This window comes from Salmo salar, chromosome ssa14 (genome assembly GCF_905237065.1).
Source record: "Salmo salar chromosome ssa14, Ssal_v3.1, whole genome shotgun sequence".
NCBI classification, from domain to species: Eukaryota; Metazoa; Chordata; class Actinopteri; order Salmoniformes; family Salmonidae; genus Salmo; species Salmo salar.
Window position 1 is genome coordinate 34,327,204 of NC_059455.1, and position 66,267 is coordinate 34,393,470.

General features: G+C 44.4%; 4 protein-coding genes across 4 annotated transcripts; 3 read left to right on the forward strand and 1 right to left on the reverse strand.

The window, feature by feature from the left end:
* The first annotated feature begins 14,954 nt into the window (after positions 1-14,954).
* On the forward strand, positions 14,955-23,655 carry myadmb (myeloid associated differentiation marker b). The gene is made up of 2 exons (XM_014140690.2): positions 14,955-15,092; positions 21,181-23,655. The coding sequence occupies exon 2, from the start codon at positions 21,313-21,315 to the stop codon at positions 22,189-22,191; it is 879 nt and encodes a 292-aa protein (XP_013996165.2). The 5' UTR covers positions 14,955-15,092; positions 21,181-21,312; the 3' UTR covers positions 22,192-23,655.
* A 132-nt stretch (positions 23,656-23,787) lies between these two features.
* Positions 23,788-27,129, forward strand: ftr66 (finTRIM family, member 66). The gene is made up of 6 exons (XM_014140689.2): positions 23,788-24,421; positions 25,219-25,314; positions 25,477-25,710; positions 25,821-25,980; positions 26,104-26,163; positions 26,335-27,129. The coding sequence occupies exons 1-6, from the start codon at positions 23,828-23,830 to the stop codon at positions 26,862-26,864; spliced, it is 1,674 nt and encodes a 557-aa protein (XP_013996164.1). The 5' UTR covers positions 23,788-23,827; the 3' UTR covers positions 26,865-27,129.
* Positions 27,130-39,970: 12,841 nt separating this feature from the next.
* On the reverse strand, positions 39,971-48,040 carry nfatc4 (nuclear factor of activated T cells 4). Its single transcript, XM_014140688.2, has 13 exons — positions 47,086-48,040; positions 45,077-45,240; positions 43,551-44,060; positions 43,284-43,459; positions 43,002-43,164; positions 42,790-42,890; positions 42,590-42,691; positions 42,220-42,407; positions 41,770-41,910; positions 41,531-41,586; positions 41,317-41,443; positions 40,431-41,126; positions 39,971-40,272 (listed from the first exon to the last, which is right to left on the reverse strand). The coding sequence occupies exons 1-13, from the start codon at positions 47,264-47,266 to the stop codon at positions 40,202-40,204; spliced, it is 2,676 nt and encodes an 891-aa protein (XP_013996163.1). The 5' UTR covers positions 47,267-48,040; the 3' UTR covers positions 39,971-40,201.
* A 4,114-nt stretch (positions 48,041-52,154) lies between these two features.
* Positions 52,155-57,808, forward strand: ltb4r2b (leukotriene B4 receptor 2b). The gene is made up of 5 exons (XM_014140687.2): positions 52,155-52,375; positions 55,827-56,449; positions 56,755-56,955; positions 57,075-57,118; positions 57,247-57,808. Exons 2-5 carry the CDS (start codon positions 55,844-55,846, stop codon positions 57,500-57,502), a joined length of 1,107 nt encoding a protein of 368 aa, XP_013996162.2. The 5' UTR covers positions 52,155-52,375; positions 55,827-55,843; the 3' UTR covers positions 57,503-57,808.
* Positions 57,809-66,267: the final 8,459 nt, after the last annotated feature.

A 66,267-nucleotide genomic window follows, 5' to 3' on the forward strand; every position in this document is an offset into this window, starting at 1 on the left:
CTCTTGCAGAAAAGCACCCCCACAACATGATGCTGCCACCCCCGTGCTTCACGGTTGGGATGGTGTTCCCTCGGCTTGCAAGCCTCCCCCTTTTTCCTCCAAACATAACGATGGTCCTTATGACCAAACAGTTCTATTTCTGTTTCATCAGACCAGAGGACATTTCTCCAAAAAGTACAATCTTTGTCCCCATGTGCAGTTGCAAACTGTAGTCTGGCTTTTTTATGGCGGATTTGGAGCAGTGGCTTCTTCCTTGCTGAGCAACCTTTCAGGTTATGTCGATATAGGTGTAACGGCTGTCTTCTGTAGAAATGGACCAAGGCGCAGCAGGTATGTGAATACTCATCTTTAATTAAAATAAAGGAGTAGAGCATCCACTTAACAATTCAAACAAAGTGACAACAGCTACAGTTCTGCAGGCTAGAAACGCAGTGCAAAAAAACAACCACCCACAACCCCAAAGAAAAACACACACACCTATATAGGACTTCCAATCAAAGGCAACTATACACACCTGCCTTCAATTGGAAGTCCCAATCATCCACCCAAAATTTAACCAATACAAACATGCCACGTCCTGACCCCAAAACCAAAACACTAGCTCCATCTGCTGGTCAGGACGTGACAGTACCCCCCCCTCAAGGTGCAGACCCCGGAATGCACCTACCAACAACAAAAAAAAACAACACAAAACCCATAAACAATAACCCTAAAACAATAAGGGAGGGAAGGGAGGGTGGCTGCCGTCACCGACGGCACTGTGCTACACCCTCCCTCCCCAACCCACCTATCCTGGAGGTGGCTCAGGTGCAGGGCGTGGACCTTGCTCCACCGTCGGCGTAGCCCACTTCGGTGGCGCTGCTAACTGCGCCGGGCAGATGGGCCACTTGGGCTGACCCTGGCAGACGGACCACTCGTGCTGGGCCGGAGGACAGGAGGACCCCTCGGGCTGGACCGGGGGACAGGAGGGCCCTCGGGCTGGGCCGGGGGACAGGAGGGCCACTCGGGCTGGGCCGGGGGACAGGAGGGCCACTCGGGCTGGGCCGGGGGACAGGAGGGCCACTCGGGCTGGGCCGGGGGACAGGAGGGCCACTCGGGCTGGGCCGGGGGACAGGAGGGCCACTCGGGCTGGGCCGGAGGGCAGGAGGGCCACTCGGGCTGGACCGGAGGGCAGGAGGGCCACTCGGGCTGGACCGGAGGGCAGGAGGGCCACTCGGGCTGGACCGGAGGGCAGGAGGGCCCCTCGGGCTGGGCCGGAGAGCAGGAGGGCCCCTCGGGCTGGGCCGGAGAGCAGGAGGGCCCCTCGGGCTGGGCCGGAGAGCAGGAGGGCCCCTCGGGCTGGGCCGGAGAGCAGGAAGGCCCCTCGGGCTGGGCCGGAGAGCAGGAGGGCCACTCTGGCCGATCCTGACAGGCAGGGCACCCTGGCAGATCCGGGCAGGCGGGCACCTCTGGCAGAACCGGGCAGTCTGGCCACCCTGGCAGTTCAGGGCAGTCTGGCCACCCTGGCAGTTCAGGGCAGTCTGGCCACCCTGGCAGTTCAGGGCAGTCTGGCCACTCTGGCAGTTCAGGGCAGTCTGGCCACTCTGGCAGTTCAGGGCAGTCTGGCCACTCTGGCAGTTCAGGGCAGTCTGGCCACTCTGGCAGTTCAGGGCAGTCTGGCCACTCCGGCAGTTCAGGGCAGTCTGGCCACTCCGGCAGTTCAGGGCAGTCTGGCCACTCCGGCAGTTCAGGGCAGTCTGGCCACTCCGGCAGTTCAGGGCAGTCTGACCTCTCTGGCGACTGTTGACTGGCGGGCAGCTCTGACGACTGTTGACTGGCGGGCAGCTCTGACGACTGTTGACTGGCGGGCAGCTCTGACGACTGTTGACTGGCGGGCAGCTCTGACGACTGTTGACTGGCGGGCAGCTCTGGTGATGGTTGACTGGCGGGCAGCACTGACGACTGTTGACTGGCGGGCAGCTCTGGTGACTGTTGACTGGCGAGGCTGGGTTGACACACTAGACTCCTGATGCGTGGGGCTGGTATAGGACGTGCCAGCCTGGAGACACGCACCTCCATGCTAGTGCGTCTGGCGGGAAACACCGGACCGAAAGGGCGCACTGGCGGTCTTGAGTGCAGGGTTGGCATCACCCCTTCCGGCTCGATGCTCCCCTTGCCCTGGCACCTGCGGGGCGCTGGTACTGGGCGAACTGGGCTGTGCGTCCGTATAGGCGAGATGGTGCGCACCTCAGCGTAACATGGCGCCCTCCACCTCGTACGCACCTCCCTGTAGTCACGGGTAGCTGGCTTACGGCTCTTCCCTGGCCTGGCCAAACTACCCGTGTGCCCCCCCCCAAAAAAATCTTGGGGCTGCCTCTCGGGTTCCCTTAGCTCCCTTAACTTGTCCGCCCAGAATTTTCTTTCGTCCTGCCAGGTCCATTCCTCCATTTTCTTCTCCTGTGGCTTCCTCCTCTTCTGCTGCTTGGTCCTTTGGTGGGTGGTTCTGTAACGGCTGTCTTCTGTAGAAATGGACCAAGGCGCAGCAGGTATGTGAATACTCATCTTTAATTAAAATAAAGGAGTAGAGCATCCACTTAACAATTCAAACAAAGTGACAACAGCTACAGTTCTGCAGGCTAGAAACGCAGTGCAAAAAACAACCACCCACAACCCCAAAGAAAAACACACACACCTATATAGGACTTCCAATCAAAGGCAACTATACACACCTGCCTTCAATTGGAAGTCCCAATCATCCACCCAACATTTAACCAATACAAACATGCCACGTCCTGACCCCAAAACCAAAACACTAGCTCCATCTGCTGGTCAGGACGTGACAATAGGACTCGTTTTACTGTGGATATAGATATTTTTGTACCCGTTTCCTCCAGCATCTTCACAAGGTCCTTTGCTGTTGTTCTGGGATTGATTTGCACTTTTCGCACCAAAGTACGTTCATCTCTAGGAGACAAAACACGTCTCCTTCCTAAGCGGTATGACGGCTGCGTGGTCCCATGGTGTTTATAGTTGCGCACTATTGTTTGTACAGATAAACGTGGTACCTTCAGGTGTTTGGAAATTGCTCCCAAGGATGAACCAGACTTGTGGAGGTCTACAATTTTTTTCTGAGGACTTGGCTGATTTCTTTAGATTTTCCCATGATGTCAAGCAAAGAGGCACTGAGTTTGAAGGTAGGTCTTGAAATAGATCCACAGGTACACCTCCAATTGACTGAAATTATGTCTATCAGAAGCTTCTAAAGCCATGACATAATTTTCAGGAATTTTCCAAGCTGTTGAAAGGCACAGTCAACTTAGTGTATGTAAACTTCTGACCCACTGGAATTGTGATGCAGTGAATTATAAGTGAAATAATCCGTCTGTAAACAATTGTTGGAAAAATTACTTGTTTCATGCACAAAGTAGGTGTCCTAACCGACTTGCCAAAACCATAGCTTGTTAACAAGAAATTTGTGGAGTGGTTGAAAAACTAGTTTTAATGACTCCAACCTAAGTGTATGTAAACTTCCGACTTCAACTGTACATGTACTTGGAATACGGAGGCGGAATGGAGGGGAAAAGAAAGGCAGAGGTCTAAGAAATGGAGATGCTTTGTCGGAGAAGAATGGTAGAAAGTGTAAGTAGAGTGAGCCGTATGCTGAATCGAGGTCTGGAGGAGAAATGGAAGTGATGAGGTCAAATTATCGAAGGTGGCAGGTGTGGTGAAGTCCTCGGAGCCCGATGCTTGCACCGGTGGTCAGGAAAAGATGATTCTGTGATGGTAGGAGTGCCATTTTTGGAGAAAGTGGGCCTATGCCTTTTGGCTGATCCATTTGTGGTTCCAGGGTACGTGGAAACGGAGTTGGGTGCTGTGAAATCGATGAAGGTAACTCGAAGTGGTCTTGTGATAATTGTTTGTGGTTGTGCTGGTCAGAAGGAGCAGGCACTTCGCCCCAAATGAATTAGGACAAGAGATGTGACTTTTTTTCCTCTCAAGAAAAGGTTGCCATTGAAAGGAGTGATTACTAGGCCAGCGGTAAATGTGAAAGTGGACCAACTGAATGGAAAGATTCCCGGTGTTTGTGATGCTCGTCATTTGGTTCAACATATACAGGATGGTGTGAGTGGTGAAAGAGAAGAGTCATTGTCTGTTCTTTTGAGTTTTGATGTGAGTCTCTAGTGTCAAATCAAATCATATTTTATTTGTCACATGCACCGAATTCAACAGTGAAATGCTTACTTACAAGCCCTTAACCAACAATGCAGTTTTAAGAAAAATACCAAGAAAAGAAAGAAAGAAATGTAACAAATAAGAGGAGCAGTAAAATAACAATAGCGAGGCTATATACAGGGGGTACCGGTACAGAGACAATGTGCGGAGGCACCGGTTAGTTGATGTAATTGAGGTAATATGTACATGTAGGTAGAGTTATTAAAGTAGAAAATAAGGGAAAGCCGCACACTCTAAAAGCTCAGATGCAAAAATTAAATAACCAACGTTTCGACAGCAAAGCTGTCTTCATCAGGGTATCATCACAAACACTGCGAGATGAGTCATTTATATAGTGTGTTTGTAATCATGGCCAAGTGTGGCCTAATATCATTGGTTAGCTCAAATATTTAAAAAAATGGCATACAAAGAACATACAAAAAGACAAACAAATGGATAGCATACGATCATAGCATTTGTAGTCTAAAGTGTATCTAACAAACAATTACAATGGCAAAATCACAATAATCACAAGAATGGCTTCAGATCAAAGTCTATGTTGAAACCGAAGGGAGCAAGGGTCTTTAAATTAAAGATCCAGGCAGCCTCTCGTTTTAACAATAAATTATCAAGGTCACCCCCTCTCCTCGGGAGGGTGACATGTTCGATGCCAATATAACACAGAGACGAAATCAAATGGTTTGCTTCCAAAAAGTGGGCCGCAACTGGGTAAGTCAAGTTTTTGCACCTAATGGTGCTACGATGCTCTGAGATACGTACTTTTAATTCACGCTTTGTTTTACCCACATCATTTTTTACCACAAGGACAAGTTATAAGATAAATAACTGCCTTAGTGGAACACGTAATAACACCTTTAATTGGGATAGATTTCCCTGTTTGGGGGTGTTTGAAGGATCTACATTTATAAGTGCCATTGCATTGAGCACAGCCATTACACTTGTAATTTCCATCCAGTAGGGGCGCAAATAGGCGTTGTTCAGGAATATCTTGGGGTGGTAAATCAGAGTGTACCAATTGGTCTCTGAGATTTCGAGAATACAACCAGTGGGAGGTCAGAAAACACATTACCGAGACTATCATCATATTTCAGAATGTGCCAATGTTTGTGAACGATTCCTTTAATTTGTTCAGAGCACTTTGAATAGCGGATAGTGAGAACGCAAGAATGCGTCTTTTTGCGAGACTGACCTTGAAAAAGGTCATGTCTCGTTTTGTTTTGAATTTTCTCAATGGCAATATTAATCTGATCATTGTTGTACCACCTCTCCTTGAATTTATCCTGCGTCTCAGCCATATTTCTGTCGAAATCTGATTGTTTAATACAAATTCTTTTGATTCGACAGAATTGGCTGTAGGGCAAACTATTTTTCAAGGGAAGTGGGTGACAACTGTCAGCCCTCAACAAACTGTTACGATCAGTAGGTTTCCTGTAAAGATCAGTGTATAGAACATTATCTTCACACAAGATCAGAAGATCAAGAAAACTGATTTGACGTGTATCAGATTGCATAGTAAATCTCAAATGTTCAGAACAGGAGTTAAGAAAAGCATAAAACGCCTGAAGCAGTTCTGCATCACCCCTCCATAGAACAAAAATATTGTCAATATACCGTTTACAAATAATGATGTTAGGCAAGAAAACATTTTTGAGAGGGTTGAAAATGGATTGTTTCTCCATGTAACCCACATACAAATTAGCATAGTTAGGAGCCATGGGGGATCCCATAGCAGTACCCTTCGTCTGAATAAAGAAATCATTTAGAAACATGAAATAGTTGTGTGAGTACTATTTCAGCCAATGTTATAATGCAGGCACTGGAAGGTAGCTCATTAGGGTCACGTTGCAGAAGAAAATGTTCCATGGCTTCAATACCGCCCTCGTGTGGAATATTTGTGTATAACGACTCAACATCAAAAGTAACTAACAAGGTGTTCTCAGGGAGAGGATCAAGAGATTCAATGATAGAGATCATACTGCTGGTGTCCTTTACAAAGGAGGGGAGCTGTTCTGCGAGTGGTCTAATAAAAAAGTCAACAAAAGTAGATAGAGGGGCCGTTACTGCATCAATGCCCGCTACAATAGGGCGCCCTGGAGGGTTTGTAACATTCTTGTGTAATTTCGGCAAAGTATAGAAAGTGGCAATTTTAGGGTGTTGAATGGCCAGAAAGTCATATTCTTTTTTGGTTATCTGACCAGAATTTAAATAACCATCTAGGACAGTAAAGATAGTATTCTGAAATTGGGAAGTAGGGTCACTTCTGAGTTTCTTGTAAAAGGTGTTGTCAAGCAGTTGTCTATGACACTCATTTACATAAGCTGTCCTATCCATGAGTACAACCGACCCACCCTTATCAGCAGGACGAATAAGGACTGACGTATCGGATTGTAAATCAAGCAAAGCTTGTTTTTCATCCTTAGATAAATTATGGAAAGATTTGAAGTCCTGTTTATTCTTAAGGAGATGAGCAACATCTTTTTCAACAAGTCTGCAATATGTCTCGATAGAGTGATTGCGATTGGCTGGAGGTACAAAATAACTCTTGCTTCTAAAAGGAGTTGGAGTATGTACAGGTAAGTAACCTACTGGTTCAATAGAAGTGTCAGGATTGGGGGAGCTAAAGTATTCCCTTAAACGGATGTTTCTAAAAAACTTGAACATGTCTACCTTAACGTCAAAATCGTTACACTGTGTTGTAGGCACAAAAGATAACCCTTTATTAAGCAAAGAGACATGGGCAGGGCTCAATATCTTGCTTGATAAATTAAAGACACTCAGTCCCGTGGGTTCTGGGACCGTGTGAACGGTCTCCTCTGCCTCTGATAGTCGTTTCTTCTTACCCCGTCGGGTGCGGCATCTCGTCGATGCGCGTGTCTGCGGCCAACTGCGCCCTTCCGTTGGCCCAGTCTCTCGTTGAATAAAAAAACTGCCACTGGAAGCCGATGAGGCGCTAGTTGTAGAGTGTTGGTCAGACGGGGGTGGATCAAAGTAAGTGTCATCACTCCTGCGTCTGCCATGGAGAGGAGCAGGACCTCCTTTGTCAGGGTTTCTCCAAAAGTAGACTTTATCCTCGGCCTTGTCTTTTTTGTCTTGGTTGAATTTCTTGATTTTAAGTTCCTTCATTTCTGTAGACAGCTTGTCCTGGAGCGCTTGGTTAGTTTTCATCAGTTCATTGAATATGCCATCATCATTAACAGCTATTTGTAGAGCTGTGCGTTATTAAAGTGTCCATACATAGATATTAAACATTGAGTAGCAGCAGTGTATAAAGGGGGGGGGGTGCAAATAGTCTGAGTAGCCATTTCATTAGGTGTTCAGGAGTCTTATGGCTTGGGGGTAGAAGCGGTTTAGAAGCCTCTTGGACCTAGACTTGGCGTTCCGGTACCGTTTGCCGTGCGGTAGCAGAGAGAATAGTCTATGACTAGGGTGGCTGGAGTCTTTGATAACTTTTAGGGCCTTCCTCTGACACCGCCTGGTATAGAGGTCCTGGACGATAGGAAGCTTGGCCCCAGTGATGTACTGGGCCGTATGCACTACCCTCTGTAGTGCCTTGTGGTCGGAGGCCGAGCTGTTGCCATAGCCAGGCAGTGATGCAACCCGTCAGGATGCTCTCGATGGTCCAGCTGTAAAACTTTTGTCGTACCCTCTTCATGACTGTCTTGGTGTGCTTGGACCATGTTAGTTTGCTGGTGATGTGGACAGCAAGGAACTTGAAGCTCTCAACCTGCTCCACTACAGCCCCGTCGATGAGAATGGGAGTGTGCTCCGTCCTCCTTTTCCTGTTGTCCAAAATAATCTCCTTTGTCTTGATCACGTTGAGGGAGAGGTTGTTGTCCTTGCACCACACGGTCAGGTCTCTGGCCTCCTCCCAAAGGCTGTCTCATTGTTTGGGGTATGTACGTACGGTCACTGTGGGGATGACGTCCTCGATGCACTTGTTCATAAAGCCAATGACTGATACGGTGTACTCCTCAATGCCATCGGAAGAATCCCGGGAACATATTCCAGTCTGTGCTAGCAAAACAGTCCTGTAGTTTAGCATCTGCTTCATCTGACCACTTTTTTATAGACCGAGTCACTGGTGCTTCCTGCTTTAGTTTTTGCTTGTAAGCATGAATCAGGAGGATATAATTATGGTCAGATTTGCCAAATGGAGGGCAAGGGAGAGCTTTGTACGCGTCTCTGTGTGCTGAGTAAAGGTGGTCTAGAATTTTTTCCCTTCTGGTTGCACATGTGACATGCTGATAGAAATGAGGTTAAACTGATTTAAGTTTCCCTGCATTAAAATCCCCATGTGTAACGGTCGTCTGGAACACAGGACCAAAACGCAGCGGGAATATGAATGCTCATCTTTTTAATTTGAAGAAAAGTGAACACTTACAAAAACAAACAAAACAATGACTACACAGTTCCATAAGGCACATAAGCTATACGGAAAACATCTACCCACAAAACCCAAAGGAAAAACATGCTGCCTAAGTATGACTCCCAATCAGCAACAACGATGTACAGCTGTTCCTGATTGGGAGCCATACCTGGCCGAAACAAAGCAATCCCCAACATAGAAATACAGACATAGAATGCCCACCCAAATCACACCCTGTCCAAAACTAAATAGAGACATAAAAAGGCTCTCTCAGGTCAGGGCGTGACAGTACCCCCCCCCCCAAAGGTGCGGACTCCGGCCGCAAAACCAGAACCTATAGGGGAGGGTCTGGGTGGGCATTTCTCCGCGGTGGAGGTTCTGGAGCGGGACGCAGACCCCGCTCCACCACTGGCTCACCCCACTTCACTGGCTCCCCTAGAGCGTGATCTCCTGCCGCCGACCACAGACTGGGGACCCTCGCAGCGGGCCCCGGACTGGAGGGCGACTCTGGCAGCTCCGGACAGGCGGGTGGCTCTGGCGGCTCCGGACAGGCGGGCGGCTCTGGCGGCTCCGGACAGGCGGGCGGCTCTGGCGGCTCTGGACTGGCGGGCGGCTCTGGCGGCTCCGGACTGGCGGGCGGCTCCGGACTGGCTCTGGGCGCAGGCACAGGATTCACCAGGCTGGGGAGACATGCAGGAGGCCTGGCTCTGGGCGCAGGCACAGGACTCACCAGGCTGGGGAGACATGCAGGAGGCCTGGCTTTGGGCGCAGGCACAGGACTCACCAGGCTGGGGAGACATGCAGGAGGCCTGGCTCTGGGCGCAGGCACAGGACTCACCAGGCTGGGGAGACTTGCAGGAGGCCTGGTTCTGGGCGCAGGCACAGGATAGACCGGGTCCTGAAGACGCACTGGAGGTCTAGAGCGCATGGCCTGCACAACCCGTCCTGGCTCGATGCCCACTCTAGCATGGCACTTGCGGGGGGCTGGGATGTAGCGCACCGGGCTATGAGCGCGCACTGGAGACACCGTGCGCTCTACCGCATAACACGGTGCCTGACCAGTACCACGCCGCTTCCGGTAAACACGGGGAGTTGGCTCAGGTCTAACGCCTGACTCCGCCAATCTCCCCGTGTGCCCCCCCCGAAGAATTTTGGGGGCTGCCTCTTCACCTCCACCTGCTTCCCCGGCAGGTTGTTGCAATGGTCAAATAGCTGTTCCCAAGTCCAGTCTATTCTTCCCTCCAATTCCTCCAGCGACCAGGATGCCATCACCTCCCGAGCACTCTGCTTCCTCCACTCCTGGTGCTGCTCCCCTCCACGCTGCTTGGTCCGTTTTTGGTGGGTAGATCTGTATCGATCGTCGTCGCAATGAGACCAAGGTGCAGCGGAGGATGTGTTCATCATAAAAGGTTTTAATGACCGAATGAACACTACAAACAAAACACGAAAAGAAACGACAGCCAAACAGTCCTGTCAGGATTAACACAAACCTAGACAGAAAATAATCACCCACAAACCCCAAAGGAAAAACAGGCTGCCTATGTATGACTCCCAATCAGCAACAACGAACTACAGCTGTTCCTGATTGAGAGCCACACACGGCCAACCAAAGAAACAAACCAACATAGAAAAATAAACATAGAACGCCCACCCATGTAACACCCTGGCCTAACCAAAATAGAGAACTAAAAACCCCTCTCTATGGCCAGGGCGTTACATCATGGGACAGACTATGTTTATTCCAACATTCGGGACTCTGACTCTCTATTGGTTACACAGACTTTTGGCCTCCCATCCTATTCTAACCACCTCTCGCCGGCTTTGTATTCATGTTACCTGATGAAATTGCTGTATAATATGATCTTGTTGCCATCTAATGCACATTCAGATGTCATAAATCAACACTGCAGTGCCTTGATTGTATTACAAGACAGATCTTCCAAAGGTGGGGGAGTGGCAATCTTCACCAAGGATCACCTTCAGTGCTCGGTTGTCTCCACCAAGTCTGTCCCCAAACAATTTGATTTGCTGGTTCTAAGCATTAAACTTTCAAATAGCTCTTTGTTGACTGTTGCTGGGTGCTATCGTCCTCCACCAGCACCGGCCTGTACCCTACCTGCCCTAAGCTCTCTCCTGGCCCCTTACACTAAGTCTGAATTTTTCCTGCTAGGTGACCTAAACTGGGACATACTTAAACCACCTGACCAAGTCCTAAAGCAATGGGACTCCCTAAATATTTTTCAGATTATTACCAATCCCACAAGGTATGACTCCAAACACTCAGAAAGGGCTACTCTCCTCGATGTTACCCTCACAAATAATCCTGATAGCTATCAGTCTGGTGTTTTCTGTAATGACCTTAGTGATCACTGTTTTACAGCCTGTGTTCATAATGGCTGCTCAGTGAAACGACCTGTCCTGATTTGTCATAAACGCTTGCAAAAAACTTTAATGAGCAAGCCTTCCTTCATGAACTGGTCTCTGTAAAATGGAATAGAATCAGCTTGATCCCCTCTGTCGAAGATGCTTGGACCTTATTTTTTTATATTTTCAGTGGTATTGTTAAAAAACACGCCCCCATAAATAAAATGATAATTAAAAACAGGTTCAGCCCCTGGTTCGACCGTTATCTTGCAGATTTATTCCACCTCAAGAATTGCATTTGGCGAAAGGCTCGGCACACGCATACTCAGGCTGACTGGCTCTCGTTCAGGCAAATGAGAAATAAGTGCACTCAGACCATCCAGAAGGCCAAAGTTAGTTAGTTTAAGGAGCGGTTCTCTCTCTTTGGGTCTAACCCTAAGAAGGTCTGGAAAACAGTTAAAGACCTGGAGAAAAACCCCTCCTCCTCACAGCTGCCCATGTCCCTTAATGTTGATGATGTGGTTGTTACTGACATGAAGCACAAGTCTGAGCTCTTTAATCACCACTTCATTAAGTCAGGATTCCTATTTGACACAGCCATGCCTCCTTGCCCATCCAATATTTCCTGATCTCCCACCCCTTCTAATGCGACTAGCCGCGACGCTCCTCCCTCTTTTTCCCCTGCCCCGCTACAAAGTTTCTCCCTGCAGGCGGTCACTGAGTCAGAGGTACTAAAGGAGCTCCTGAAACTTGACCCCAAAAAAACATCTGGGGCAGATGGTTTAGACCCTTTCTTCTTTAAGGTTGCTGCCCCTATTATCGCCAAGCCTAGCTCCAACCTTTTTAACCTGTCTATCCTTTCTGGGGAGGTTCCCATTGCTTGGAAGGCAGCCACGGTTCATCCTTTATTTAAAGGGGGAGATCAAGCTGATCCTAACAGTTATAGGCATACTTATATTTTGCTCTGTTTATCAAAAGTGTTGGAAAAACTTGTCAATAATCTACTGACTGGCTTTCTTGATGTCTATAGGATTCTCTGTGGTATGCAATCTGGTTTCCGCTCAGGTTATGGATGTGTCACTGTAACCTTAAAGGTCCTCAAAGATGTCACCATTGCCCTGGATTCTAAGCAATGTTGTGCTGCTATTTTTATTGACTTGGCCAAAGCTTTTGATACGGTAGACCATTCCATTCCTGTGGGTTTGCTAAGGAGTATTGGTGTCTCTGAAGGGTCTTTGGCCTGGTTTGCTAACTACCTCTCTCAAAGAGTGCAGTATATAAAGTCAGAACATCTGCTGTCTCAGCCACTGCCTGTCACCAAGGGAGTACCCACGCTTTTCTCAATTTACATCAACAACATAGCTCTGGCAGTAGGAAGCTCTCCCATCCATTTATATGCAGATGATACAGTCTAATACACAGCTGGCCCCTCCCCGGATCTTGTGTTAAATGCTCTACAACAAAGCTTTCTTAGTGTCCAGCAAGCTTGTCTACCCTTAACTTGTTCTGAACACCTCCAAAACAAAGGTCATGTGGTTTGATAAGAGGACTGCCCCTCTCCCCACAGGTGTGATTAAGACCACTGAGGGTTTAGAGCTTGTGGTAGTCACCTCATACAAGTACTTGGGAGTATGGCTAGACGGTACACTGTCCTTCTCTCAACACATATCAAAGCTGCAGGCTAAAGATAAATCTAGACTTGGTTTCCTCTATCGTAATCGCTCCCCTTTCACCCCAGCTGCCAAACTAACCCTGATTCAGATGACCATCCTACCCATGCTAGATTACGGAGACATAATTTATAGATTGGCAGGTAAGGGTGCTCTGGAGCGGCTAGATGTTCTTTACCATTCGGCCATCAGATTTGCCACCAATGCTCCTTATAGGACACATCACTGCACTCTATACTCCTCTGTAAAACTGGTCATCTCTGTATACCTGTCGCAAGACCCACTGGTTGATGCTTATTTATAAACCCTCTTTGGCCTCCCTCCCCCCATCTGAGATATCTATTGCAGCCCTCATCCTCCACGTACAACACCCATTCTGCCAGTCACATTCTGTTAAAGGTCCTCAAAGCACACACATTCCTGGGTCGCTCGTCTTTTTAGATCGCTGCAGCTAGCGATTGGAACGAGCTGCAACAACACTCAAACTGGACAGTTTTATCTCAATCTCTTCATTCAAAGACTCAATCATGGACACTTTTACTGACAGTTGTGGCTGCTATGCGTGATGTATTGTTGTCTCTACCTTCTTGCCCTTTGTGCTGTTGTCTGTACCCAATAATGTTTGTACCATGTTTTGTGCTGCTACCATGTTGTGTTGCTACCATGTTGTTGTCATGTTGTGTTTCTACCATGCTGTGTTGTCATGTCTTGCTGCCTTGCTATGTTGTTGTCTTAGGTGTCTCTTTATGTAGTGTTGTGTTGTCTCTCTTGTCGTGGTGTGTGTTTTGTCCTATATTTATATTAATTTTAAAAAATCCCAGCCCCCGTCCCCGCAGGAGACCTTTTGCCTTTTGGTAGGCCGTCATTGAAAATAAGAATTTGTTCTTAACTGACTTGCCTAGTTAAATGAAGGTTAAATAAAAAAATAAATTCAAATGCTACTACCAGATGTTCTTGTGGGATCAAGGACATGAATGGAGGGTAGGCTAAACACTTTCCAAACTAGTAGTACATGCAAAATGATGCATTATCACACACACACAGTGGTGTGTGTGTGTGTGTGCGAGAGAGAGAATGAGAATGAGAGAAAGGGAAAGGATACCTAGTCAGTTGCACAACTGAACAGTGGTGGAAAAAGTGCTCAATTGTCATACTTGAGTAAAAGTAAAGATACCTTAATAGAAAATGACTCAAGTAAAAGTGAAAGTCAACCAGTAAAATACTACTTGGGTAAAAATCTAAAAGTATTTGGTTTAAAATATACTTAAGTATCAAAAGTAAATGGAATTTATAAAATATACTTAAGAATCAAAAGTAAAAGTATGAATCATTTCAAATTCCTTATAATAAGCAAAGCAGACAGCACCACTGTTTTTATTTTTTATTTTTTTATGGATAGCCAAGGGCACACTCCAACACTCAGACCAAATGTACAAATCTAGCATAGGAATGACCAGGGATGTTCTCTTGATAAGTGTGTGAATTGGACCATTTTCCTGTCAAAATATAATGAGTACTTTTGGGTGTCAGAAAAATTGAATTGAGTAAAAAGTACATTGTTTTATTTATGAATGTAGTGAAGTAAAAGTATACATTTCCAAAAATAGAAATAGTAAATTACAGATACCCCCCCAAAACGACTTTAGTACTTTAAAGTATTTTAACTTAAGTACTTTACACCACTGCAACTGAATGCATTCAACCGAAATGTGTCTTCCAAATTTAACCCAACTCCTCTGAAGTGTGTGTGTGTGTGTGTGTGTGTGTGTGTGTGTGTGTGTGTGTGTGTGTGTGTGTGTGTGTGTGTGTGTGTGTGTGTTTGACTGCTTGTCGCGCACTTTTGGTGCAACTTTGTGCAACTACGTACGCCTTCAATCTTTGACCCAGGTCCGGAAACGGATGTTTCTGAGTCACTTAAATCACATTATAAGTAAATAAATAGTGGTTTCCAGGGGAACTGCCTCTGTTTCTTAGCAATATAATACAAATAATGTGAGCAACAAAAAAAAGAATAGTAGTACATGCAAAATGATGTATTATCTTGGTAGCCTAGCCAATGATGACATCGTTCTGTAGCCCTCACCACTCTATCTTATCCCATAGTAGGACGTTGCTGCTTTAAATTGGAACCATTACGCCAAATTAAACAATAATAACCAAATGACAATCAATTAAATTAATTAAACTAATTATTTAATTGACATTATTTCATTAATTTATATCAGGTTGTTAATATAAAGATTATTCATCTAAATGGAGGAGGGTGGATTGGGATGACGCGCAGTAGAAATATGTGGAAATAACGCTTGAGACATTTCATACCTAATTTGGTTGCAATGGGCGGGAAGCTGGGGGGAGGGTTTTCTCTGACTATGAATGTGTTAAATTCAGGACTAGGATGGCTACCAGTGTAAATTCCTATTCGATTAGAGATCCTGAGAGAGAACGAAGGATTTTGCAGTCCCAAAACTAACGAAAAGGTAATACCTTTTTGTTTCAGAGTTATATTTGAGATTGTGTAATATAATACTGGTCTATCCGAGAGTTAGCGTAGTTTTTATACATGTTGTCTAGAAACAGTTGAAACTTGGCCTACCTGCATGCTTTTCTATAGTTTTAACACAGTCTATTGAAAATAATCATTTTCACCGTGAGCGCTGGAAATTAAACATCACTTTTGCACGGGATCCAGTAAATTGTCTATTATTAGCAGTATTTAGGACACAAGATAGGATAGTCAAGAAAATAACTGCTGCGGTGTTGTAAAACTTGTTTTGCATTGAAATGTTTTTGCTTTCTATGAATGACTTGATGGTTGATACAGTAAATTTTTTTGTAACACTGAGAAACTCCAGTGCACGGCACAATTTGCACTTCACGCATCACCTCGGACTGTGGTTGTCAATGACCAACCATAATAACGGGAGGATAACGGTAGGCAACAGCTGCCAGAATAACGGGGAAGTTGTAAACCTATTTTATCTGACTCTTTTGAATATGAGGGCTCTGATATACACTACATGACCAAAAGTATGTAGACACATGCTCGTCGAACATCACATTCCAAAATCATGGGCATTAATATGGAGTTGTCCCCCTTTGCTGCTATAAGAACCTCTACTCTTCTGGGAAGGTTTTCCACTAGATGTTGGAACATTGCTGTGGGGACTTGCTTCCATTCAGCCATGAGCATTAGTGAGGTCGAGCACTGATGTTGGGCGATTAGGCCTGGCTCGCACTCGGTGTTCCAATACATCCCAAAGGTGTTCGATGGGGCTGAGGTCAGGGCTCTGTGCAGGCCAGTCAAGTTCTTCCAGACCGATCTCGACAAACATTTCTGTATGGACCTCGCTTTGTGCACAGGGGGCATTTTCATGCTGAAACAGGAAAGGGCCTTCCCCAAACTGTTGCCATAAAATTGGAAGCACAGAATCGTCTAGAATGTCATTGTATGCTGTAGCGTTAAGATTTCCCTTCACTGGAACTAAGGGGCCTAGCTCGAACCTTGGAAAAACAGCCCCAGAACATTATTCCTCCACCAAGCTTTACAGTTGGCACTATGCATTGGGGCACATAGCGTCCTCCTTGCATCCGCCAAATCCAGATTCGTCCACCGGACTGCCAGACCATGTGTGATTCATCACTCCAGAGAACACATTTCCACTGCTCCAGAGTCCAATGGTGGCGAGCTTTACATCACTCCAGCCGACACTTGTCATTGCGCATGATGATGTTAAGCTTGTGTGCGGCTCCTTGGCCATGGAAACCCATTTCATGATGCTCTCGAAGTTCTTGTGGTGACGTTGCTTCCAGAGGAAGTTTGGAACTAGTGAGTGTTGCAATCGAGGACAGACAATTTTTATACGCTACGTGCTTCAGCAGTCCTGTTCTGTGAGCTTGTGTGGCCTATCACTTCGCGGCTGAGCCGTTGTTGCTCCTCGAAGTTTCCACTTCACAATAACAGCACTTAGTTGACTGGGGCAGGTCTAGCAGAGCAGAAATTTGACTAACTGACTTGTTGGAAAGTGGCATCCTATGAGAGTGCCACGTTGAAAGTCACTGAGCTCTTCAGTAAGGCCATTCTACTGCCAATATTTGTCTATGGAGATTGCATGGCTGTAAGCTCGATTTTATACACCTGTGCTGAGCACTTGTTGGCTGCTTTTCCTTCACTCTGGGGTCCAACTGATCCCAAATCATCTCAATTGGGTTGAGGTCGGGTGATTGTGGAGGCCAGGTAATATGATGCCGCACTACATCACTCTCCTTATTGCTCAAATAGCCCTTACACAGCCTGGAGGTGTGTTTGGTCATTGTCCTGTTGGAAAAACAAATGTTAGTCCCACTAAGCACAAACCAGATGAGATGGCGTATCACTGCAGAATGCTGTGGTAGCCATGCTGTGTAAGTGTGCATTGAATTCTAAATAAATCACTGACGGTGTCACCATCAGAGCACCATCACACCTCTTCCTCCATGCTTCATGGTGGGAATGACACCAAAAATCTCAAATTTGAACTCATCAGACCAAAGGACAGATTTCCACCGGTCTAATGTCCATTGCTCATATTTCTTGGCCCAAGCAAGTCTCTTCTTCTTATTGGTGTCATTTAGTAGTGGTTTCTTTGCTGCAATTCGAGCATGAAGGCCTGATTCACAGTCTCCTCTGAACAGTTGATGTTGAGATGTGTCCGTTACTTGAACTCTGTGAAGCATGTATTTGGGCTGCAATTTCTGAGGCTGATAACTCTAATAAACTTTACCTCTGCAGCAGAGGTAACTCGGTCTTCCTTTTCTGTGGTGGTCCTCGTGAGAGTCGGTTTCATCATAGCGCTTGATGGTTTTTGCAACTGCAAATGAAGAAACTTTCAAAGTTCTTGGAATTGGAATTTTGGAATTGGAATTTTCCGCATGGACTGACCTTTATATCTTGATGGGCTGTCGTTTCTCTTTACTTATTTGAGCTGTTCTTGCCATGTTATGGACTTGGTCTTTTACCAAATAGGGCTGTCTTCTGTGTACCAACTCTACCTTGTCACATCACAGCTGATTGGCTCAAACGCATTAAGAAGGAAATCAATTCCACAAATGAACTTTTAACAAGGCACACCTGTTAATTTAAATGCATTCCAGGTGACTACCTCATGAAGCTGGTTGAGAAATGCCAAGAATGTGCAAAGCTGTCATCAAGGCAAAGGGTGGCTACTTTGAAGAATCTAAAATATTAAATATATTTTGATTTGTTTAACACTTTCTTGGTTACTACATGATTCCATTTGGGTTATTTCATAGTTTTGATGTCTGCACTATTATTGTACAATGTAGAAAATAGTAAAAATAAAAACCCTGGAATGAGTAGGTGTCCAAACTTTTGACTAGTACTGTACTTTTGTTTGTGTGTGCATACATACATACATACATACATACATACATACATACATACATACATACATACAGTTGAAGTCGGAAGTTTACATACACTTAGGTTTGAGTCATTAAAACTAATTTTTCAACCACGCCAAAACTATAGTTTGTTAACAAGAAATTTGTGGAAAGTCTGTTAGGACATCTACTTTGCATGACACAAGTTATTTTTCCAACAACTGTTTACAGACAGATTATTTCACTAAAATTCACTGTATCACAATTCCAGTGGGTCAGAAGTTTACATACACTAAGTTGACTGTGCCTTTAAACAGCTTGGAAAATTCCATTAAATGATGTTATGGCTTTAGAAGCTTCTGATAGGCTAATTGACATAATTTGAGTCAATTGGAGGTGTACCTGTAGATGTATTTCAAGGCCTACCTTCAAACTCAGTGCCTCTTTGCTTGACATCATGGGAAAATCAAAAGAAATCTGCCAAGACCACAGAAAAAAATTGTAGACCTCCACAAGTCTGGTTAATCCTTGGGAGCAATTTCCAAACGCATGAAGGTATCACGTTCATCTGTACAAACAATAGTACGCAAGTATAAACAACGGGACCATGCAGTCGTTATACCGCTCAGGAAGAAGACGCGTTCTGTCTCCTAGAGCTGAACACACCTTGGTGCGAAAAGTGAAAATTAACCCCAGAACAACAGCAAAGGACCTTGTGAAGATGCTGGAGGAAACGGGTACAAAAGTATCTATATCCACAGTACAACGAGTCCTATATTGACATAAACCTGAAAGGCCGCTCAGCAAGGAAAAAGCCACTGCTCCAAAACCGCCATAAAAAAGCCAGACTACGGTTTGCAACTGCACATGGGGACAAAGATTGTACTTTTTGGAGAAATGTCCTCTGGTCTGATGAAACAGAAATAGAACCGTTTGGCCATAATGACCATCGTTATGTTTGGAGGAAAAGGGGGAGGCTTGCAAGCCAAAGAACACCATCCCAACTGTGAAGCACGGGGGTGGCAGCATCATGTTGTGGGGGTGCTTTGCTGCAGGAGGGACTGGTGCACTTCACAAAATAGATGGCATCATGAGGCAGGAAAATGATGTGGGTATATTAAAGTAACATCTCAAGACATCAGTCAGGAAGTTAAAGCTTGCTCGCAAATGGGTCTTCCAAATGGACAATGACCCCAAGCTTACTTCCAAAGTTGTGGCAAAATGGCTTAAGGACAGCAAAGTCAAGGTATTGGAGTTGCCATCACAAAGCCCTGACCTCAATCCTATAGAAATGTTGTGGGCAGAACTGAAAAGCATGTGTGAGCAAGGAGGCCTACAAACCTGATTCAGTAACACCAGCTCTGTCAGGAGGAATGGGTCACAATTCACCCAACTTATTGTGGGAAGCTTGTGGAAGGCTACCCAAAACGTTTGACCCAAGTTAAACAATTTAAAGGCAACGCTACCAAATACTAATTGAGTGTATGTAAACTTCTGACCCACTGGGAATGTGATGAAATAAATAAAAGCTGAAATAAATAATTCTCTCTACTCTTAATTCTGACATTTCACATTCTTAAAATAAAGTGGTGATCCTAACTGACCTAAGACAGGGAATTTTTACTAGGATTAAATGTCAGGGATTGTGAAACTGAGTTTAAATGTATTTGGCTAAGGTGTATGTAAACTTCCGACTTCAACTGTACATATACATACATATATTAGTGTATTTTGTGTGAATATAGTCTACTATTGATCAGAACACGTGGAAGCAAGTAGTTCCCCTTATTATCGCAGCTGAACTATGGAGCATGATAAAACATGTGAACATCTCCAGCCTGGGAGCCCATAGCTCTTTAACTGAATTATGGGTGAAATCGAGTTAACCATGTTGTCATAACAACGCTCGTGACCCTGGCTGCAAACAAACACTGAGCCTCCTCACCCTCAAGTGTGTGTGTGTGTGTGTGTGAGAGGGAGATAATTTGACTGTAATATCCTGTTTTCTCTCTTGTCCAGGCTGTGTGTGGGACTGTGAGTGTATCTCTAAAGGGAAGTCCCTCTGTTTGGATGATAATGTAGTCTTTTCCATGCCACCCCTTATAAGGTGGCTTTCCATGCAGGGACTTTATGGTCTTTTACCAATTTTCCTAACATTCAAGTAATGGTAGGGAGGGGATGGATTTTCCATTACTGCCTTCCATATGGTTTTCTAGTGTGTGTGAGAGAGAGGTAGAAGGGACTTGGCACCTTTGACTCAGTTTGCAGTTCGGCAGCAGTCTGCACATCTGGGATAAATCAACGAGTTGGAAAATCTTACGGGGAAGAGAAAGGGAGAATGACGGAGGGGCAGAGAGAGAGGGAGGGAGGGAGGGAGGTGACTCACTGCTCTGCTATTCATCATCCTGTTTAAAATGTGTCCTAAGGTTAAGGCACAGGGCTTTCCCCATTTTTAATTTTTTCTCCTCTTACTTCAGCTAGCCTTTTCTGCCTGACTGCTTTGGTCACTCTCACTTTGAGTTTGTCCATTTTTCAAATCTTAATTCATCTGTCTGTTTCCTCTCTTACTCTCTCCATATCCCTCCTCCAACTCTCTGTCCCCTGCTGTTTGAACAACTTATTTTATTAATGTAAACATGTGTCTCTGTTTATGAGTCCTTCAACAGTATGTAAACTGGGAACATGGACTCACTATTACTTGTGGGGGATAGTGGGAGGGAGCAGCCCTGAGTGTCTCTGGATGTTGGGACTGTTAGTGGATGAGGCCCTGCCGCAGAGGCTGATGACAAATTGGCTGAGAGGTCGGGTAGAGGTCTCAGCACCACGTCTGTCTGAAAGGGGGGGGTGAAGGAATGTCCAGGGACACTGACTCACAGAACAGGAATCCCTCAGCTGATAAAGCACTCTCACAGAGTATAAAACTGAAGAGAACCTATACTTTTGATTCTCCTTGTACAAGGTATCAAAATATGATTATTATTTTTTTTTACTTTCATGTTGAGATGGGAGATAATGACACATTGCTACTGTTGCCCTCATGAGTGCAAATATGATATCTCATCAAGAATGTACATTGAAAATCATAATGGAATCAATACTTGCTATGAGATCTTTTTTATATGAATGCATGCTGTCAATTTGTTCTTTGTTACTGAGAGCTGCTCTCTATTCTGTGTCTCCTTATAGATCCTTCTGCCACAGATACACAAAGAACTGTAGGCCTGGGGTATTTCGCAGAAACACCTACATCTCCAGCCAATTCAGCCCTTCACTTCAGTCTAACCCGTCCTAGTTGTCAAGTATCATCCATATCCCATCATGCCGATAGTGGTGGTGCACTCCAACCCCCTGTTCTGGGTGCGTTTGTGTGCTATGGTCTTCTCCTGTGTGGCTTTTGCTGTGACCATCCATGGGGCCGACCTCAAGCACGGTACAGGGGACTGGTTTGTGTTCTGCTGGGCCTTCAGCTTCGCTGGGACCCTGCTGGTTTTGCTGGTAGAGCTGTTTGGCCTGCAGACCCGTGCCCCCGTCTCCTGGAAAAACTTCCCCATCACCTTCGCCTGCTATGCCTCCCTGCTCTGCCTCTCCGCCTCAATCATCTTCCCCCTCTATTTCCTCAAGGGCCAGACCTCCCGCAACGAGACTCATAACTACCGCATCGTGGCCACCGTCTTCTCCTGCCTGGCCACCATCGCTTACATGAGTGAGGTGAGCATCAGCAAAGCCCGGCCAGGTGAGGTAGCAGGTTACATGACCACCGCCCCGGGTCTGCTGAAAGTGTGTGAAACCTTCGTGGCCTGCGTCATCTTTGTCTTCATCAGCGACCCAGTGTCCTACAACTCTCATGATGCACTGAGGTGGTGCCTGGCCGTCTACTGCATCTGTTTCATCCTGTCGGCGGCCATCATTGTGCTGTGTATCTGCGAGTGCACCGGCTGCCTGCCTTTCCCCTTCGCCCGCTTCCTGTCTGCCTACGCCCTACTGGCTGTCATCATGTACCTCTCCGCTACCATCGTCTGGCCCATTTTTACATTTGACAGAAAGCACTCTTCCTCCAGGCCCACTTTCTGTGGTAACAGTCAAGGGCTGTGTGCATGGGACAAGCAGATGGCTGTGGCTGTGCTCACTGCAGTCAACTTTGTGCTCTACCTGGCAGACCTGATCTACTCTGCCCGACTGGTGTTTATTACTGTGTGAGCAAAAGGTATAGAGGGGAAGAACGAGAAGAGGTAGTTGATTTTGAGTCGGATGGAAAAAGATATTGAGGAGTAGAGGTGAAGAAAGAGGGAGAAACAAAAACTGCTTACTGTATTTTGTGTCATTTATATATCAATGTTCAGCCATTAGTCACCTCCACACATAGAGAAAGACTAAATGATTTATTTCATGCAAAAGGAAAAGTCCTTACACAATGATGATTTTATGGACCCAATAACTATGATCAGATGGAACAGATCTTTTCTAAGTTTGAGCTCTGATTATCTGACACACACATAAATTCAGTATTCCAAAGACCGGATGGATCTGCTGAGTATGTTGACATTACTATAGATCATGTAAAGTCTTACAACTTTCAATGGTCTTTTAATAAGCATGACTTTTTACATTATGGAAAACTGTAGGTAGATTTTACAGAACAACTCACACCTTCCTAGTTTGTTTAAGATGAGTTACGAAGGGTTAAAAGTAATTCAATCAAACCCCTAAGTAATTCCAAGAAGCTTGGTACACTGCTCCAAATGTTTTCAAGACATGAAGTAGAACAAATTGTGTTTGAATTAATGTAAAGATATACTCTGTTAGTGTAGGTTTTTTACTAATTTTACATTCCTGTTTTTACCCTTTTTTTTTATATTTTCATATTCTGCCAAGCTACATGTCAGGAGTATATTGTATGTTGAAATAATATATGCATAAGGTAACTGAATTAAAACTCACTGTGTAATGAACACTTACTGTTTGACACTTATGTGTTTTGTTATAACCCGTTCTCTGTAGGCTATGGTGTCTCCAAAAACAACATCTTTGAATAAAAACAAAAAGGATAATGTATTATTCTTAATCTGTCCCATTGCTTTGTACTGCTGTAACAGTCTGCTCTTGTGAATGAGAATGTCCACTTTGTCATAGAGGGAGACATCCATTTGCTGCATCGTCTTCACTACTTCCTGTTGTTACTAAACATGACATGTTTTTTATTCCGCTGTGCCTGTTGAGACTGTGCATACCACATCAGTGTTATGGGAACATACAATCCAGTGTTCAGTAAAAGCAATGTGACAAATGATAGCAGGGTTTGTCAACTGGGGGCCCACGGGTCAAATTTTATTTGGCCCCCAAGTTTTCTGAGCAAACCCACACCAAATGTAAATGATTTGACATAAAGGACTAAAAACACCAGCAAATCAACTTCAACTGTTTTTAATTTTGGAAATCTGTTCCAAAATTATTTCCACATATAACAGAGCGAGTAATGTGATTGTATACACATGTAAGCTAAGTTTCAAATTATTATGTTTGAGTCAAATGTTATCTGTTTGGGCTTCTTCCAGGCAATTTACAGTCTGCGGCTGAATGTAGTTTATGATCCCTGAATTATAGCCTATGTATATCTGTCTTTGTCCTTGTTAATTGAACAAAATAAACTAACACTTAGGTGTTCTCAATCTCTCTATCTCTCTCAAAGGTGCGCGCGCACACACACACACCAAACTGCTGTGGGAGGTGTGGTTGTGGGTTGCTGCTTTGTATACAGTATGTACGTTTATAAAAGGGATGCCACAGGCGGCTCCAGAGAAGCTTATACAATCTCCCCCTGTCTCTGTGGTAGAGAATGGCACAAACAGGTCCTCGGGATAGAGAGCAATTGTGCTGCTCAATTTGTCTGGAGATACTGAAGGAGCCAGTAGCTCTCCCCTGTGGACACCGCTACTGTATGGGTTGTATCAGGGCCTGCTGGGGTGAAGACGACGACTCTTACATCTTCAGCTGTCCTCGGTGCAGACAGACCTTCACTCCAAGACCAATTCTGAAGAGAAACACCATTTTGGCTGAGATGGTGGAGAAACTGAATACAGGGGGACTCCAAGCTGCACCCTCTGGTCAACGCTGCCGGTATGCTGAAGCTGGAGATGTGGCGTGTGATATCTGCCTCGGTGGTCAGATCAAAGCCACCAGATCCTGCTTGGTGTGTCTGGCCTCTTACTGTGCAGCTCACCTCCACACTCACAACGAATCTCCTGCCCTTAAGAAGCATACCCTGGTTGAAGCCACCATGCCACTGCAGGGGCGGATCTGCTCTCATCACGATAGACTACTGGAGATCTACTGTCGTACTGATCAGCAGTGTGTCTGTCTGCTGTGTGTGATGGATGAACACAGGAGCCATGCTACCGTCTCAGCTGCAGCAGAAAGCACCAAGAAACGAGTAAGGACTGAAAAACAATCTCTTGTCCTTCAACCATAGTTGTTTAACCATGACAGAATATGTACATTTCTGAAAGTATGTTATGTGCATTAAGAATACTTATGCCCAATCCTATGACTGATAACTATAAGGAAGTGGTATGTTTGGTGCCTTATATACTGGGAGTGATTCATATAATTTGAACAATGTGAACATTTCCCTGATAATGATCAGAGTTGCGGCCATAAAATCTAAAGGTTAGAGGTACATTTCTATCAATAGAACTTCCTTTCCCATATTCAAATGTTAACTCTGTATCTGACACCTGCCTATATGTAACCAGGGATCTGAGGAAGGTATCCTATCCTGGATAAGGCGTGTCAGGTGCCTGTCATCGGTTCAGTCAGTTGCTTTGAATGTGGCACCATACACTATGCTTCCACATGCAAAACCTCTTCATCTCTTTTGACTATCTGACTGAGATGATGTGCAAATGTGTAACATGATTCTCTTAAGGGAAGTCTACATTTTCCCTTCATCCATAGCCTAGCTGTTACGGGTTATAGAATGTGTAGGTCATTTTATGACTCAATGTGTCCATTTTGAGTAGGCTTTTTTTCATTTGAGGAATGTAGAATGTAAAAAGGAAAAAAAAGTATGTATGTTGAGTGTTATGGAGACTAAACAACCTCACAGATTTCACCAGCTAAATATTCAATTTGATAAAGCGAACAACTCACCATAAGATCAATAGCCTGCTTATATGAGCCCCAAATATTTACTAAGATAGGCTTGTGGGTGTGTCCTTGTCCCTGCAGAGACAGCTGGGGAAGATGAGGAAGCAATCCAAACTGAGAATGCAAGCCAAAGAAAAGGAACTGCTGGATCTGAGACAGGCTCTGCAATCACTAAAGGTGATGCACTGTGGAGATCCGTAGAGCAATGGCAGCCACGGCCAAGTCCGAAGCGACTTTCAAGTATTAATAAGCTAATATTTTAGTGGATGGGGGAGGTTTTGGGAGTTTGTTCATACTTGGATAAATGTTATATATTGACCACACTCTGTCTCCCACTAGCACTCTGCACAGACAGCAGTGGAGGACAGCCAGAAGATCTTTACTGAGCTGATCTGCTCCGTAGAGAGAAGGTGCTGTGAGGTGAGAGAGCTGATCAGAGCCCAGGAGAAGACTGCAGTGAGCCAGACTGAAGGGCTCATACTGAGACTGGAGCAGGAGGTGGCTGAGCTGAGGAAGAAAGACTGTGAGCTGGAGCAGCTTTCACACACAGAGGATCATATCTATTTTCTACAGGTAGCATCACTGCTGCTCTGGCTTCGGTATAATTAAGGTGTCCAGTGTTTTTATTTATTTGTATCTTGTAATCCGTCCCACACTTTGTCTTCCTCTCTCCTGGATTCTAGAACTGCCAGTCAATCTCTAAATCGACTGAACTCACAGACACACCCAGAATCACAGTGGTTCCTCTGGTGGATTTTGGTCAAGTTCGAGCCTCGGTATCAGCACTCCAGAAGAGATTGGAGGACCTGTTCAAAGGGGAATGGCCCAAAATATCCAGGGCAGGTGAGACTGGACACTTTACTGTAATTCACTCTATATTGCATTAAAGCTGTTTTAAAAGTACCATTTTTTTTTCTTCTGTGGAACATTACTACTCATCACTGTCTAATCCGTATTCAACTGTAGCGGGCACAGTGAAACTCCTGCAGTGTCCAGAGCCCCGGATCAGACCAGAGTTCTTATACTGTAAGTCAGTTTCAACTCCATTAATAGCCAGAGCGCTATTATCCAAACTGAGCTCAGGGCTAAATCTGCATCGTGGCGGTGCTCTATGGATTCCATTCATCTTCTTGTTACCATTCCTTTCTTACAGTGTAGTACACTGACTCCTCCTTTCATACCCTTCTTTCCTCGTAGATTCCTGTCAGCTCACACTGGACCCCCGGACAGCCCACAGGGACCTGAGTGTGTCTGAGGAGAACAAGGTGGTGACAGTGAGGGCCAGGGACCACTCCTGCCTGGAGCACCCAGAGAGGTTTGATCACTGGAGCCAGGTGCTTTGTACTGAGGCCCTGTCAGGGCGCTGCTACTGGGAAGCCGAGTGGAGCGGGAGTGGCATCAACATGGCTGTGGCGTATAAAGAGATGACCAGGAGAGGAGAGGGCAATGACTCCCACTTTGGACGCAATGACAAGTCCTGGAGTTTGTTCTGTTCCAGAAAAGGTTGTACCATCTGGCACAATAACATGGCCACTAGAATACCCACTTCAACCTCCTCTAGGATAGGAGTATACCTGGATCACAGGGCAGGAAGTCTGTGTTTCTACAGCGTCTCTGACACAATGACCCTGCTCCATAGAGTCCAAACCACATTCACTCAGCCCCTCTATCTTGGCTTTGAGTTTATGTGTTTCGGAGTCTTCGTTAAATTGTGCCAGATGGAATGAAAGCGAAATAACAGCTGAGAGAAAGGCAGTAGCATGTGTGAAAATTTGTTTCATGGTGAAGTTAATAATTGATAGTCTCAGATATGTTGCTCACCCCGGTTTGTATTTGTTTATTACTGAAGAGTTAAAGTATAGTTTAGTAGTTTAGTTACTGTAGAGTTTATATAATTTGTATTTTGCTGGCAAAACAAAGTACAATAATTTCAATGCAAATTTTGCAAATACCTTCTTGTGAAGTGAAATTAAAAGAAAAGTCTATCCTGTTCCCCTATTCTCTAATCTGACTGTCATCACATCACCATTATGTTGATTTGAAATTGTGTCATATTAAGGGCAATATCAATAGCACTGACATTTGTGTTTTTTAAACACATTTATTATAGTATGTTTTTATCAAAAGTATCACAAGTAACCTCAGTGGCAACAGCACAGCAGTGCGCAAAAGTCCAGTCTGTTGCGAAGTACATTTTACATTTACATTTTAGTCATTTAGCAGACGCTCTTATCCAGAGTGACTTACAGTAGTGAATACATACATTTCATTTTCATTTCATGCATTTTTTTTGTTTTTGTACTGTGCCAGATGGAAATAGACAAATGTATGACAAATGTCATACTGTCTCTCACGCACACACACATGAACATGGCCGGAAGTTCCTTTTTCTTTGTTACACAGTAACCACACCTCCTGTAACTGCTGGTTGAACCAGGAAGTACAATATAATTCAGCAATTTTCACTATCAAAAGAAATCAATACGGTTCTCTCTCTCTCTGGCTGTTTCTCTCTGGCTGTTTCTCTCTCTCTCTCTCTCTCTGGCTGTTTCTCCTGTACTCTCTGAAATGGCACAGGCAGAGGAACTCATCTACCAGGATCAATTTCTCTGTCCAGTGTGTCTAGATGGACACAGTTACTGCATGCCAAGCTAACAACAAACACTGGAGAATGTTCCCTTAAGAGTCTCATTAGGTCCTTAACTAACGTTTTCATAGGAATGTTCCCGTGCAAGGAATGTTTCCAAGAGATCATTCCCTTAATGTCAAATAGAACCCACCCAGAACGTGGTTACCATGTTGTTATAGACCTGTTTAATGAACATTCATGTCCAGTTTTCTGAGGGTTAAGAGAATACTCCATCAACATCCACTGAACATGGTTGCCATGTTCTTAGAACGTAAGATATTCATGTTCTAGACACGTTTCATGAACATGTATGTTTACATTTTACATTTACGTCATTTAGCAGACGCTCTTATCCAGAGCGACTTACAAATTGGTGCATTCACCTTATGATATCCAGTGGAACAACCACTTTACAATAGTACCAGGGGCGGAAATCCCGGGGGGGGATACGACCCCCCCCATCCTGGGAAAAATATGATTTGTCCCCCCCCAATATATCACTGAAACATAACTATGTAATTTAAATAATATTAATAATACACAATGAAAGCAATTGTGCTGATTATAGACACTTAATAGTGCGTTTTTAAGTTTCAAAAGATTGCGACCCCCCCACCCTTTGCCTCACAATGGTTTGATCCACTGCCAGTCTACTGTCTGAAAGGCACTCAATGAACGTAACTGACGTAAGGTTAATCCAGTCAATCGCGCACACACACTAGCTGAATATGCAGAGCTAGCGCGCAAATATTAACTATTAAGCTAGCTAGTACCCATTCCATTTATGTGGCGTCGTCAAAGATGGAATCTTTGCTATCGTCAATTTATTCCAAGATCAGCATGCAGATTATGTAAGTTAGTGCTTCAAAGTCCCTGTGATAAGGTTAGCGATAAACTGAAGTCCAAACTGAACAGAACTACACTCTCTTCTACCATTGTCTTAAATATATTTAATGGTCTCGTTGCAAAAGCTAAATTGTCGCAAGGGAACTTTTATTTATTTATTTTATTTCACCTTTATTTAACACGGGTAGCAAAGATTATAGCAAACACCACTGAAACTGAATTGGTGCTCGCTAGTTTTGCAAATTCAGCTATTGTTGGAAGCCAGCCAATATGAAACAAACTATTAAAATTACAAAAGGTTGCAGCATATGTTGTGTAAATGGTGAACTCATACAGCTGTCAACTCTTGTCATTTTAATCCGTTTCACATTTGCTAGCTACCTTTTAGATCGAAGCCCAAATAGAATGATAGAAGATAATAGAAGCCCATCTCCTACTGTAAATAACCTACACACTGTGTGTGTGTGTGTAGCCAGCCAGCCAGCCAGGTAGAAAAATGGCAGAAAAATAAAAGACGGACATCAGAGTATTTTTCAGTACACCAAAACGCAAAGTAAGAACCCTAGTAGCCTAATATCTCAGACTAGTTGATAAAATGTTCATAAGAAAGAAATGAAATTCTAATGGAAATGTTTCACAATGATGTCATTAGGCAGAGCAGGCAACAGATGGCACACAGACAGCAGAGTTGGGGACAGCTATGCAGGGACAGACTGGCAGAGACAGGGAGTCTCAGGTAAGTTTGTTGAGTCTTTGTTTGGCAACATTATGAAAGGTTCTCAATTTTTTTGACTTGTAAAATAGGAACATAATTGGAAAATGCCATGGATACCCCCACTCTCAACTTAAACTGGTGACTGAACTAAGATTTGTTAAAGGCAATGGTATTGCTGTTGTGATTAGTTGTGTAGTTTTGGGTACCGGTAGTTAGGAATACGGCAAACACCTTATTTCTTTGGCTCCTCAATATACATTTACCATATTACAATGTAGGCTATGTGTTACAGCACTACTTTTGGTGTCTCCCTCAGGAATTGCTCTTGAGAAAATGTCATGTAATTGTCCCCTCCAAAGTTGATATCAGATTTTCGCCCCTGAATAGTACATCTATATCTTTTTTTGGGGGGGGAGGGTAGGGGGGGTTAGAAGGATTACTTTATCCTATCCTAGGTATTCCTTAAAGAGGTGGGGTTTCAGGTGTCTCCGGAAGGTGGTGATTGACTCCGCTGTCCTGGCGTCGTGAGGGAGCTTGTTCCACCATTGGGGTGCCAGAGCAGCGAACAGTTTTGACTGGGCTGAGCGGGAACTGTGCTTCCGCAGAGGTAGGGAGGCGAGCAGGCCAGAGGTGGATGAACGCAGTGCCCTTCTTTGGGTGTAGGGACTGATCAGAGCCTGAAGGTACGGAGGTGCCATTCCCCTCACAGCTCCGTAGGCAAGCACCATGGTCTTGTAGCAGATGCGAGCTTCAACTGGAAGCCAGTGGAGTGTGCGGAGGAGCGGGGTGACGTGAGAGAACTTGGGAAGGTTGAACACCAGACGGGCTGCGGCGTTCTGGATGAGTTGTAGGGGTTTGATGGCACAGGCAGGGAGCCCCGCCAACAGCGAGTTGCAGTAATCCAGACGGGAGATGACAAGTGCCTGGATTAGGACCTGCGCCGCTTCCTGTGTGAGGCAGGGTCGTACTCTGCGATTGTTGTAGAGCATGAACCTACAGGATCGGGTCACCGCCTTGATGTTAGCGGAGAACGACAGGGTGTTGTCCAGGCTCTTAGCACTCTGGGAGGAGGACACAATGGAGTTGTCAACCGTGATGGCGAGATCATGGAACGGGCAGTCCTTCCCCGGGAGGAAGAGCAGCTCCGTCTTGCCGAGGTTCAGCTTGAGGTGGTGATCCGTCATCCACACTGATATGTCTGCCAGACATGTGTCTGCCCAAAACGTCTATACACATCACTGTTGCCGAGCCAATCAAGGCCCTGATTAGTGAACCATTGATAGCTTTTTTTCTGTTGATAAGGATATTCACACACAGTGCTTTTAACTTACATATTTGGCATACATGATTACATTGTGCATGTTCAATCATACATTAATTATTATTAAACATGTACTCACCTGGGATTTGAACTCACAACCTCTTAGTTCACAGTACTCCGATCTCTACACCATGTCCATGTCAGGTATCAGTTAATCTGACGATTTGCTCATCATTGATTTCATTTACTTATTTGAGCAATTAAAGTGCTTTCTGTATACAGATGGATCTTAATTTGATCACTCTTTGGTTGATGAGAATTTTCCTCCACAGAAGGAAATGCAAACTTGTTGTGTACTCAAGGTTTAAAAAGGCTTCTGAAGTTTGTAATTTTAACAAAAAAATATCAGACTTGATTTGCCCTAATGTAAAATGCATTAACCCCTACAAAAAATATCCATTAATTATAATCCACATAATAATTCTCACTACCTGAAGCTGCAGGATTATTTTCCTGCTGTAGCAAACTGGCTCAAATTAACATCCTACATCTGTAGTTGTCTAATGTTTGTGGGGCATATTAACCTGTTCTAATAATACTCAATCACTATGATCAATAAAATATTTTCTTGAGTGCACTTTTAACAGAGCTGAGATTTAATTTAAAGTGCATTCACCCTATTGCTTACACCTATCAAGTTGTTTCAGATCTACCCAAGTGCCGCCTAGGGAGGAGGGGTTAGGGTTTCTTCTGGACAGGGCCTACAGTGCCTTGAGAAAGTATTCATTCAGTTTGTTGTTACAGCCTGAATTCAAAATTATTAAATATACTTTTTTCTCACCCATCTTCACACAATACCCCCTAATGACAAAGTCAAAAAACATGTTTTTAGAAATGTTTGCAAATGTATTGAAAATGAAATACAGAAATATCTAATGTATGTAAGAACTCACACTCCTTAGTTAATACTTTGTAGAACCACCACTGGCAGTGATTATAAACTCTGCAAAAAAATAAACGTCCTCTCACTGTCAACTGCGTTTATTTTCAGCAAACTTAACATGTGTAAATATTTGTATGAACATAAGATTCAACAATTGAGACATAAACTGAACAAGTTCCACAAACATGTGACTAACCGAAATTTAATAATGTGTCCCTGAACAAAGTGGGGGGTCAAAATCAAAAGTAACAGTCAATATCTGGTGTGGCCACCAGCTGCATTAAGTATTGCAGTGCATCTTCTCCTCATGGACTGCACCTGATTTGCCAGTTCTTGCTGTGAGATGCTGTGTGTTGTTATACGTGCTCTGCCACTGTGAGGATGATCAGCTGTCCGTCCTGTCTCCCTGTAGCTCTGTCTTAGGCATCTCACAGTACGGACATTGCAATTTATTGCCCTGGCCACATCTGCAGTCCTCATGCCTCCTTGTAGCATGCCTAAGGCACGTTCACGCAGATGAGCATGGACCTTGGGCATCTTTCTTTTGGTGTTTTTCAGAGTCAGTAGAAACGCCTCTTTAGTGTCCTAAGTTTTCATAACTGTGACTTTAGTTGCCTACTGTCTGTAAGCTGTTAGTGTCTTAACGACCATTCCACAGGTGCATGTTCATTAATTGCTTATGGTTCATTGAACAAGCACAGGAAACGGTGTTTAAACCATTTACAATTAAGATCTGTGCAGTTATTTGGATTTTTACGAATTATCATTGAAAGACAGGGTCCTGAAAAAGGCACGTTTCTTTTTTTGCTGAGTTTAGCTGGGAATCTAAGAGCTTTCCACACCTGGATTGTGCAACATTTGCCCATTATTCTTCAAGCTCTGTCAAATTGGTTGTTGATCATTGCTAGACAACCATTTTCAGCTCATACCATAGATTTTCAAGTAGATTTAAGTCAAAACTGTAACTCAAGAACATTGTCTTCTTGGTAAGCAACGTCAGTTTGCCTTGTGTTTTAGGTTATTGTCCTGCTGAAAGGTGAATTAATCTCCCAGTGTCTGTTTGAAAGCAAACTGAACCAGGTTTTCCTCTAGGATTTTGCCTGTGCTTAGCTTCCTTTCATTTCTTTTTTATCCTGAAAAACTTTTACAAGCTTACCCATATCATGATGCAGTCACCACAATGCTTGAAAAAGATATAAATGCAATGACGAGAGCTGAGGTGATTACTTATCAAAGACACGTTTGTACTACATGGTATACTGTATGTGGTGTGGATTTCAAAAATAGGTATCTTTGAGATTCTCAGTTATCTAGAATTCTATCAATTCCCATCTTTCAATTAGAAACAAATTTGAATTAGATCAGATAGGTTTGTTGTAACTGTTGCCAAATAATGACTTTAACATATATTGCTAAGAATACGATGAGTCCCTAAGTGGGTCTCTAACTGAGCCCACCAGCACCAATGACAAACACCTTAACCACTGCACCAATAAGGGATATTATATATCCCTTAAACACATATCACTATGTGTTTATTGCGCCAGTATAGTTGGGCCCTGTCCAGAAGAAACCCTACCCCCTACTTCCTATGCGGCACTTGTGTAGATCTGAAACAACTTGATAGGTGTAAGCAATAGGGTGAATGCAATTTAAATTAAATCTCAGCTCTGTTAAAAGTACACTCAAGAAAAACTTGTTTTGATCATAGTGATTCAGGAGTATTATTAAAACAGGTTAATATGTCCCACCAACAACCCTTAATTATATTGTTGAAATAAGTAAATCAAATGATTGATGAGAGAACAGTCATATTAACTGATTACTAACACAGACATGGTGGCGTAGCAGGAAGATTTGAATGTTGTGAATGAAGAGGTGTTGATTTCAAATCCCAGATGAGGACATGTTGAATAATTATTACTGTTTAAATGAACATGCACAGCATAATCATTTATGTCAAAGTGTGTCAAATACGTAAGTTGAGAACACTGTATGTAAGAATCACTGTGTGATTATGTCTAACCTTGCCAACAGACAAATGGAGCTGTGGGTGGTTCAGTGTTTCACCAATCATGGGCTTGGCAACAGTAACAAGGCGTAATGTGTCATTTAGCAAAAAAAAATTTTTTGGGGGGGGGGCGTTTCTTTGGACCTTCAGGGGACATCCTGACAACTGATACACAGAAATGCTCTTGTAACGTACCCATGAAACATGTCTAGAACTTTAATATCTTACATTCTGAGAACATGGCAACCAAAGTTCTGTGTAGGTTTGATGTGAAAATGATGAAATATTCTCCAATCCTCAGAAAACTGGACAGAACGTGTCTAGAACATTATTGTTGTATATTCTGAGAACATTGTAACTATGTCCTAGATAAGTTATGTTTGACTTTAAGAGAATGTTCTAACTAATACCAAAACATGCAACAAAAAGTTATTGCTAACATTGATAGAATAACGGAAAACTGGACATTCAAACATTAGGGGAACATTACGGGTAACGTTACCCCTAGAATTGTTAGCTGGGTGGTCTATATTGAAGGCTGCTGGGACCAGGCTGAACAAAGCTGAGGAGAATACCGCTGCCCCCCTTTTCCAAAAGACCAGAACTGGAAAGGAAAACCATTTTGGCAGAGATGGTTAGGAAAGTTAAAGTCTTAGGAGTCCAAACTCCTCCTCCTGTTCAAAGCTATGCTGGGCCTGAAGATGCTGCTGCTATGCTGGGCCTGAAGATGCTGCTGCTATGCTGGGTCTGAAGATGCTGCTGCTCTGCTGGGTCTGAAGTCTTGTTTGGTGTGTCTGGCTATATTTTGTGAGACTCACCTTCAGCGCCATTTGGAATCACCCTCTCTAAAGAAGCATTCACTGGTTGACGCCACCAGGCAACTACAGGATAATATCTGCTACCTTCTACTGTCGTACTGATCAGCAGTGTGTCTGTATGCTGTGTGTGATGGATGAACACAGGAGCCATGCTACCGTCTCAGCTGCAGCAGAGAAGACAGTCAGACAGACAGACAGACAGACAGACAGGTGGGGCTTGTCATAGCATTCACACACCCCATAGTATATGACAGGGAGACAGGGAAGTGCTGTATTTTTACATACTTGCGTATGTAAAGGGTGTGTTCTTTATGTGTGCAAAAGGAAATATTGTCAACAAATGCATGGTCTTAATTTGGAGACTGGAGAATAATGCATCAAACATACACATTTATGCCTGTCTGTAACACTAAAGCTATCAATAGAGGGAGACAAATTACTGCAGTGTTTTTGGGAAATTCACAAGACAACAATCAAATCAGGTGGGTTATTTTCAATAAATATGTGGAAATGTATATTTTCAAACAATGCCTGGAAAGCTGACATGAAATGTCTAGTTCCCTTTCAGTCGGTCACTCGGTATAACATACTATGGGGAATCAACAACCAATCATATTCACCTGAAGAAATCACACCCAACGGGAAAATGGATGCCCTCGAAGCCCCACTTCCTGGGTATAATACTAGGGCTCGCAATAATTCCCTAAATTCTTTGCTCTTCAGCTCGCCTGAAGGAAGAACGTGTCACGCAATTTGCTAACTTTTCAACATTTGTTCTCCGACTTAGGTGTCTGTTAGAGGGGAGAGGGTACTTGTCCCCCTAGATGTTGTGAGTTTTGGGTCTTGGTATCGGTTTTTGTGTTTGCTAAAATTGAACTACTTTTTGCTCTGCTTGTGTAACCAGCTTGAGTAAGACGGCCAGTGGTAAGAGTAAGTTCAAACAGGCAAACCAGCCGATTTTGAACCTCCGACTATGCCCAAGGACAAGGGTACTCAACTCTTACCCTACGAGGCCCAGAGACTGCTGGTTTTCTGTTCTACCTGATAATTAATTTAACACACCTGGTGTCCCATGTCTATATCAGTCCCTGATTAGAGGGGAACAATGAAAAAATGCAGTTGAACTGGCTTCGAGGTCCAGAGTTGAGTTTGAGGGCCCTAGAGCATGTGGTAAAGATACTCATGAGTGCTGTCTGGGGTGGAAACACGCACAGGAGGCTTTGGCTTAGACCAGTTTGTGTGACCATTGTTTCCAGCTGGGCTCAACTTCCATTGGGTGTCAGGGCTGACTTTGTGGAAAAGATTGGGGCTGCTGGCGAAGGGTCTTCAGGCATCTACTGTGGCAACAGTGCTCCCAAGTGGCTCGGTCAATGGGGGAAACTTACTGGTTTCCGAAGTCCCCGAATCCGGTGTGGTCCGGGTATCAGAATGGCTGTACCATGTAAGCACATTGTTTCTACCCAAGGTTCCTCAGTGTTCAGGGGTATCGAGAGTGAGGTATCGTCCAGGTGTGGACATAATAAACACAGATCCTTCCCCACATTCAGACACATAGCTGTCAAGGGTGGTGGAGACAAAAAAAATGACAAAAAAAAGAATATCCCAGTCCTCAGGGTGGCGCTCTGCCCATTAAGGACATAATGTATGGGAGACTGGGAGCATGTTCCGTCCAGTGGCGGGCATATGCAGTTTCACCACGGGTGATGTGGACAGTGACTAAGGGGTACCACCTGCCGTTTGCTGTGCGTCCTCCTCCATTCGTGGCAGTCCTAGCACCTGTCGTCTTCAAAAGCAGGCTATTCGGGTGGTTCCAGTGTCAGAAGTATAGAGCGGTTGGTGCAGCCGGTACTTCTTAGTTCCCAAGAGCGATGGAACGTTGCGTCCCATCCTGGACTTGCGTGTTTTAAACAAGTACCCCAAGGTCCGCAAGTTTAGGATAGACAGCCCTACCCCGGGGTCTCGTCCTCTGGTGGTGCGGTTCCTGAAAGGCGTGCGCCGGCTCAGACCAGTTTCTAAGCCTTTGGGACCTTCCATGGATCAAAGCCTCAATTTGAACCATTGGAGTCTGTGGACCTGAAGGTCTTTTCCTACAAGACTGCCCTGCTCATGGCCTTGGTGTCGGCCAAGTCCGTTGGGGATCTCCATGCGCTCTCAGTACACGCGGCAGGTAGCCTGGCGGACAGGAGCGTTGGGCCAGTAACCGAAAGGTTGCTGGATCGAATCCCCAAGGTAAAAATCTGTTATTTTGCCCCTGAGCATGGCAGTTAAACCATTGTTCCACCGGTGCCAATGACGTGGATGTTGATTATGGCAGCACCCCGCACCTCTCTGATTCAGAGGGGTTGGGTTAAATGTGGAAGACACATTTCCGTTGAATGCATTCCGTTGTACAACTAACTAGGTATTTCTCTTCCTGTTTGGAGCTTGCGCCTGGCGACTCCAAAGTGATGTTACATCCTAATGCAGCTTTTTCTCCCAAGGTTATGCCTTTGTCTTACAGGTCCCTGGCTTTCAAGCTGTTCACTTTCTCACCTCCTCCATTTGCTTCCAGTCAACAATGGAGGTTGCATAGCCTGTGTCCGGTGCATGCTTTACGCACATACAGTGCCTTCGGAAAGTATTCAGACCCCTTGACTTTTTCCACATTTTGTGATCTTACAGCCTTATTCTAAAATTGATGAAATTGTTTTTTTTCTCTCATCAATCTACCCACAATGACAAAGCAAAAACAGGTTTAGACATTTTTGCTAATTTATCAAAATAAAAAAATGAAATATCACATTTACATAAGTATTCAGACCCTTTACTCAGTACTTTGTTGAAGCACCTTTGGTAGCGATTACAGCATTGAGTCTTCTTGGGTATGACGCTACAAGCTTGGCACATCTGTATTTGGGAAGTTTCTCCCATTCTTCTCTGCAGATTCACTCAAGCTCTGTCAGGTTGGATGGGGAGCGTTGCTGCACAGCTATTTTAAAGTCTCTCCAGAGATGTTCGATCGGGTTCAAGTCCGGGATCTGGCTGGGCCACGCAAGGACATTCAGAGACTTGTCCCGAAGCCACTCCTGCATTGTCTTGGCTGTGTGCTTAGGGTCGTTGTCCTGTTGGAAGGTGAACCTTCGCCCCAGTCTGAGGTCCTGAGCACTCTGGAGCAGGTTTTCATCAAGGATCTCTCTGTACTTTGCTCCGTTCATCTTTGCCTCGATCCTGACTAGTCTCCCAGACCCTGCTGCTGAAAAACATCCCCACAGCATGATGCTGCCACCACCATGCTTCACCGTAGGGATGGTGTCTGGTTTCCTCCAGACGTGACACTTGGCCTTCAGGCCAAAGAGTTCAATCTTGGTTTCATCAGACCAGAGAATCTGGTTTCTCATGGTCTGAGTCTTTTGGTGCCTTTTGGCAAACTCCAAGCAGGCTGTCATGTGCCTTTTACTGAGGATTGGCTTCCACCTGGCCACTCTACCATAAAGGCCTGATTGGTGTAGTGTTGCAGAGATGGGTTGTCCTTCTGGAAGATTTTCCCATCTCAGAGGAATTTCAATGCTGCAGACATTTTTTGGTACCCTTCCCCAGATCGGTGCCTGTCTCGGAGCTCTACGGACAATTCCTTTGACCTCATGACTTAGTTTTTGCTCTGACATGCACTGTCATCTGTGGACCTTATATAGACAGGTGTTTTCCTTTCCACATCATGTCCAATCAATTGAATTTACCACAGGTGGACTCCAATCAAGTTGTAGAAACATCTCAAGGATGATCAATGGAAACAGGATGCACCTGAGCTCAATTTCAAGTCTCATAGCAAAGGGTCTGAATACTTACGTAATAACCTGTTTTCACTTTGTCATTATGGGGTATTCTGTGTAGGTTGCAGAGGAATTTGTTTCATTTAATCCATTTTAGAACAAGGCTGTAATGTAACAAATGTGAAAAAGTAAAGGGGTCTGAATACTTTCCGAAGGCACTGTATATGGATAGGACCAAGGATATCCCGGTTTGTGACGAGCTTTTTGTCTGTTTCGCTAATCCATCTCAGGGTAGGGCGATTTTCTAAGCAGTGTCTTTCTCATTAGATTGTGGAGGATATCTCAATGACAGAGACTGGAGCAGGCAGCTGAGCTGAGGAAGAAACACTGAGCTGGAGCACCTTTCACACACAGAGGATCACTTTCCTCCAGGTATTATCAAGTATTACATGTAAATAAAAAATTTAAAAAAACACAATGATTGCATGTTGATGGATTTCTAACTTGTATCATTTTGTATCCTCTCACTGTTCCCTCTGTAGATATGGCCGTCTCTATACGCCCCTCCTGAAACTCCAGACCAATCCAGTGTCCCTGTGGGTCAGACCTATCGGTCTGAACTAACAGAGAGACATGAAGACATCCTGAAAGAGAATTGGCTTCAGATTTTAAGAGCAGGTGTGACACTGATATGTCTGATATTCCACACCACTACATAAATAGAAGTTGGCAGTGGTACATAACCTATTTCATAAAACTGGAGGAAAAAAAATGGTATTGCTCTTCAATCGTTTTTCTAAAATGGATTGGTGCATAATTGTTGATAGCCCTTTGTTTATCAGAGGTGTGGGCATGGGTGGGCCTGGGTTGACACAGGCCCACCCACTGGGGAGCCTGGCCCTGCCACGTCCACCCAATCACATTGAGCCCTTTGATGTTATTAATTGAAAACTTTCCCCATCTGCAGTCAATACAATGGAGATTGTGTACACCCCAGAGCCCCAGACAAGAGGAATTCTTACAATGTGAGTATCTGTCTTCTCAGAGAAATACTTCACAAATGTATCTAAAATCAATAATATATTTCATTCAATTGTGCATCCATGTCTTTCTTCACTGTCACCAGGAGACACTGTTGCTAAAGAAACCAGCTAAAATGAAAGTATAAACGTATGTTATTACACACAATGTAAGGTCTATTCTACACTAATCACATGTTGTAAATACCTCTGTTCTGTTTCCTCCCTCTCCTCTCGCCATAGATTTCTGTCAGCTCACATTGGATCCAAACACAGCATTCTACAATCTCCACCTGACTGAAAGAGACCAGGAAGTGACAATGAAGGAGCCCAAACCGTGCCTCAACCACACAGAGAGGTTTCACAGTATCCAGGTGGTGTGTAGAGAGGCTGCTGTTACTGGGAGGTAGAGTGCAGAGGGAAGAGGCCCTACATACCAGTCTTATACAAGGACATCAGGAGGACGAGCTTTGGTCCAGAAGCCAGTTTGGCCTCATAATGAGAAGTCCTGGAATTTACTCTGCATCAAGTAAGCCTGTAGTTTCCTACATAACAACATAGTTTAGTCTCTATCTGCCCCTGAGTCCTCCAGGATAAGAGAGTACCTGGATCACAGGGCAGGAGATCTGTCCTTCTACAGCATCTCTGACACAATGACCCTCCTCCATAGAGTCCAGACTGCATTCACTCAGCCTCTCTAGCCTAGCTTTAGGCTGTATGCATACATGGGCCTAATGAAATTTATTTAGCTTCAGTGATAATAGATGTTACTCTCAGGAGGAGAGAGATCGGCTATTCAAGCACACACAAAACTATATCCACAAACAGACCAATAACACACATTTACTTGTATAATTTATGTTGAAAACTGGTTAAAAACATTAGTCTCCCTTATATAAACTGTAAAATGTATCCGTAATCATACTTACAACTGTGCCCTTGCCATTTAATCCCCATTCAGTATTGTCATATTTGAGCAATACATCATAAACCAAGTGCATAGGAAAAGGTGTGATATGGTAGCAATAATGCGCTTCATACTATAACAACTGAACAAGACAGTACTGAGCTTGTCATCCTGGTTGGCTGTCCATCTGTGAGCCCGACTGGAACGATCTGATGTCTTCTCCTATGAACTCATTCACTGTAGTCAAAAAGACACAGCAGCCAGTCAGAAGTTTATACATTAATTTATGCTGTATATCAATCAATCAGAAATGTTATATTATATGTATTGCTATTCTTGTAACAATGGAGATCAATACCAATTAGAACTTCGTACTGTACATGCAAACTTCTCACCTTCCTCTAATGTAATGTGGTGAATAGATGATGAGCTGGCAAATTCCAGGGGGGTCGTTTGCATTTTAGACCCAGTCTGAGCTTCCCTTTCCCGAGGTCCCCTGCCCTGGTGGTCCCATACCTCGTCGTGGGAGTACGGTGGTGGGTAAAAGTCCTGATACGGGCTGGGGTTGGAAGGAGGCGAGGGGCAGACCTCCTGAGGGTAGGGGTAGTGGGGGTAGGGTGAGGTAGTCATGGGGGGAAGAGAGGAGGAGATGGGGCTGCTTGCAGGGAAGGGACTCAGAGAGGAGGAGTGGGAGGGAGAGGGGGAGGAGGACAGGTATGGGGAGTCCAGCCATGGGGAGGGAGAGGGAGGCTGGGAGATTCTGGGGTACAGGGGAGGCAGTAACTCGGTGAAGCCCAGCTCCAAGTTCTCAAAGCTGGGGCGTCTTTCTGACAGAGAACCTATGCTGTCACCCACAGCTTCAGGCTTGTGGCAGTACTCCTCCTGGTAGCCATGGCCTTGGTAGGGGGGAGAGTAGGCTGAAGGGTAGGGGGGCAGGTGCAAAGCCAGCCCTCTCTCCTTGGGCGTGGGATCATTCCTCAGGTGCAGACCCCTGTCCACCCTGCTGGGCCCCCCCATGGAGCAGAGTGTCACCCCCTCCAGGGGCAAGACAGAGGGACGCGACAGCAGAGGGTCGTCCTCTTTAAACATGACTGAGGGCGAGAGAGAGAGAGAGAGAGAGAGAGAGAGAGAGAGAGAGAGAGAGAGAGAAAATAAGTGGTAATAAGCCCCTAACCTCGTAGATAAATACCATCAGGATAAATTGTTCAAAATGAACCAAAAACATCAAAGATAGTTCCAGTCTCAGCTGAGAGACTGACGGATGAAGTGAAGGAGACTCACCCGGCAGGTACTTGAAACAGTGAGTGCTGCTTCTTTTCCTCTTCCCGTTGGAGACGTAAAGGCACACAGATACTGGGCGGTTCACAGACAGGTCACCATAGGCTGGAATTTGCACACACAGCAAGCACTGTGGGATGACAATATGAACAATGTACATTACAGTTTTAATACATGTGCACTCAAACACAAATACACCCAGAAACATACTATTTACCTCACTACTGTTGTCACGGTCAACATGTGCCTCCTCTTCCCACTGTAGCTTTCCATCTGGTAAATACGGATATTAATTATACCTAATTTCATGGATGGTGCACATTGAAGAAAAGAAGAACACAAACATGCACGCACACAAATGTTATGTTATCCTATCTTTGTGGGGACCTAAGATTAATTTCCATTAAAAATCCTATTTTCCCTAACTTCTAACTTCCCCTATCCCGAACCCCTTACCTGTCCCTCTTTCCATAAAAAGCACTCTGGACATGGGCAGGAAGTTAGATCCACCCAACAGTAGCTCCTCCCCTCCTTCCACAGAGCACGATGTGACACTGACTGACTCCACCGCTGGCAGCTCCTGAGCAGAGCGCTGGGCTGAGGCGACACAGAGAGAGAGGACAGAATACAGATGATTCACTAGGATATTCAGAAACCTTATCAAAATACAAGCTCAAAGTAAGAGACTGGACAGGGAGGGGAAAAAAACATGTTTTACATTGTCACAATCTGTTGTTTTACAGGGTCAGCCATAGTAGTACAGCACCCCTGGAGCAAATTAGGATTAGGTGCCTTGTTCAAAGGGACATCAACTGATGTTTCACCTTGTTGACTCAGGTATTCAAACCAGCAACCCTTCAGTTACTGGCCCAACGCTCTAACCGCTAGGCTACCTGCCATACTCACAGCACTCAATAGGCACGGAGGTAACCTGCAGGACCAGCATCCGTCCAGGCGGGCCCACGGGAGGGCCAAGGGGGAGGTGGGTACGGAACACTAGGCGCACACGCGTGTTTTTCCTCCCTACATCTGTCTCTCCTTTCCTCAGCTCGATGTCCGAGTTCCTCAGCTTCAGAATGCCAGCGCAGTCAATGCTGAAACAGAGATAGGCTGTTATACTCAGCACACAGACAGACACTCACACAGTGCAAAATACCACGTAAAAGTGGATCATAGTACATACACACATACAGGAAAGCTATTCTTTCTGCCTACTTGGTTACCCCATACAAAGCCGTTGATACCTATGAGCTTTATCTCTCTGTTAGATACTCACAGGGCAGTCATGTTGGTCTCTGGGTTGAGGGGGATGTCCAGGATTTTGGTGCCAGCCTGTACACTCTCCTGACTGGCAGTACCCACCATCTTACCTGTTACCCTGAGGATCAAAAGAAGCATCTTAACAATAAAAACAAAAACACTGATGTAGCACATACTATCATAGATTGATTGGTGTATTGTTGCACGGTAACCTACCTGTGTATCTGATAGAAAGGATGAGGCCGGATGGACCTGTCATCAGCTGTTCCCACAAACACCTGCAAAGAGAGGGGCTGTCTCTCTGTGTACCCAGTCAGCTGGGAGAGACAGAAAAGAGAGCTATTGTTTAGATAAATACTGTATATGTTAGTCTGGGATTGAAGCCATAAACAAATCAAACTTTCTTTAATTTAATCCATTTATTTTACCGTAACAACCGGATGTCCCCCTGGTGATGCCTTGACGGCTCCTCTGCTTCCTTCTGTCTCGTAGTGGGCTCGGTGGTGTGGGCGGGGCTGCACCTCGATACGCAACTCATATTGGTCAAACTGAGTTGGCAGTGGCCAATCAAGTGGCGGCAGAGCATTGGATCTGTAAGAACAATGGACTTGTCAGATGTGTGGGCGGAGCGGGTTATCCTGGCCATCCAAACAATAATAATGGCAAGTCAACACAGTATTGAGGGATACTGTATAAACATAGTGTGTAACCTGAACAGAGGGCTGTGGGCGCTGGCTCTGGTCCTCCCCCAGCCCAGAGCAGGGGGCACAGACAGGTAGTCCATGCCCATGGATGCAACCTCTCTCCTTTGCTGCAGTGGCTCTGGCAGTGGGCAGTGGGAGCTATGGGCTGGACCCTGCTCCTGCTCCACATCCCTGGGGGAGACCTGGAGGACACAAACCAGGGATTTCTGGTTGAGAAACAAGACAAACCTCTATGGAACCTAAGTTCTAAGAACCACCAGCCAGCCACCTTACCTGCTCCAGTGACGTCTTCCTAGTTTTCTGTGGAATGCTCAGCTCAAAGCTGCTGTTGTGAGCCTGTGACTGAGAGGTGGAGTCTTCTCCCTCCAGGGTACAGGAGTGGTCCTCTGAGTAGCTGCTCCTGCGGGACGTGCAGGGGGAGGCCAGAGGGGAGTTCCTGCGCTTCTTACCCCCCGGTGAGGTGGGCCGGGAGGAGGGTGACAGGCAGAAATGGGAGGTGACCTCATTGAGCTCCTCCTCCTCCACCAGCAGCGAATCACAGCTGGACGCAGGACTGAGCCAGCCGCGAGAGGAGGGGCTGGAGGCAGGGCTTGGGCTCAGGGACCCAGCGCCGGTGCTGCCTTCGCGGTAGCAGAATGGGTCCATTAGGGGAAGGTAGAGGCGCTCCCTGTCCCATCCACCCCCTGTGTCCCAGAAGTTACTTCCTGCTGGGGCAGTGTCATCCTCTGGGGAGATAGTGGTGATCTGGATGCTAGGGCACTCCAACACACGGGACTCTGACACCTGGGAGAGAGATGGGAGAGAGAGAGAGACAGATAAGTTAGAACATTAACAATAGTGAAATGCAGAGACCATAGTGTTTGCCTGGCTAACCAAACACCTTGCTCCGGTGAAACGCTACGCCACCCCCACGGTCGTTAGTGTCTTCTCTGCAATGAGTCAGGATCTGAGTACCTCCCCAACAATTTCTAGAATGCAAACACATTCTAACCGTTCTGATTGGTCATAAACTGATGGGTTGGGCCAGAGCCAGAACACACATGGGTAAAGCTGCATTTAGAATATTTGTCAGGGGCGCAGCGGTCAATGGCACTGCATCGCAGTGCTTGAGGCGTCACTACAGACCCGAGTTCGATCCCAAGCTGTGTCACAACGGCCGTGACCAGGAGTACCATAGGGCGGCGCACAATTGGCCCAGCGTCGTCCGGGTTAGGGGAGGACTTGGCCGGGGGGGTTTTACTTGGCTCATTGCGCTCTAGCGACTCCTTGTGGCGGGCCGGGCGCCTGCAGGCTGAATTCGGTTGTCAGGTGAACGGTGTTTCCTCCGACACATTGGTGCAGCTGGCTTCCGGGTTGAGCGGGCAAGTGTTAAGAAGAGCGGATTGGCAGGTCATGTTTCAGAGGACGCATGACTCAACCTTCGCCTCTCCCGAGCCCGTTGGGGAGTTGCAGCGATAAGACAAGATCATATTTGGATATCACGAAATCATTAAAATATCATTAAAATAAATAAACATTCGTAATTGGCTTTTATACTCTGATTGGTTACTGATGATCCAATCGCTGATTACTTTCTTTTGTAGAACACCCTTCATTTTCACCACAAATGACTTCAATGATGACAGTCTCAGACTGAAGTATGTTGCGAACATAGAGCAGCGGAATAATTGTTGGAGTCGTCAGGCAACCATACTGTAGGGAACTGTATGGCTTTTAGCATCATTTATGACATACATTTATGAGTCACTGTCCCACTCTCACTGACCAGGAGAGTAACTGGACATCTCCGATCCGCTCACCTGTACAGATCTCGCTGGAAGGCTCTCATAGGTCCCACTGAACTCCCTCACCAAGGCACGTCTGGGGGGCGGGGAATGCATTCCAGCCCTTTGACTGGCTGAAGAATACAGTGGGGTAGGGATGCCGATTGGCTGGCCTACGTGAGTGGTATCCAGGTGGCTGTCTGTGACCAAACAAAAATGTTGGAGAGGGTTGTTAGTAGTCTCCCAGTTACAGGTTGACATGGTAAGCTTTAGCCTACTGAGTTCACTGTAAAGAGATGGTACAGATCTAGAATACATTAAAGTTTCAGAGTAACCAGTTATGTGCACTACAACTATAAAAAACATACCCTAACTCTAGTGCTTCAGAAATAATGTAGAGGGGGCTTAAGGTTGATTATCAAATAGGTAAGTAAATGTTCCTTATTTGTGTTTTTACATCAAACATTTCCCTACTGTGGTGCAATAGACAGTACGGGACAGTTAGGTTCACTGTAGAGCACTGTGTCCATCACTGTCCAGTATGGATCATTGGTCAGCCTAGTGCATCAGTTACAAGGTACAGTATACACCGTGGTAACATCCCTAGGTTGGGGTGTGGTATACGTGTATGCCAGTGTGGGCAGGAAATAAATACTTTAGTGGGTGAGAGGGGTGCGTATCAAAAGCTGAAAGGGGAAAGGAGAGAGGGGGAGAGGAGAGAGAGAACGGAAGGAGAGGAGAGGGAGAACGGAGGGAGAGGAGAGGGATAGTAGATGGAGAGCAGAGGGAGAGTAGAGGGAGAGGAGAGGAGAGGGAGAGGGAGAACGGAGGGAGAGTAGAGGGAGAACGGAGGGAGAGGAGAGGGAGAATGGAGGGAGAACGGAGGGAGAGGAGAGGGAGAATGGAGGGAGAACGGAGGGAGAGGAGAGGGAGAATGGAGGGAGAACGCAGGGAGAGGAGAGGGAGAACGGAGGGAGGGAGAGGAGAGGGAGAACGGAGGGAGGGAGAGGAGAGGGAGAACGGAGGGAGGGAGAGGAGAGGGAGAACGGAGGGAGAGGAGAGGGAGAATGGAGGGAGAACGGAGGGAGAGGAGAGGGAGAACGGAGGGAGAGGAGAGGGAGAACGGAGGGAGAACGGAGGGAGAGGAGAGGGAGAACGGAGGGAGAGGAGAGGGAGAATGGAGGGAGAACGGAGGGAGAGGAGAGGGAGAATGGAGGGAGAACGGAGGGAGAGGAGAGGGAGAATGGAGGGAGAGGAGAGGGAGAATGGAGGGAGAGGAGAGGGAGGTGTGTATGTGGTGCATGCTCAGTAAACAGAGATTGCGGTTCCATCCAGATGGCAGCTGTTAACTCCACTCACACGCACAGCTGATTAAAACCACATTGAGTTCTGCTCTTACACACACACACACACACACACACACACACACACACACACACACACACACACACACACACACACACACACACACACACAAAAGCATGCAATACACAGCACACATAGTAGGCTACAAAACACACAAACTCCATGCACATGAACACACATCCCCCAGACACAGATAAGCACGTGTGCACATACAGTACATCCAGACCGGGGCTCTCCAACCCTGTCCCTGGAGAACTACTGTCCTGTAGTTTTTCAATCCAACCACAATCTAGCGTGCCTGATTCTAATAATTAGCTGGTTGATCAACCAAATCAGGTTAGTTACAACTGGTGTTGGAGTGAAAACCTACAGGAGGGTAGCTCTCAAAGAACAGGTTTGGAGAGCCCTGATCAGACACATAACTCATCTATACCCGGGTAGAGAGAGAGAGAACATTAGGCCTAATAATTGTACAAATAAATGATAAAGTACTCACAACAAGTCAAATAAATCATTCACATTACATACACCACACACAGAGGAATGTCTCTACGTTGTGGATGAGTTGTCTACATTGGGGACCATTGAACGGCCTTCAATCTTCCTTTCCTTATCTATCAATCTCTCTTTCGGTCAATCTCTCCCACATTCACAAACACTATTCAAAAAATGGTTCTAACCAGTATTGCTCGACTCTAGGAGCGACAGGGCGCTCTCTGTCCTCTCCCCCACGATAGTGTGCTCCTGGTCCGCGTTGCACTGCGGGGATGGGCCCCGGAGTTGGCGCGTCGGGTCCTCCTCAAAAACCAACTTGAACTCGAACTCCCCCTCCTCCCAACCAGAACCCGGCGCAGCCCCCATCCCCACAGCAAGCGAAAAAAGTCTGCGAAACTGATGAAGAGAACTCCCAGTTGAACAGATCTGCTGTGTTATCTGATAATGATAATTTCCTTGGTCCTTTTTGGGAAAACATCGACGATTTCCCAAAATGTATGTAGGAGGTTATCTGCAAGGGTAGGAGTCACATTTGCCCAAATTGTTCTTGTCATCCGGATTGTGGTCGCTATGCTCCTTCTGTAACTTTTTACAATGTCTTCCGTTTATAAGTTACTTTGGACGGATCAGAAACCCACTACCAAGCTATAAATCTATTTCATTCGAAGTTTTGGAGAAGACAGATTTAAATAAATATATCGTTGAGTTCTTTGAAGTCTGTTAGCCATAGGACCGGTATCTATCTATTCCATCACAGGCTATCTATCAGTCTTTAATTCTAATGCTCTGCCGCCATCCTTTCTTCTATCCGACCAGAAAAAAAAGTGTATCAAATATTTTGTCGTCCTTTACCCTTAATTGCTTTTGGGTGGGTTACCCAGCCCAGTTTGGACCGTTACTCGATCTCAATTGGACATTTCGTTTGTCAGTCAATGAGACCCTCTCACCCTCCCCTCTCCTCTTTTCCCCCTGCCTATGTCCATGAGCCGGGATGTTTCTTTTCACATACTGTGCTTAGTTTAAGTTATTTTTTTTTACTTTTACCCAGTTCTTAACATAACTAATATGTTAAGTAGGCCATAGCCTATAGATTATTGGCTACATTTCCTCCGACAGTTTGACAGTACATCCTTGTATTTCCAGAAGTTTTCTGTTTTCGCTCAGTCCCTCAATCACCAAACTTTTTAAAGGTATCAACTCGAGTGTAATAAAAGTAATGAAGTGACCCTCTTGAGCCAGATGTTTGGCTGGTGGGCTGTTCCTCCTTGCTGTGGCCTCACTGTATGTCCCTGTGCTCTCTGTCATAAGAAGGACCATGATGCTTCGCTGTCATTCAGGGAGCATAAGGAGGCGAGGCTGTTTCCTGTGGTGTTTACATGATTTTCCCCCTCTGTCTTGTCATCCTCCTTTCCTACTCCCATTACCATCTCAGCCTATTTCTTTTCCCTCCTCCATGTTCCTCCCCTTGCTCTCCCAGGCTCCCCCCCCCCCCCCCTCTCCCTCCCTTGCAAGATCTGTTTCTCATTATTCTCTGTAGTCTGTACTCTGTCTGAGACGGGAGACGAAAAACTTAAATAAACATGCTCTCTCCTTCCCTCAATCCCCCCCCCTCTCTCTCACCCCCTCCTCCAGTTCTCACAATCATCATGCTATACTGGAGCTGGATGCTTTTTCTCTTTCATAATCTTGGAGATGTGGGTATCTTCTATCCAAATGAAGATGATTATATTTGGTAAATGTTTATGCGCAATCAAGATTGACTAAAGACTGCTCATTATTTAGGGTAAAATATAGTTTATATTGTGGGGGATTGGGATTTATTCTATAGGATTGTAGAATTATCTCGCATTCATAAGGTCTTGGCAAGAGATAAAAATAGTTTTTTGGAGTTTATATAATCAGTAGGGTTTTATTTGGGAGGCATATGAGTGTTACAAATGAAAAGGATGCTAATGTGGGTGAAATCCTCCGGCTGGGTTTCAGTTGCTGTTGGATGTCAACAGTTGAATGTCAAATTCATTGACAGAGGAAGGATGATATAACAATGTGGATATCTTGCCACCATGTGGTAGAAAGGTGGAACAGTCTTTCCACAGTATAGGAGATGATGGTGTAAATGCCTCAGTTTCCAACATATTACTATATTATCTGAAGGAACATTTTGAACGCAGTGAACATTTCAGACAAAATAACTCTCATCATATGTTCAGTATCTCCAAACACCAGTGGGAAGCATTTATGATAATATTTTTATATTTCAACTTACAGAGGAAATACGCATACATATGATACATAACAACTCATATGATAACGACAGAGATGAAAGGACTGAACTAAAACCAGAGGAAGATAAGAACTGGATGGATGTTTTGGTGGCTGGGTGTATGTGTTAGACAGGAACTGAATAAAGATATCACATGTGTGTGATGCTAAGGACAATGCTTCTATACGCCTGGACAAGGGAGTATCAATTTTCACTCACTTCTTACCCTCTCTGCGTCCTGTTTTTACCTCGTACCCCAAACCCAGGAAATAATCCACATTCCTGCGTGAGTATCAGAGCTCCATGAGCGAGTGTGTGCAAATCAAAGTTTATCGGTCTTGTACACAGATTTGCAGTAATATCTAGCAAAACAATACACACATAATCCCTTTTTTTATAAATGTTTTTTTACACACAATGCCAGAATATATATATATATACACATATACACCATTCAAAAGTTTGGGGTCACATAGAAAGTTCCTTGTTTTTGAATAAGAAGCACATTTTTTGTCAGTTAAAATAACATCAAATTGATCAGAAATACAGTGTATACATTGTTAATGTTGTAAATGACTATTGTAGCTGGAAATGGCAGATTTTGAATGGAATATCTACATAGGCGTACAGAGGCCCATTATCAGCAACCATCCCTCCAACACCAGTCTCAACGTCTACAGTGAAGAGGTGACTCCGGGATGCTGGCCTTCTAGGCAGAGTTCCTCTGTCCAGTGTCTGTATTCTTTTGTCCATCTTAATCTTTTATTTTTATTGGCCAGTCTGAGATATGGCTTTTTCTTTGCAACTCTGCCTAGAAGGCCAGCATCCCGGAGTCGCCTCTTCTGTTGATGTTGAGACTGGTGTTTTGCGGGTACTATTTAATGAATCTGCCAGTTGAGGACTTGTGAGGAATCTGTTTCTCAAACTAGACACTCTAATGTACTTGTCCTCTTACTCAGTTGTGCACCGTGGCCTCCCACTCCTCTTTCTATTCTGGTTAGAGCCAGTTTGCTCTGTTCTGTGAAGGGAGTAGTACATAGCGTGGTACGAGATCTTCAGTTTCTTGGCAATTTCTCGCATGGAATAGCCTTCATTTCTTAGAACAAGAAAAGACCGTTTCAGAAGAAGGTTCTTTGTTTCTGGACATTTTGAGCCTGTAATCAAACACACAAATGCTGATGCTCCAGATTCACAACTAGTCTAAAGGCAGCCAGTTTTATTGCTTCTTTAATCAGACAACAGTTTTCAGCTGTGCTAACATAATCGCAAAAGGGTTTTCTAATGATCAATTAGCCTTTTAAAATGATAAACTTGGATTAGCTAACACAACGTGCCATTGGAACACAGGAGTGATGGTTGCTGATAATGGGCCTCAATACGCCTATGTACATATTCCATTCAAAAACAGCCGTTTCCAACTACAATAGTCATTTACAACGTCTACACTGTATTCTGATGAATTTGATGTTATTTTAATGGACAAAAAAAAAGTGCTTTTCTTTAAAAAACAAGGACATTTCTAAGTGACCCCAAACTTTTGAACGGTAGTATATATATATATATATATATATATATATATATATAGTGGCAGACCAGGGAGTTGGGTCAAAACGTTTACACAGATCAGACAGAGTAGAATTATCTCAGTTTCAAAGGTGTTTATTAAAATAATAGTTCAAAAGAAAAGAATAGGTCTCCCCATGAGACCCTCTCTGGGTTCTGGGCTCCGGGTCTTGCTGTATCCTGTGGGGATCAAAAACTGAACTCCCTCCTGTTACCTCTGCAACCATCCCCAACTATACAGGAGTCCTTTCTTCCCCCACCCTCTCCCTTGTGTGCTGCCCTCCTGGCAGCTTTATGGGACTTGTACAGCTGGTGAGCAATCAGCCCTTGATACTCACCAACTCCCAATCAGCCCCAATTAGTCCTGGCCGGAGAGCCCGTCGAGACCTGGCACGTCCAGCAGATGAAGCCATCGCCTCGTGATGTATACCTGGGATAGAATAAAGTAATCCTTCTAACCCCCCCTTAAAAGATTTAGATGCACTATTGTAAAGTGGTTGTTCCACTGGATATTATAAGGTGAATGCACCAATTTGTAAGTCGCTCTGGATAAGAGCGTCTGCTAAATGACTTAAATGTAAATGTAAATGTATACTCCATCTGTCACCAGGCCTCGATGAGTCTCCCCCTGGTGGCTGACCCACTGTAAGCCACAAAATATATATATATATATATATATATATATATATATATATATATATATATATATATATATATATATATATATATGTATATATATATATATGTGTGTTTCGTATACTGAGTATACAAAACATTAAGAACACATGCTCTTTCCATGACATATCCTGACCAGGTGAATCCTGGTGAAAGCTATGATCCCTTATTGATGTCTCTTAAATCCACATCAATCAGTGTAGATGAAGGGGAGGAGACAGGCTAAAGAAGGGTTTTTAATCCTTGAGACAATTGAGACATAGTGTGCCATTTAGAGGGTGAATGGGCAAGACAAAAAATATAAGTGCCTTCGAAGGGGGTATGTCATGAGTGAGGATGTTGAATCAATGTGGAAAACTGATTGGATTTGCAAAAGTAATCAACTTAAGGGCATTTCGTATTTTTAACCTAAGTCCAATGACATGGTGACATTTTTTGTTGATTTCACATTGAAATCACCGACAACTCAACCAAATGTAAATCAAATCTAGACATTGAACTGATGTCTGTGCCCAGTTGGCAGACATAATGTGTGCCTGACTACCTCTAAAGGTGATCAGGAAGATCACAATCAGATCACAATGTGTCTTTTAATCTTCTACACCTGTCTAATAATGTATATTGGCAAGATCAGGACAAAGGGGGGGAAGGTTAGCACCAGGTAGAAACACCCCTGTGGAGGGTGTGTGTGTGAAAGAGAGTGAGAAGTTGGAGACTAAAGGAAGGACACACCTCTCTCGTCCCTCAGAGCATGTCACAGCTTGTGGGGCAGCACATTTATTAGACACAGTAGCAGGGAAAGACAGGGGAAACAAGCAGTTGTAAAGAAATAAATAGAATGAGAGAGGGAGTTGGATACAAGCTGTCAGAAAAGAGAGAGTATAGATAAACACAAAACTATTCCCACCCTACTCAGATCCATTGCTCTTCATCACCCTCTTCGTCATCCTCTGAAGTCTTGATTGTGTAGTAAGGTGAGTGGATGCAAATATCCTGAACTTTTCCCTGGGACATACTCTATTCTCATTTTCAGTCTCTCTCTCTGTCTTTCTCTCTCTCTCTCTTTTTTTTTCTCGCTCTCTCGCTCTCTCTCTCCCAATCTAATAATCATTCCTAATTCATTTCCCTTTTTTTTCCATTCCTTTCCAAAACTCTGAATTTCAGAATTTTCAAAACTCTGAATTTTCCAATTCCAACCTCTTCCCTCTATCTTCTTTCCCTCTCGTCTCCATGTGTTGATGAGTGAATCCTGGTTCTGTGCGTTCCTTGCTGTTGACGTAACTCTACCTTGATTCTTATGTTGACACATCTATACACTGATCTAAGGTCCACTTTTGAAATAAACAAAACCTGCTGTAATGTCAGTCTGTAATGTAGGATTTATCTTATGTTTTCACACTGCCAAAGAAGGGCTGTATTCTTTCTAGGAATTCAACCAGTATAAATACAATTACATTGACATTATGTACACCTGCTCTTTCCATGACATGGACAGACCAGGTGAATCCAAGTGAAAGCTATGATCCCTTATTGATGTCACTTGTTAAATCCACTTCAATCAGTGTAGATGAAGGGGAGGATACAGACTAAAGAAGGATTTTTAATTCTTGAGACAATTGAGACAAGGATTGTGTATGTGTGACGTTTAGAGGGTGAATGGGCAAGACAAAATATTAGGTGTTCCAGATGTTTTCTACACTCAGTGTATAATACAATGCACTTTCCACTGCTGTTCACTTTTTTTATTTGTCAAAATAACTGCACAAGTGGAGACTTGTTGCCCTGTTCATAGCCTGATTGACAAAATGTCCACTTCTGTGAACCATTATTTCCCTCTTCATAGCGTTACAGATGGGTAGAAATAGAAATTACAGTACGGAGGAAGATAAGAGGAAATTATTGTGGCAATGTGGAGTACAGAGAGAGATACAGAGAGAGAGCAGGAGGGAGGAAATCAAGAGAAGTCTATGACTATCGAAGTGGAGTCTTTTAAAGGAGCAGCGTTAATATTTGGCATGTTTTACTGTTGCATATACTGTTGGCCAGGAAGGCTAAGGTGAATATTTGCTTGCCTGCGTCAGTGGCAAAAGGTTTTATGTGTGCTGCAAACACATTGTCTACCGCAAAGATACAACAGTGAGTGAGGGTTGAGAGACATGTAGCCCCAACCTCAAATAGAAATAGCTTTGGGATATAATTCTGTCAGTGTAAACATGGCCTTGGATGGCCACGCTTCACTCACGTCAATGAGGTGAGATTTGGAAGGATGGACTCGCGAAACTAGTGTAAACCATATGTAAAACAATCCACCTAATTTTGAGTTGGTGACAGTTCAGTGATACGCTACATGCATGACCAAAAGTTTGTGGACACCTGCTCGTCGAACATCTCATTGCAAAATCATGTGCATTCATATGGAGTTTGTCCCCCCTTTGCTGCTATAACAGCCTCCACTCTTCTGGGAAGGCTTTCCACTAGATGTTGGAACATTGCTGCGGGGACACGCTTCAATTCAGCCACAAGAGCATTAGTGAGGTCGGACACTGATGTTGGGCGATTAGGCTTGGCTCGGAGTCTGCGTTCCAATTCATCCCAAAGGTGTTTGATAGGGTTAAGGTCAGGGATCTGTGCTGGCCAGTCAAGTTATTCCACACCGATCTCAACAAACCATTTCTGTATGCCCCTTGCTTTGTGCATGGGGAAATTGTCATGTTGAAACAGTAAAGCTGGCAACCGTTCCCTAAATGGTTGCCAGCCACACCAATGTGTCAGAGAAAACACGGTCCAACTGACAACCGAGTCAACTTGCAGGCACCCCTGGCCGCCACAAGGACTCATTAGAGCACGATGAGCCAAGGAAATCCAGCCGGCCAACCCCTCCCCTAACCCGGACAACGCTGGGCCAATTGTGCACCGCCCCATGGGGCTCCCGGTCATGGCCGGCTGTGACACAGCCTGGGATATAACCCAAGGCTGTAGTGGCACCTCAGCACTGCGATGTGGTGCCTTAGACCACTGCGCCACTCGGGAGGCCCGCAAAAGGCCCTTTCCTGTTGAACATGGTGATCTTAGGCTTGTGTGCGGCTGCTCGGCCGTGGAAATCCATTTCATGAAGCTCCCGATGAACAGTTCTTGTGCTGACATTGCTTCCAGAGGCTGTTTGCAACTCGGTAGTAAGTGTTGCAACCGAGGACAGACGATTTTTACGCGTTACGCGCTTCAGCACTCGGTGGTCCTGTTCTGTGAGCTTGTGTGGCCCACCACTTCGCGACTGAGGCATTGTTGCTCCTAAATGTTTGCACTTCACAATAACAGCACTTACAGTTGATCGGGGCAGCTCTAGCAGGGCAGAAATGTAACAAACTGACTTGTTGGAAAGGTGGCATCCTATTACGGTGCCACATTGGCCTTACTGAAGAGCTCAGTGACTTTCATTCTACTGCCAATGTTTGTCTATGGCGATTGCATGGCTCTGTGCTCAATTTTATACACCTGTCAGCAATGGGTGTGTCTGAACGGTGTGCAATGGGTGTGTCTGAATTTGAAGGGGTGTCCACATAGTTTTGTATATATAGTGTACTTCCCAAACATATGTCTCTTTCTCTCTACCCTCGTTTACACCTTGTGCTAATGTGAGTTTTATGAGATCTGATCAATATGATCCGATCACTATCTGATCAAGGTTTGTCGCGTCTACACGTTGTATTAAAATGTGTCTCTTATCCTTCCACTGTGTCAGCACTAAGTTGGTGCCTCCCTTTATGGAAATTATTTGACAGATATTCTTTCAAAATAATCAGAGTTTATTTAAGACAATAATACCATAAATCAATGGTGCTACCCGTGTCAATGATTTTAGAGTGATGATTATAATGATGATTTAAATGGTTTCACCATCCAGGTCTGTTCACACTCGATTGATATCCAGACACAATGCGTGCCTGATCACAATCAGATCACATTGTCTTTTAATTGTCTACACCTGTCCAAAAATGTAGCCAGGGCACAATCAGAATGTAGAAAAGATCAAGACAAAGGGCACATGTCAGCAACAGGTATAAACAGGGCTCTTGTTTCGTCCTTTACCTCAGAGCTAATAACCGTACCAATGGCCAATGACATTGATTTCCTCCTTTTTTCTGACTCGTCCATCTCCTTCCTTAACTTCTTTAATCACACAGAGATTGAAGATGACAGACAGCACCTTGAGCCCTCAACTAAAACCTTTACATCAAAATCATAAGTTCTTAGCTTAGCTTCAATAAGTAAAATGTCTACTGATATCTGTGTTTTATGTAGGTCATACTCTTGGTCAATGACCCAAGCTCAGTGCTACTTTTCAACTTTTCAAATTGAAGGTTGATAACACACTGTAGCCATCAGAGTCCATGGATAACTCTATGTCTTTCTCCCTCTCTCCTTCAGAGCCGATAACCCTCACTATGGCTAAGAATGGCAGTTCCCTCCTCCATTATCTCAACAAGTCCACTTCCACCTCTATCCTCTTCACCAAAGGCACTGTTGAGGATTCCAGCATCGTGAGTAACGACGCCACCACAGCCATAGGAGCCCTCATCTTGGGCCTGGTCTTCCTCCTCGGCGTCCCAGGAAACCTCTTCATCATTTGGAGCATCCTGGCCCGTGCCCGCCGACGCTCCGTTACCACCCTCCTCATCCTCAACCTCGCGTGTGCCGACGGCTTTCTCATATGCCTAACCATCTTCTTCATAATTTATCTGGCCAGGCAGAACTGGGACTTTGGCGACCTCATGTGCAAGGGGCTGTTTTACCTGTGCAACACTAACATGTACGCCTCCATCTTCCTCATCACGCTGATGAGCCTGCATAGGCTAGTTGCGGTGGTGTGGCCCCATCGAGTGGCGGCCCTGGCCAGCAAGAAGATAGTAGTGAGGGCAATAGCTGTGCTCTGGGCCCTAGTGTTCTCAATTTCTATCCCTGCTCTGGTGTTCAGGCAGGTGAGGTATGATCATGATGAACAGAACAACACCCGCCTGGTGTGTGCCTCAAATCACTCCCGGTCTCAATATGTAAGTTCAAGAGATAAGTGAATATTAAGTTAATAATGAAGTTAGATACATTATATATTTTTCTGGTTTAAGTATATAGTTATTCAGGATTAGGAAGAGGTGTACATGTTGATACAGGTACAGTCATTATGACTACTAATATTCACAGGAGCCTCCCTTTCTTCCTGACATCATAAATCCTAACTAATCTTACATTTTAGCTTGAGATCTTGGTATGACAGACCAATTCATGTTTAAATAAGCCTGGTATTGCACCATGTCATTACATGTGTGCAGTTTATCATGACATAATTGCTCATGTTCAGGTGGTGTACCAGTACACCTTTGAGACAGTAGTGGGATTCCTGGTTCCGTACGGGGTTATAGTGAGCAGCTACATCTGCATCCTGAGACGCCTCAGACAGACCAAGTTCCGTCGCAAGGTCCGCAGTGAGAAACTCATCCTGGCCATCGTTGTGATGTTTGGTATCTTCTGGTTGCCATATCACCTCATTAACATAATACAGGTGTGTGTGATCATATGATATTGTTTATCATGCAATTTCACTCAGAGTGTGGAGTGTAGCATAGAAAGTTATACTATTTTACAGTGAAGGAATGATTGTACGTTTTTTTTCTCTCCTAGGTGGTGGCTGAACAGTTTGAAGACAACTCAACAACGAAAAAGAGGTATGTGCCAACCAACCAAACATCTTCCCCTCCATTTAGCTAAAGTTAAATTTAACATAAGCACCAACACCCATACAATAAGTCAAAGGACTGGAACGGCAACATGAACTCTATCCCTCTCTCTGCAGACTAGATATGGTATGGCAGCCCAGTCGTCCTGTGACCTCCGCTCTGGCCTTCATCAGCAGCTGTGCTAACCCTATTCTCTACACCTTCGCTGGAAAATCCTACATCAGAGAGGACGGCATTGCCTTCATGGCTCGGCTCTTTGAGGGGACATCTCTGGACACTGGGATAAAGAAGGGAATTGGACTAAAAGATGCGTTGTCTTTCAGCAGCACTGGGGGCAATGCTGTGAAGAAAGAAAAACACACACTTGTGTAGAGTTGCACTGCACATGCTATCCACTCATCATGACGATGCACTGCTGCACACAGACTGCTTCAAAACCTTTACCTGTCCATATGGGACCATCTGAAAGAATCCCTACAATATTCAGTGCACCTCGTGTTAGACAAGTTTCTCACTAGACCCAAATTCACTGCCACTAATTTTTGTAAATGCGTTTTGTAAATGTGCCCCAATTTTTTAAAATACTTTTAATACACTGCTTGAATGTTTGTTGAATCCCATGTTGTAAATACCACTTATAATACTGGGGAATATTGTGATTAAAAGATGTTAAAGGTTCAGAATTGTGGAAAATATGTAAACTCAACTTCAGGTTATAATTACCTAACCAAACAAATCAAATTTTAATGGTCACATACACGTGATTAGCAGATTTTATTGTGGGTGTAGCGAAATGCTTGTGCTTCTAGCTTCGTCAGTGCAGTAATATCTAACAAGTAATATCTAACAAATTACACAACATATACCCAATACACACAAATCTAAGTAGGAATGAATTTAGACTCTATACATATATGGACGAGCGATGTCAGCGCGGAAAGGACTAAGATATAGTATAGAATACAGTATAGGGAGAGGTGCATATGAGATGAGAAATGCTGAGAAAGATATGAGAAAGATATGTAAACATTAAGTGACTAAGATACCGTGACTAATATGTAAACTGTATTAAGTGACCAAGATACCGCAGAAGTATAGAAAACAGTATCAGATGAATAATGCCAGATATGTAAACATTATTAAAGTGACTAGTGTTCCATTCCTTAAAGTGGCCAGAGATTTATAGTCTATGCCTATAGGCAGCAGCCTCTAATGCGCTAGTGGCCATGAGATAGAAGCTGTTTTTCAGTCTCTCGGTTCCAGCTTTGATGCACCAGTACTGACCTTGCCTTCTGGATGATAGCGGGGTGAACAGGCAGTGGCTCGGGTGGTTGATGTCCTTGATGATATTTTTGGCCTTCCTGTGACATCGGGTGCTGTACAGTAGGTGTCCTGGAGGGCAGGTAGTTTGCCCCCAGTAATGCGTTTGGCAGACCGCACCACCCTCTGGAGAGCCTTGCGGTTGCGGGCGGTGCAGTTGCCGTACCAGGCTGTGATACAGCCCGACAGGATGCTTTCAATTGTGCAAATTTCTTTAGCCTCCTGAGGTTGAAGAGGCTCTGTTGCGCCTTCTTCACCACACTGTCTGTGTGGGTGGTCCATTTCAGTTTGTCTGTGATGTGTACGCCAAGGAACTTGAAGCTTTCCACCTTCTCCACTGCGGTCCCGTCAATGTAGCTTGGGGGGTGCACCCACGATCATCTCCATTGTTTTGTTGACGTTGAGTGAGAGGTTGTTTTCCAGGCACCACACTCAAAGAGCCCTCACTTCCTCCCTGTAGGCTGTCTCATCATCGTTGGTAATCAAGCCTACTACTGTTGTGTCGTCTGCAAACTTGATGATTGAGTTGGAGGTATGCTTGGCCACGCAGTCATGGGTGAACAGGGAGTACAGGAGGGGACTGAGCATGCACCCTTGTGGGGCCCCAGTGTTGGGTATCAGCGGAGTGGAGGTGATGTTTCCTACGATCACCACCCGGGGGAGGGCTGTCAGGAAGTCCAGGATCCAGTTGCACGGGGTGGGGTTCAGACCCAGGGTCTCGAGCTTAATGATGAGCTTGCAGGGTACTATGGTGTTGAATGCTGACCTATAGTCAATAAACAGCATTCTTACATAGGTATTCTTCTTGTCCAGATGGGATAGGGCAGTGTGCAGAGTGATGGTGATTGCATCGTCTGTGGATCTATTGGGGCGGTAAGCAAATTGAAGTGGGTCTAGGGTGGCAGGTAAGGTAGAGGTGATATGATCTGTAACTAGTCTCTCAAAGCACTTCATGATGACAGAGGTGAGTGCTACGGGGCGATAGTCATTAAGTTCAGTTACCTTTGCCTTCTTGGGTACAGGAACAACGGTGGCCATCTTGAAGCATGTGGGGACAGCAGACTGGGATAGGGAGAGATTGAATATGCCCATAAACACACCAAAAATAACAATTGTGCCCAATCATTTCTAAAAGGTTTCTCCTTCTCAAACAATACTGTACCACAGTGCATCTTGCTGTTGGAGACATTTTACGGTATTGAAGAAATCTTACCATCTACTGGTGAGGTAACTCTAGCACAAGTTACATTCACACTGTTTAAAATGTAAGATCAGATAGATTCAGAAAATACCCAAAATACAATGAAATAAATGCAACTGTATTTTATGATAAATAGACTAAAGTGAGTCTTTAGTCCTTTACGGTGTCCTGTTGGAGAACTGTTTGAAGGTGTTACACAGCCTTTGTTAATGGCTGAACACATCCTCACTAAGATGGAGCATTTGCATTGTTTCTCCAGTGGAGATCCTCCTCTGGTGAAGACATGGAAGCTTGTGGCACATTGTGGGGTGGTAGGGACAAAAGACATGAACATGATTTTATGTTCATCAAACATATTCTCCTCCAACTATTCTATTTACTGTAATGACTATCTAATGTTGTGGCACTGGAAATACGATAAAATCCCAACAACATTGTTGATTGGAAGATTAATATACTCTAAACATTTTTCATTCTATTTAGATAGTTGAACATAGCCCCATCGCAGAAGGTTATGTATGGACTTACGTATGCAATAGTCATCCTCATGGGGAATCCTAGCCTGGTCTTGTTTTAACTCTGAGGCCTTGCTGTTCTGGTTGCTCTTCTTGGAGCGCTAATTGGAGCACCACACAAAGAAAGATACTGTTAACAGACATTGTTAGTGCATTTCTTCAACTACTTCTAGAACACTTCACATGGTTTCTCACTGAAAACTGAGATATATTGTCATTGTTTGAATAGGATATTGTGTGGTAACTGGCAGAAGAACAGCATATACAGGTACATGACAAACTGTTAAATTATATACAGTTGAAGTCGGAAGTTTACATACACCTTAGCCAATACATTTAAACTCAGTTTTTCACAATTCCTGACATTTAATCATAGTAAATATTCCCTGTCTTAAGTCAGTTAAGATCACCACTTTATTTTAAGAATGTGAAATGTCAGAATAATATTAGAGAGAATGATTTATTTCAGCTTTTATTTCTTTCATCACATTCCCAGTGGGTCAGAAGTTTACAAACACTCAATTAGTATTTGGAGGCATTGTCTTTAAATTGTTTAACTTGGGTCAAACGTTTCAGGTAGGCTTCCACAAGCTTCTGTGGCAGACAAGGGGGTTTGGTCAAAACGTTTATACAGATCAGACACAGACAGAGTAGGATTTGCTCGGTTTCAAGGGTGTTTATTTGAATAACAAACCAAAAGAAAAGAATAGGTCTCCCCCATGAGACCCTCTCCGGGATACTGTCTTCTGGGCTCCGGGTCTTGCTGTATCCTGTGGGGAACAAAACTGAGCTTTATCTCTGGAACTGTCCCCAATTACACAGGAGCAACCTTTCTTCCCCCAGTCCCTTCTCCCATGTGCTGCCCTTCTGGCAGCTTTATGGGACATGTCCAGCTGGTGTTCAATCAGCCCTTGATTACTCACAAACCACAATCAGCCCCAATTAGTCCTGGCCGGAAAGCCCGTGGAGACCTGGCATGTCCAGAAGAGGGAACCATCACCTTGTGATGAAGACTCCGTCTGTCACCAGGCCTCGACGAGTCTCCCCCTGGTGGCTGACCTGCTGTACGCCACACTTCCCACAATAAGTTGGGTGAATTTTGGCCCATTCCTCCTGACAAAGCTGGTGTAACTGAGTCAGGTTTGAAGGACTCCTTGCTCGCACACGCTTTTTCAGTTCTGCCCACACATTTTCTATAGGATTGAGGTCAGGGCTTTGTGATGGCCACTCCAATACCTTGACTTTGTTGTCCTTAAGCCATTTTGCCACAACTTTGGAAGTATGCTTGGGGTCATTGTCCATTTGGAAACCCCATTTGCGAGCAAGCTTTAACTTCCTGACTGATGTCTTGAGATGTTCATTCAATATGTCCACAGAATTTTCCTTCCTCATGATGCCATTTATTCTGTGAAGTGCACCAGTCCCTCCTGCAGCAAAGCAACCCCACAACATGATGGTGCCACCCCTGTCCTTCACGGTTGGGATGGTGTTCTTCAGCTTGCAAGCGTCACCCTTTTTCCTCCAAACATAATGATGGTCATTATGGCCAAACAGTTCTATTTTTGTTTCATCAGACCACAGGACATTTCTCCAAAAAGTATGATCTTTGTCCTCATGTTTAGTTGCAAATGTAGTCTGGCTTTTTATGGCAGTTTTGGAGCAGTGGCTTCTTCCTTGCTGAGCGGCCTTTCAGGTTATGTCGATATAGGACTTGTTTTATTGTGGATATAGATACTTTTGTACCTGTTTCCTCCAGCATCTTCACAAGGCCCTTTGCTGTTGTTCTGGGATTGATTTGCACTTTTCGCACCAAAGTACATTAACCTCTAGGAGACAGAATGCGTCTCCTTCCTGAGCGGTATGATGGCTGCGTGGTCCCATGGTGTTTATACTTGCGTACTATTGTTTGTACAGATGTACGTGGTACTTTCAGGCGTTTGGAAATTGCTCCCAAGGATGAACCAGACTGGTGAGGTCTACAATGCTTTTTCTGAGGTCTTGGCTGATTTCTTTTGATTTTCCCATGATGTCAAGCAAAGAGGCACTGAGTTTGAAGGTCGGTGTTGGAATACATCAACAGGTACACCTCCAATTGACTCAAATGATGTCAATTAGCCTATCAGAAGCTTCTAAAGCCATGACATCATTTAATGGAATTTTCCAAGCTGTTTAAAGGCACAGTCAACTTAGTGTATGTAAACTTCTGACCCACTGGAATTGTGATACAGTGAATTATAAGGGAAATAATCTGTCTGTAAACAATTGTTGGAAAAATGACTTGTGTCATGCACAAAGTAGATGTCCTAACCGACTTGCCAAAACTATAGTTTGTTAACAAGAGATTTGTGGAGTGGTTGAAAAACGAGTTTTAATGACTCCAACCTAAGTGTATGTCAACTTCCGACTTCAACTCTATGTAATAGTGATATTTCAACTTTAACTTTGATCTTTTGTCTACCTTAGAGATAATTTTGAAGTTGATCTTTGACAGGAAGCTGAACTTCCCTTTGCCTTTCCAGACAGCCTTAGCCTGAGGAAGACAGGTATTACTGTTTCTCAACCTCAGACTCAGTGGGGAGAACAGTTGAGATGTCCACCTCTCTGTCATGGACGCTGGCCCCATCTTCAGATGTTCCTTATTGCCCAATGTACTCTTTCTGCATTACTGAATCAGAAAACTGAGAGAAGTTGTCCATGACTTGATTGACCATAACCTTTGTAAACAGATTCACAGCATTGTCGTATATCTGTGATGAGCTGTCGGAGACTGAATATCTTCCAGAAGAAATGTAGTTATGAAAGTTAAATCAGTAAGGCTGGTCTGAATGGATCGTCACTTTTAATTAATCTAGTAAACTCATAATTCACATCGCTTCCCATCTCACTCATCAGCATTATAGGTATTTACACTGAACAAAAATATACACGCAACATGCAAAAATGTCTAAGATTTTACTGAGTTACAGTTCATATTTGTAAATCAGTAAATTTAAATAAATTCTTTAGGCCCTAATCTATGGATTTCACATGACTGGGAATGCTGATATGCACCTGTTGGTCACAGATACCTTTAAAAAAAAGTAGGGAGTGGGTCAGAAAACCAGTCAGTATCTGGTGTGACCACCATTTGCCTCATGGTGCACGACACATCTCCTTCGCATAGAGTTGATCAGGCTGTTGATTGTGGCCTGTGGATTCAATGGCTGTGCAAAGATGCTCAATATTGGCAGGAACTCGAACATGCTGTTATACACGTCGATCCATAGCATCCCAAATGTGCTCAATAGGTGACATATCTGGTGAGTATGCAGGCCATGGAAGAACTTGCACATTTTCAGCTTCCAGGAATTGTGTACAGATCCTTGCGACATGGGGCCGTGCATTATCATGCTGAAACATAAGGTGTTGGCGGCGGATGAATGGCACGACAATGGGCCTCAGGATCTCGTAACGGTATCTCTGTGCAATAAAATTGCCATTGTTAAAATGCAATTGTATTCGTTGTCTGTAGCTTATACCTGCCCATACCATAACCCAACTGTCACCTTGGGGGCCACTGTGTTTTTGGGAACCTTCCCCAGATCTGTGCCTCAACACAAACCTGTCTCTGAGCTCTATGGACAATTCTTTTGACTTCAAGGCTTGGTTTTTGCTCTGTCAACTGTGGGACCTTCTTTAAACAGGTGTGCAGTGCTTAACTTGAGCCGGATCCTGCCGGAACAGGATCCTGCTCCTCTCAGATTTGACTTTGTTTGTTCCAGCACCTATTTGCCCAGATCCGGTACCTCTCGCAGCATGATTTCTTCATAATTTCACTGTTCGCACTGTAGACATTCTAATAAAAGCAATCAGCATTAAATCAAGTTGTCTCCTCGTTATTTCTCCTGCCCCCCAGACCATCATGTAAAAGCTTGGTGATCCTTCTATGTAATCATCCTATCCTGCCACACTGATTCCAGACCTGCTCTCTTAATTGTACATTAAGGTTATGGGGAGGGACAGTGGGGTAAGTAACTGATCTTGACACAGGTCCTGGTGGTGGTGGTCAGATAGTCCCTACGTAGTCACGTCACGTAGCCTAGTCTAGTCATCTCCCTACTGAATTTGAATCATGGGAAAGGCAAATAAAAAATAGATAAAAAAAGGCAATCGAGTTTGACATTTTTCAAGTCCAAAAATCCAGAGAAAGATGGTGAATTGGAACCCAGAACGAGCCAGAGAACTGTCAGTGCGTGAGAAGAGTGAGGGGCAAACTGTTCCTGACGGCGATGCTAATATACAGTGGCAAGAAAAAGTATGTGAACCCTTTGGAAATACCTGGATGTCTGCATAAAATGGTCATCAAATTTGATCTGATCTTCACAACAATAGACAAATATAGTGTGCTTAAACTAATAACACACTAAATATTGTATTTTTATTGTCTATATTGACTATATAATTTAAACATTCACAGTGTAGGTTGTCCAGATAATTCCAAAGGGTTCACATACTTTTTCTTGCTACTGTACCTGTTGCAAGACGCACTGGTTGATGCTTATTTATAAAACCCTCTAAGGCCTCACTCCCTCCTATCTGAGATATTCTGCCAGTCACATTCTGTTAAAGGTCCCCAAAGCACACACATGCCTTGCTTGTTTCTCTTCAGTTAGCTGCAGCTAGCGACTGGAACGAGCTGCAACAAACACTCAAACTGGACAGTTTAATCTCAATCTCTTCATTCAAAGACTCAATCATGGACACTCTTACTGACAGTTGTGGCTGTTTTGCGTGATGTATTGTCTGTACCTTCTTCTCCTTTGTGCTGTTGTCTGTGCCCAATAATGTTTGCACCATGTTGTACTGCTGCCATGTTGTGTTGCTGCCATGACATGTTGTCTTAGGTCTCTATGTTGTGTTGTCTTTTGTCATGTGTATTTTGTCCTATATTTTTATTTATTTTGTTAATCACAGCCCCTGTCCCCACAGGAGGCCTTTTGGTAGGTGTCATTGTAAATAATGTATTCTTAACTGACTTGCCTAGTTAAATAAAGGTTAAATAAATAAAGTAAAAACATTATCCTGCCAGTTCAGCATCACCTCCGGCACCTCTACTAGCTAGTATTTTTTGAGCAAAAAGTTGACTCGAGAGTTAAATGGACTTGACATGGGTAGAGTCATTGTGGGAGTTTTGTTATATTCCAATATTGTGATATTTGTTCTACTGCTACATTTATGTCTTGAAATATTAAATTCGGATCTTGTAAGCCCCACAGCCGAGTATGTGGCATATGGCGGGTGTTCTACAGTGTATAAAAATGTTGCTGTACATTGATGTCTATAGAATTAGGCTCTAAGAAATTCTGACTTGTGTAAGCCCCGCGCTATACTCAAGCATGTGGCATACTGCAGTGACGTCTAAAATGCTTTGAATTAATTAGCACCTTGGAGAGTGCTGTCCGTTTCACCTCCATAGATAGTAGGCTACTTGGCTGCTACATTGTGCTTGACACTTCTCAATGAGTTACGGTACCTCAGACCACCCGGATACCCCCCTCTATTTTTTTAATTTTAATAAATCTGTTTTCACTGTGTCATTATGGGGTATTGCATGTAGATTGATGAGGAAACATTTTTATTTCATCAATTTTAGAATAAGAAAATGTGGAAAATGTCAATGGGTCTGAATACTTTCCCCAAATGCACTGTATTCGTTAAGGACTGGGGAGTTTTTCAGGATAAAAAAGCAGAAGGAAGAGGCAGAATCCTTGAGGAAAACCTGGTTCAGTCTACTTTCCACCAGACATTGGGAGATGAATTCACCTTTCAGCAGTACAATAACCTAAAACAAGGCCAAATCTACACTGGAGTTGCTTACCAAGAAGACAGTGAATGTTCCTGAGTGGCCAAGGTACAATTTTGACCTGAAAATGGTTGTCTAGCAATAATTAACTAAGTTGGCAGAGCTTGAAGAATTTTTCAACGAATGGGCATATGTTTCACAATCCAGGTGTGGAAAGCTCTTAGACAACCAGAAAGACAACCAGCTGTAATTGCTGCCAAAGATGATTCTAACATGTATTGATTGCCTTCCACATGAAAGTATTTTGTGTATAGATCAT

Bases quoted from the DNA above. Each gene is read 5' to 3' on its own strand.
- nfatc4 (XM_014140688.2), bottom strand. From the start codon at position 47,266: ATGGGGGCTGCGCCGGGTTCTGGTTGGGAGGAGGGGGAGTTCGAGTTC. The intron at 42,408-42,589 runs GTGAGTATCTAA...TCTCTGTTTCAG, and splicing joins GAGACCAACATGACTGCCCT to CATTGACTGCGCTGGCATTC. The intron at 41,911-42,219 runs GTGAGTATGGCA...GTGTCGCCTCAG, and splicing joins CTCCGTGCCTATTGAGTGCT to CCCAGCGCTCTGCTCAGGAG.
- ftr66 (XM_014140689.2), top strand. From the start codon at position 23,828: ATGGCACAAACAGGTCCTCGGGATAGAGAGCAATTGTGCTGCTCAATT. The intron at 25,711-25,820 runs GTAGCATCACTG...CCTGGATTCTAG, and splicing joins ATCATATCTATTTTCTACAG to AACTGCCAGTCAATCTCTAA. The intron at 25,981-26,103 runs GTGAGACTGGAC...ATTCAACTGTAG, and splicing joins GCCCAAAATATCCAGGGCAG to CGGGCACAGTGAAACTCCTG.
- ltb4r2b (XM_014140687.2), top strand. From the start codon at position 55,844: ATGGCTAAGAATGGCAGTTCCCTCCTCCATTATCTCAACAAGTCCACT. The intron at 56,450-56,754 runs GTAAGTTCAAGA...GCTCATGTTCAG, and splicing joins ATCACTCCCGGTCTCAATAT to GTGGTGTACCAGTACACCTT. The intron at 56,956-57,074 runs GTGTGTGTGATC...TTTCTCTCCTAG, and splicing joins ACCTCATTAACATAATACAG to GTGGTGGCTGAACAGTTTGA.
- myadmb (XM_014140690.2), top strand. From the start codon at position 21,313: ATGCCGATAGTGGTGGTGCACTCCAACCCCCTGTTCTGGGTGCGTTTG.